This window comes from Indicator indicator, chromosome 32, assembly GCF_027791375.1.
Source record: "Indicator indicator isolate 239-I01 chromosome 32, UM_Iind_1.1, whole genome shotgun sequence".
Classification (NCBI taxonomy): Eukaryota; Metazoa; Chordata; class Aves; order Piciformes; family Indicatoridae; genus Indicator; species Indicator indicator.
The window spans coordinates 4,461,063-4,512,251 of record NC_072041.1 but is presented as its reverse complement, the minus strand read 5'-3'; the positions used below and the strand labels follow the sequence as shown (position 1 = coordinate 4,512,251).

At 45.6% G+C, this 51,189-nt stretch overlaps 3 protein-coding genes across 3 annotated transcripts in view; all 3 read right to left on the bottom strand.

The window, feature by feature from the left end:
* Positions 1-8,616: 8,616 nt before the first annotated feature.
* Positions 8,617-9,291, bottom strand: LOC128977333 (forkhead box protein I2-like). Its single transcript, XM_054394840.1, has 2 exons — positions 8,923-9,291; positions 8,617-8,841 (listed from the first exon to the last, which is right to left on the bottom strand). Exons 1-2 carry the CDS (start codon positions 9,289-9,291, stop codon positions 8,617-8,619), a joined length of 594 nt encoding a protein of 197 aa, XP_054250815.1.
* Positions 9,292-15,233: 5,942 nt separating this feature from the next.
* TMEM201 (transmembrane protein 201) lies at positions 15,234-37,380 on the bottom strand. The gene is made up of 11 exons (XM_054395007.1): positions 37,277-37,380; positions 32,083-32,203; positions 31,290-31,484; positions 29,385-29,561; positions 28,389-28,780; positions 27,737-27,940; positions 19,134-19,351; positions 17,465-17,536; positions 16,338-16,628; positions 15,763-15,894; positions 15,234-15,331 (listed from the first exon to the last, which is right to left on the bottom strand). Exons 1-11 carry the CDS (start codon positions 37,378-37,380, stop codon positions 15,234-15,236), a joined length of 2,004 nt encoding a protein of 667 aa, XP_054250982.1.
* A 4,618-nt stretch (positions 37,381-41,998) lies between these two features.
* SLC25A33 (solute carrier family 25 member 33) overlaps positions 41,999-51,189 on the bottom strand; it is a 16,192-nt gene continuing 7,001 nt past the window's right edge. The window contains exons 2-7 of the mRNA XM_054394942.1: positions 50,798-50,977; positions 47,208-47,285; positions 45,651-45,751; positions 44,626-44,692; positions 43,034-43,317; positions 41,999-42,374 (exon numbers count right to left, since the gene is read on the bottom strand). Coding sequence (XP_054250917.1) covers positions 42,172-42,374; positions 43,034-43,317; positions 44,626-44,692; positions 45,651-45,751; positions 47,208-47,285; positions 50,798-50,977 — 913 coding nt within the window. The 3' untranslated portion in view covers positions 41,999-42,171. The remainder of the gene's footprint in view (positions 42,375-43,033; positions 43,318-44,625; positions 44,693-45,650; positions 45,752-47,207; positions 47,286-50,797; positions 50,978-51,189) is intronic.

Here is a 51,189-nt window from a genome sequence, read left to right as displayed (position 1 = left end):
CATCAGCAGATTGCAAGTGCTCAGCAGTCATCTGGCTGTATCAGGGCTTCACTTTCAGAGCTTTCCTCCCCTTTTGAGCTGGTTGCCTTAACATAGGAGGGCTGGGAACTGCCAGCTGACAGGCTGTTTCCTCTAAAGTGCAGCAGAGCTATTTGCCTTCCAATACCTGAAGGGATCCTACAAGAAGGCTGGAGAGGGACTTTTCATAAGCGTGTCCAGTGCCAGAACCAGGGAGAATGGTTTGAAGATGAGGGAGACTGCATCTCAGGGAGGGAGACTGCATCTCAGGGAGGGAGACTGCATCTCAGGGAGGGAGACTGCATCTCAGGGAGGGAGACTGCATCTCAGGGAGGGAGACTGCATCTCAGGGAGGGAGACTGCATCTCAGGGAGGGAGACTGCATCTCAGGGAGGGAGACTGCATCTCAGGGAGGGAGACTGCATCTCAGGGAGGGAGACTGCATCTCAGGGAGAAGACCTTCAGCAGAAGGATGGTGAGACTTTGGAATAGGCTGCCCAAGGAGACTGTGGATGCCTCCTCCCTGGGGGTGTTCAGGGTCAGGCTGGATGAGGCCTTGAGCAGCTGAGTCTAGCTGAGAGGTGTCCCTGCCCATGTCAGGGAGGTTGGAGCAGATGATCTCCAAGGTCCTTTCCAATCTGAGCCGTTCTATGATCTGCAACATCATGCTGGTTTACAGAAAAAACAAAAATCAAAAAACCCAAACCAAATAAAAAACAAATAAGTCTGCCTAGGGAATACAGACAAAAATCTCCCCAAGAGATTCCGTGGAACCAGGTGAGAGACCAGTCAGCTGCAGCTCTCCCAAGAGGAGAGAGCATCTGCTAAATTTTAAACAGAGGTGCCTGGAAAACTTTTCACAAGGAGACAAATCCAGGAGGATAACAACCCTAAGAATTAATCTGGAAGACATGAATGAGCAGTACCATGAAATCTGCAATGACAAAGTTGCATTCAGCACACAGTGGAGCCTCACTGTTAAATCCTCACTGTGAAATCTTATTAACTACATCCCTGTATCACTATTGGCAGTTCTGCCCACAGATCACAGCCTTACAGTGCAAAAATCAGCCATGTGCTTGCTGGTGGCTCTGGAGGGAACTGCAAAATGAAGGAAAAAGCTGAATCCTAATGGATGCCTGTTCCTGTTACTTAGGAACTTGGACTAACCAGCATTCTGGCCAGTTCCATTACAGCCTTGATACCAAACCACGCAATCCTCAACAACTGCACAAGCTGCTCTTGCCTCTCCTTGTATCACTGGGCATGTCTGGTACCACTGGTAACATCTTGAAAAGCCACAGAAATGGCATTTAATCTGCAGGGGCCTTTGGTGGAAGCCAAGAGTGGGCAGCTTAAATGAGAAGACATCCCCTCCCTCCTTTGCCTGCTCTAATGTGCATGCAAAACTCATCCATTAATTTTTCATCTCTCTCCCCAGACACTGATTAAAGGGGCACCTTACCCAGTTCCTCTTCTTTTCTGTCTCCAGTGGAGTCCTATCTCTCCATGCTTTGGCAGCTGTTTTTCTCCTCCTCCCTGCCCATTTGCCTGCTGTTGTCTTGCTAATTATTTTTACTCGGCTCAATAATTGATGCAATCTTTCCCCAATCTTCCTCCTTCCTACAGCACTGTCTGGCAAGCAAGGAACTCCACAAGCAGCTGTGCTCAGTTGGCTGCCCATCCGCCTCCTGCTGAGAGGAACCACTGCCAAAACAAGACTTTGCAACCTAATCCTCTATTTACCTTTCTCTGGACTCTACAACTACTATCCAGAGGAGCAGCTTTTGAAGTCACTTAGCAACATGTCTGCAAATCAAGGGTCTGATGGTGACATGACAAAAATAGCATTTCACAAACACCCGTTTGTCTCATGTCTTGAGCCAAAGTTATCTATAGCTGTCTACCTCCATTCCTCAAAATTTTGTTGCTTCTAGAGAATCCCTGGCAGACAAGGCAGCAACACTGATTTCAGATTAAAACCAATCTCCACTCTGCAACAATCCTACTGACCAGAGCACAGATCTCCTTGGGTCTCTCTCTAAAGCTTGTGGCATTGAACAAGAGCACAGATCAGACACTGAGGTGATCATGAAACTTCTCCTGTATGGTGGAACAGCTACCTCAAACCCACAGCTTATTCATCTACCAAGGATGAATTCTGGATTTAACTAGACTCAACTCATGTTAACTAAACTCTTGTTAAGTCTACAGGAGACTGGAAAAATGCTTTCAAACAACACTGCTAACAAGTCCTCTTTGGGAGAGGACTCTCCTGTAGGCTTTACTCAAGCAGGACACCTCATGGTGTGTCTCCCTCATCCCAATGATATCCTAGAAACAATTTTCTTCAAATTGTGCCCTTTACTGATGCTCTATTTCCTTCTCTCAAACGAGGGGAGAAACCAGCAGTAAACAGAGGAATTACACTGACTGCAGAGTTCCTAACGTAAATTCTCTGAATGCTGAAAAACAAAAGTCAGGGTTCTCAAGAACTTTCAGCTCTTTGCAAAGCATTAGTAATTGCTGTCTGGCTCAGTTAGCAATCACATCTTGGAGCAGCTGACCATTGTCCTGCCTCTGTAGAAGCTGCCAGTTGCCCAAGGTCTTGGAAAGGTAGAACAGCCCCTGACTGCTGCACTTGAAACTAGATGCTTGCTCATTTCACACACTAAGCATAAAATCCCAAATTCTGCAGGAATCAGCATGGGTGGTTCATCTTTCAGCATTATTCTGACACTGACTGCATCTGATTATAACAAGATGCCTAACTCCAGGACAAATTCCAGTTTTGTCCACTCAAGCGCAGCTGAGGAAGTCAACTGCCAAAGAGGAAAATCAACACAGTTCTGCTGCAACTGCCACAACACTGAGCAATGCAGTTGTGAGTAGCACACTGCACCACTACCTGCTGAGAGCCACTTCTCTGGACAGGATCACACCTGAGTAACACATACGTGTGGTGCCTTTTCCAGAGCCTGCACCCAGACCTTTTGCAAGCACTGCCAGAGGCTTCTTCCAGCCCTCTAACCTCCACCCCCCATCCTTCTTGCTGCTTGTGCTGCTTGTTGTTTCAGAGAGCAGTGGTGTAAAAAACAGGAAGCCATGCAGAGAAGAGAGAAAATACAGATTGAGGCATGAAACTGCAGCCGCGATAACTCCCCCAACACACCCCCCCACCCCCTCTTCCCTTCCCACCCCCTCACCACAGGCCACCTTCTTGGTGAGAAACGCCAGGCTTGCTCTTGACGGGAAACTGGTTACGGAGTTGCATGGCCAGAGAACCACTGAGGGAGGGGAAATCCAGCAGCGTGAAGGGAAACACATCTCACTCACTAGGTTCTGCTGGCCTTGGGGGTGGAGGGGGAAGAGGTGGGAGTACAGCTGGTATAAGGACAGCAGAGACTAAACCCACAGGCAGCAGAGGTTCCTGGAGTGCCTGCTACGCTTCACTGTCAACGTGAGTCCTAGCACACGCTGCCTGCTGAAGGCAGGACTGAAGGCAAGGAGCTCCCACTGTGGCCCTCTCTCCAGACCATGCAGCAGCTCTGCACCTTGCAGCCTGGTTCTGGAAACGCTGCAGGAGCAGAAGGCCTGTTCCAGATCCGTGCAGGATCTGCAGCCTCCCTGGCATCTTTCTGAGCATGGCAAACAGATTGCAGTCAGCAACTGCACTCCAATACAGAGAACAATGGCCAAGGAAGGGACTCTGTGGAGGAAAGAACAGACTGGAGAAGGTGCAGCTCACCCAGAGCATTGAGAGGTCTGGGCACCTCACCTCTCCCTAGATAATGCATGAAGCATCATTTCCCACACATCCTCTCCTCACACCTCCCTTGTTGCTCTTGCTGGGAACTGGGATTGCTCCTTGCTTCCCTGAATCGCATTCATCTATTGCAGAGGAACAGATCAGCTCTCAGCATTCACAGCTCTCCTACCTCACTCTCTTCTGTTGGCACCTTCTGACTGGAAGGTCTCTACTTTGCAGGAGACATCTCTGCTCACACCCTTATCCTTTCATTCTTCTACACAAGGCCGAGAGATTAAAAGGGTGGAGATGAGGAAACAACAGTTAGGGGCAAAAACAGAAGCAGGGGACAGAAAAGCCAAGCAAACTACTGACAAACAAGCAAACATTTCATGTAAGGTATTTCCAACGTTATCTCTGCATGTAGCCATGTTGATGTTAACCAACCAACTGGATAAAACAAAAAGAAGTCACCATCTCACAGGAATTCTGGTGATGTTGAAAGCAAGGGAAAACGCCAAACACTGTAGCCTGACTTGTGCTTCTAGAGACCTGTGCTCAAATTTTCAAGTGAATGCAGGTGGGGTAAGCATGCAGAACCTGAACCATAGTGGGTGACAGTTCACAATATGAAATCACAAAATGACCTAAGCACATCCCATCGTGAGTGACAGCTCAGGATCAGTTACAGGCCTTAACATGTTAAGCATCTCCTTATACTGTACTTAGTTTGGATTTTGTTAATCAAAAGTCTTTTACACCTGTACTAATTCAACACTGTGCACAGGCAAATTGTCCTTCTTTCCTACTGTTAACAACACATAAAACCAATTTTTTAATTGCTAAAAATAAAAGGGGAAAGAACAACTCACAGAATGCTAGGGGTTGGAAGGGACCTCTGGAGATTCTCTAGTCCAACCCCGCTGCCAGAGCAGGGTCACCAAGAGCAGGCTGCACAGGACAGCATCCAGGTGGGTTTTGAATGACTCCAGAGATGTGGACTTCACCACCTCTCTGGGCAGACTGTTCCAGTGCTCTGCCAAAGCAAAGCTGTTCCTCCTCACGTTTAGATGGAACTTCTTATGTTCAAGTTTGTGCCCAATACCTCTTGTCCTGTCACTGGGCACCACTGAAAAAACCTGGCCCCATCCTCCTGACACCCATCCTTTAAGTATTTATAAGGACTGGTAAGATGCCCCCTCAGTCTTCTGTAGGCTAAAAAGCCCCAAGTCCCTCAGCCTTTCTTCATAAGGGAGATGTTCTAACCCCCAAATCAAGAAGACAGATGTGAGGCAACACAATGAAAAAGAATTAAACAGTCTGATATCTACTGGTGGGAAAGGGGAATGCAATTATTTTCTTAACCACTTCCAAAGCCTCTCTGTTGCTTGCAAATGGATGAGCAGTGTTGTGGTTTATTTATAGAACCTATAAGAATGTTGACTGAAGGCTATAACTCAAAGAAAAATAAGCAGAGGTCAAGTTTTCTACATGCTATCACAAGCCCAAGAGACAGAGGCCTACCAGTAAGACCCTCTGCTGCTAGAGGAATACAGGAGAGGTCCCAGTACTTCTGAGCTACTAAAAAAGCCCTGCAAACCATGAGCAATCCCCCTGGTTTCAATGCAGCCAACACTGGACTTCTCTGTTCCAGCCACAGAAGCAAGGCAGGGAGCAGGGTGTCTGCGTGAAGGTGCCTGAATGAGGCTGAGGGGGATTCCCAGCACCTCCTTTTGCTGGCAGAGCATAATCAACCTCCTAGGCTCTTTGGGTTTGTCTTTTTAAACAACTGAGATGCTCCTATAAGCAGTGATTCAGAGCAGGGCCTTCACCTAAATCCTCTGAATCACTCTTTGGAGGAGATCATCTCTGCTGACAATTGAAGGGGCCTCTGCAGAAGGAATGCAGTCGCCCGAAAGAATATTGACTCCTCTGTGGCATTCACAGCAAGACATCCATGCTAGAGACCTACCTAATTGCTACTGGAATTGGGGTTTCTACTATGCAAACCTGCTCAAAAAAAAAAAAAAAAAAAGGACAAAGCAGGAGCAGGAGCATGACAGGAAGAACAAAGCCCCTTACAACGTGGCTTGCAGTTCAAATACATGGACCACAGATAGTTCTGCCGTGTGCATTCCTACTGTTCTTAAAAGGAATCCAACAAGCCTGATTCCATCCTCATTAATCCTAATTCCTGACTGGTAAACTGGCACAAACACACCATCTAGTGGCTCTCACACGTGGAAAAGCTACGGAACCACCAAAGTGCTGGAAAATAAAACACTCTTACCAACTTAAAGAGGTTGCTAAAAGTAATCAAGGACCAACGTGACGCGTGAACTCACTGGAGAGAAAAGACACAGCTCTTGACTCTTCCATGTGTCCCCAAAAGCTTGAGACACGTGTATATTTTTAAACAGAGCTGAAAAATCAAGAGCTGATCTGATGTACACCTCCTGCATCTGTAATTACCTCATATAGTTTGGCAACATTGTTCGTATTTCTTGATGCACAGAACTCCTGTGCCCGTGGATTCACAACGTTCATCTTAAAACAGGCTTGAACTGGAAGCTTTCTTAAGCTTTGCCTCCACCTATTTTCTGTTTCACGTTCCCTGTTGCTGACAACACATTCATCCCTGGTTCAGGTCTGGTTTCCTCACAGAAGAGCCAAGAGCTAGCAGGGCCCCACGGGCAGAGACAAGCATGGGTGCCAGTGCAGGGTGAGTCTCAGCCCCGCCACGGCTCAGAGCCCAGCAGGGCCTGGGAGGAAGCTTCTGGGCCCCACAAGCTGCAGCTCCGTGTGCTCCCGGAGCCCGAGCAAGCCCAGGGGAGAGCACTGCACCCCCAGCCCACCCTGGACCCTCAGCTTACCTGCAAAAAATTAGGAGCTGTCCCTTCAGATGCTGGAGCAGCTGTTATTTCGCTCCAAAAGAGAGGTTTCCATATAAAATAGTCCCGAGAAGCCTTCTCCAAACGTCCTCTTTCAGACCACAGCTTTGCAGCCTGCAGCGGGCCTGAATTTCAGCCCTCACTAAATCACACAGGAGGACGCAATTAGCACAATCAGCCCGGCCCAGACAGCCTGCTGAGAGCCTGCAGCCCACAGGTGACAGAAAACGAGTTAAGCAGCAGCAGACAGAAATGCTCTTGCAAATAATCAACCTTCTGAGCCACTTGGCACCTCCTCAAAGGAATTGGGATGGACTGAGCACAACTCTGGGTCAAAACCAAGGATAGTTGAGCCTGGGAATGAGAAGTGTAGGTGTTTGCCTTAAACTGAGCCTGGGGAAGGGGTAGGGAAGGCATTTCCCAAAGTGTAATGAGTCCTTGTGGTTTTGGGTTTTTTTCTTAGTCCCTACATCAAAAGTTGTACTAACAAGCAATAAATTCAATAAAGGAAGAATTCCCTGTGTCAAGGCTGTTCTGCCTGCAACAAGTCCACCTGACACTGAGGGACACAGCCCACCACTGGAGTTCTAAAGACACCTGGAGCTTTACCTCAGAACAAGAGCAGAACCATATATCATTTAAAACAAAAAGCCCAGAAGAATCTGTTTCGATTACAAACTTAGCACTCAAAATGCAGCAATTCTTATGTGCCTGCATTCCACCTGGGGCACTGAACTGATTTTATAACCAAAGTTCAACAGAGCTTTTCAAAGTCTAGCAGGTGGTATAGCGTTCAAGATTAACAGGAGCTACATGAAAAATGACACCGAAAGAGAACAAAAAGCCACTTGAAAAAAAATCACAACTCTGCAGTATCTTAATCTGTTGGCACCCTGTAAGAACAGCCACGAAGTTGTTGCCCCAGCTAAATCTAACAGTGTTTCCAGCACTGCTAGAATTGAAAGATGACATTCAGAAGACATTTGTAGGTATAAAATGACAACTATAAACCTGGACTTCAGCTTCACCTTCTGTCAAAGATCATCAAGACAGCACCAATATAATGTAAGTATTATTTTAAGCCACACCTCTTAGGAAATACTATTTATTAAACGAGTTATAAAATATTATAACATACAACAAGTGCTGTTCTTCACAGAATGGTATTAGAACGCTTTCTCAAACTCAAAACACAGTTCTTATCAGAAGCATATTTTGTCTCTGAATCCTTATTCTGAGGAAAAAGCATAGAGACAACTCCTTCTGCAATCAGAAGGGGAAAAGACTCCTGCACAGTAATTGTGGCATCTTTTGTAAGAACCATACGAACATAGGCAAACGTGTACAACAAGCAACAACACAAAATAACCCTCTCCTGTATGAAAAATCATATTTGGATCCACTTCAAATTGTTCCCCAGTATTACTCTAAAGATCTCTGGGGTTTATGTTTTGGGTTTGTGTTTTGTTTTTTTTTCCACCCCAAACTGAAAACCACGTACACTGCTTTTTCATGAACCTTGAAAGAAAAACTGCACAATGAGTTTAAGGACACTTGGAAAAATAAATTCCGTGCATAAACCATTTCACTTTTGCATGCCAAGTATCCACAGGACTCCTCATGGACTTTCAGATTCGAGAAGACACAAGTTATTGATGGATTTACTCAAGTTCTGCAGCCCCCCTTCAGGCAACAAAATTATTACCCTCCCATCCCAAATCCCAACAGATAGTAGTGCGGAAGCACAATGCACGCTCCTCACAGCGCAGAGAAACACAGTGGCACATCTCTGTCACCGCAAGAGCAACTTGTCAGACCTATCTTCCTTCAGGCGTTTCCAGTAGCTGAGTTTTGAAGCCGTACTCCCATCAGTTTAGCCAAGAAGAAGAAAACACCCCGCAATCGCAAGTCGACTCCAGCCGTGCCTGTCCCGTGGCACCGCACCTCCCACCGGGATTTTTATTTGAAGGAGGGGAGCAGTTTTGCGCCGTGGTCGCCGTTTCCCCCGAGCTCTACGTCAACCGGGAGCAGAGCCCCAGCGGGCAGCGGCCATGCGGGTGGCCCCAAGTAGCTAGGCGGACCCCAACCGGGCAGCTCCGAGCAGAGGCATCCACGGGACAGCGGCAGCGTTAGCGCCGCGCAGGGACCGTGCGGGCAGCCGGGGGGAAGCGGCGGCGGCGGCAGCGACAACGGCCAGGGCACGGAAGCGGCGGTGGGATGCGGCTGCGGGGCGGGAGGCGGAGGAGGAGGCGGCCGCGGCTGGGGGTTCTGACGGCGGGGCCGGCGGCGGCGGCGGTAGTCGCCCCCCGGAAACATGTCGTGGAAGGCAGGATCCAGAGCCCATTCGCCGCCGCGGCGGGGGACAGTGGCGGGTCCGGAGCGGCGGGGCAGGCGGAGGAAGCAGGGGTTGAGGCTGAGGTTGTGGCGGACGCTGTTCTGCCAGCCCTTGCGGCTGCCGCGGTAGTAGGGGAAGCGGCCGGCGATGTAGTCGTAGATGCCACTGAGGGGCAGCCGCTGCTCGGGGCTGGCCTGGATGGCCATGGCGATCAGAGCCACGTAGGAGTAGGGCGGCTTCTGCAGCCCCTCCGCCGCGGACTGGCTGCCCGCTGTCGCTTCGGGTTCCCCCTCTCCCATGGCCCCGCTCCGCCGGACCCTCCGCTGCCCCTCTAAACTCTCTCCCTTCTGTCCCACCCTGCCCTTCTAAGCCCTCTCCCCATCTTATGCCCCCGCACCCCGTGCTAGTGTTTGGGGTCGCGGTCGGGTCGAGACGTCGCTGTGGCTTCGCAAACCCAAATATACCGAGGAGAGGGTCACCCGAGGGCCACCCGACCGGCATAACAGGAGCAGGTGTAGGGGGGGGTCTGCCGGGGGGAGCAGCCCATTCGGGTCCTGCACGACCAGGAGCGGAGCTGAGGGCGAGGGCAGAGAGGCCGCGGCCAGGGCATCCCCCCGCAAAGTTGGGTCCTGTTGGGGCACTGGCAAGGGACTGTCACTGTGGTAAACCAGTCCCGTCTATGAATTCTCATCGTTTCAGTGAAGTGGTGCTCGGCTGCAGCCCCGCGACTTAGAGATGCCAGTGCATGTGGCACGGTTGCTGCACACCTAATCGCCCTGGTCCCCGGCCCCGGGCATTACAGGGAAGCCTAAGCTGGTCCTGCTGGCCCCAGCAGAGGAGCAGAGCTCTGTGCTGCACTCCTGCAAGCACTGCAGTTCACCAATTAGAGAATCATGGAATCATAGAATTGTTTCAGTTGGAACCTGACCTCGAAGATTGAGTCAAACCATCGCCACTACCGTGGCCATTAAACCATGTCCTGAGGTGCCATGTCTACACATTTCCTGAACACTTCCAGGAATGTTGACTCCACCACCTCCCTGGGCATCCTGTTCCAATGCGTGACCACTGTGGCAGTGAAGAAATTTTTCCTAATATCCAACCTAAACCTCCCCCAGCATAATCAAAATACAGCCCTACGTAGAGAGTAACTTAATTAAAACACACATCCTCCTTTGAAAAGTGTTTCTTTGTTCACCATTAATTAACCCCACCACCATCTGTTTTAAAAAATCATGACTCCCTAATTTGGAAGGAATCAGTTCTTTTCCAAAGATTGCACAGAGTTAAGAATCAAGGCAAACATTGATGACTATCAGGCTGCTGTTCTCCACTGACAAAAAACTACCAACAGTAGCTCAGCAGTGGTGAGTCAAACACTGCTGTCATGTCTTGTACTGCAAAAACACTGCTGAGGTCTTCACATATAATAGAAAACTTTCCCTGGGCTAGGTGGAAATATTTAAATTATTAAGAATGAAACATCATTGCTGGTTACAACAGATCCAGGAGAAGCTCTTTGGCAGAGCACAGGAAGACTCACATGAATGATCAGTTTAGTTCTTTTTCTGCTAGCCCTGTGTAATGGAAAAGAAAGTAAATGAAACACACCACCACTGCTGAAAATAAAACAGATTGCAGAACCAAACTGGTGTCTTAACAGTGAAAGACAAAGGGGAGAAAGGAAGAGTGTGCATTCCTCCTCCACAGCCATACTCAGAACTTCTCCAGGTATTTAAAGTCAAAGCAGAACACATTGCCAGGTCTTACAACAATTTGGCAGCACATTTTAACGAAGTAAATCATGAGTCATGAAAGTATAAATGGAGGAAAACTGCAGCCTTTGAAGCCTGTGCTTGCACAGCCTACGTCTAAAAGCTTATGCCACCTGTCTCTTAATTTACATTACAAAATTAAAAAGACCATAAAATAACACATAACAGCAAAATCTTGGGAAGATTCTCAGCCCTCATCTCACACAGTAAAAAAATCCCTTGAGTGGCAAGTGAACACAAATCATAAGGTGTATAACTGGACCATTCAGACACAAAAGCACAAATACTGTTTCCCTTTCCTCTCCCCCAACTATTCAGCTCCCCAAGAAACAGAGTCGCACTAAGGTGAAAACTTATTAGGTTTTATTTTTTAAAGAAAATATTCCTCTTTAAACACAAAGCATGAACTAAAAACCTCTGAGGAACAGCTTCTCCTCCCTTGGAGCGCATGTAACTAAACTGTACAGTGTTCAAGCTCCCCAAACAAGTACACACACATGACATACAGTATTTCTTTCACAGGAAATAAGGTTTAGGACTCAAAATTGTCCTTTTCACCCTCTCTAGATAACCATTCCATCCAAAAGTACTCTGTCCCTTACTCCCACCACAGGACAGAGTGATGACAATTTTTGGATGCCACGTGTATTTTCAAAAAAGAAAGTCTTGGCCAAACTGGCCCTTTTTAGGCTATGAGGGAGGTTAAGACCATAGTTATTTCCAGGAATGGTGCTTGGAAGAAAAAAAAAAATATAGCAGCATCCACAGCCTTTGATTCCAGCTGCCCTGTTTTAAGACACCCAGTCAGTTCAGCAGTGTTTTACAGATGTTCCCATCACCCATGAAGAGGGAGCAGGAATAAAACATTCACAGGCCAAATTTGTTGCTTGAGCAAACAGCCTACAGTTCAGTGAATCTGGCCTTGCTGTGCCAGCAAGGAGATTGTTTTCACATTGCTACAGTGACCAATTTCATGTCTAAGATTTGATGTGAAAAGATATGATGGCCTTCAGAAATCAGCAACTTCTACCAGTCCCATCAAATAGGTATGTGCAGAGATTTGTCATATCTGCCAAGCTACCCAGACTGCAGAACTGGAACCAGCCTTCAGATTCCAAATTCTTCCTATCTCAGCATGGCAAAATCATCAAAAGTCTCTGCAAGGTCTCAAAACATGCCCAACAAATTCATATCCAATGAAACAGTACCTAGGTGTTATGGTTTCAAGGGAAGGTAGGCAATGGAAAAGCTCTGGAAATGGAGCTCTTTTATATCCCATCCCGTCATTAATTCTTGGTATTATTAAGCAATGCTCCAATCTTTCTCAGGCAATTTTGTAAAGAACTTTTCCATTCCATACACTCCAACAGTCTTTGCAGTAGGAAAAAATACTAGAAAAATAAAATCTCACCCCTGAACAGCACTGTATGAAGATCAACATCATCAGTCACAGAGAATTTTACAGGGGGACCAGATAATCTTTTGTTTCCTCCAAACCAGCTTCATATAGAAAACAGCAGCAAGATAGACACAGTATCTAACAGCTTGATTAAGGCCAACAATAGAAAGACAAACATGGGCTCAGATCTTTTGAAATGAAGAAACCCTCCAAATGTTGTAATCCACGTGCACACACACACACATAGAGAGTCATGTGCACTAGTCAAGCACAGGCTTCACAACTGTGAAAGCACCACTGGAGGGTGTTCTAGCACCAGAATGAAAAAGCTGGTTGTCTTCCCTCTTCAGCAATAAGATCCAAAGTCTTTCTGTTGCTTTGGACAAGGTCACCAAACACCCTTCCAAGAACAGTTTACAGTGAGCAGATTCAGAAGTGCAGTGACAGGTTGAAATATTCCTGTTCTGGAATATGGGCAAGGTGTGTTGAGAGGCTGCAGCTCCTGGTTGCTGGAAAGGAGGAGGAATTTGTATTGCAATCTGGTAGAGACAGAGACCAACATGGACTCCAGGTGAGTGTGATGGTGAAACTGAGTGCAGACTGGGAGGTGAAAGTGGAGAGCTTGCATACGTGAAAGTCACAGTGCACATCTGTTGGCATAATAAAGACAAGCAAACCCACAGTATTCTCTGGCAGGCTTGTCTCTGCACAGGAGGCCCCTGGGTGTGCTGGAAGTCAGGACAAGGATCCATGAGTGGGATGTCACATGCTGCACCAGGACATCATCAAACTCAAACAGGACAGGTCTAAACAGAAGCTAGTAAGTTGGTCTGCTAGCATCTTGCCTATGGACATGCTCAAGTGAGCCTGCAGAAGTCTACAAAAGGGACAAAAATCTCTTAAGGGCAAGGTTATGGGTCTGCTTTGGCTACAAGTAACAATTCATGCAAGTTACAAATAAATCACCACAAACCTGCAGCAGATCTTTCTGCTGCAGGTCTCTATCTTGGAGCTAGGCTTTGTACAGGAGGTGCTGGCTGTGCAGCCCTTTACCAACACTCTAAAGAGGCTGAGAGGAAGATGCAGTCAAGAATGACATCCCCACAGCCCACGTGGGCAGAGGTCTGTCCTCTGGCTGCAAGATGCAGAGCAGGTCTCACTAACAAGGGAGGATGGGGAGCAGCAGCTGAAGTGGGCTGCTAAAACAGTGCAGGAAGAAATGGAAGAGACAAAGAGAGAATTAATTTTTCAAGTGCTTGAATAACCAGCAGTAAAGCCCCATTGAATGTGGCATACAGCATGCTGATTAAGAGTCTGGCTATCACTCACATGGGGTGCTAGTGAAGCTGTGGTAGGAACTCAATTAAACATGCAAGTTAAAAAAAATGAAGTGAGAGAAAGGGTGAATTTCAGGTTTGGAGATTCAGTTATGACAAGTGCTATGTTTTGTTTCTGTGCACATGCAAGAGTACAAGACAGGGAAAAGCAGAACTGAAAGGAAGGAAAAGACACAGAAGCATAACACTTGCATTGAAGATGCAAACACAGGACAATGGGGTGAGGGAGAGGAAAGAGCAAAGTGTGAGGTGAAGGAGCCCACTGGAAGAGACAATAGAAAAAACTCTTAACAGAGTCAGTCCTGCTTCAGGAAGTGCATAGCTAATGTCAGTTGGCTCTCTTTTCACCAGGTATCCTTGATATGTTGGTAAATCTCTCTGCACTTGAGATTTAAGAATTAAAACATAAAGATCAAGATACATTTTTGGGTAAAATGTACTAAATGATATCGAGTATTCAGCACAAGACTCTAAATGGCCCCTGAATTCTGCTGAAGACTCGCTCACCCAAAAGCAGAAGTGCCCAAATTATAAACTGCTTTTGAAAACCTAGGACTACTTCTGCTGGGCTACCAAAGAAGAATCAATGCAAAAGACTGAATTGCCCAGAAGGAGGTTTGGTATTTCTCACCAAGAACACCTTGGCATTTACCTAAGTAAGAAATATCTTAAATATTTACTTAGCAAATCCCCACATCGGGCTGAGGTTTCTGGATGAATATGTACAATCAGACAGCTCCTCAGGTATTTTCTAAGAGAACAGACTTGTGCGATGTACAGCAAGAACAAGCTAAGCCACTGGCTGCTTCAGCAACAACACCAGCAGCCAGAGTTGTGAGATGAAGCCCTTTGACTATGGTGCAAATCACAGAGGGATCCTTTCTTATTACAGAACTAATTGTAACAGAATTAATACCTCCTGGGTAAAGCAAAGCAAAGCAAAGGCTTTGTATGTCTAATATAAACCACAAAAGGATGTCTGTCTGGGGTCTGTGCATACCTACAGTAACAATGCTGGTTGGAGGTATGTACAGACAGTAGTTTCTGAGAACCAGCATGACCAGAATAGCAACCAGTGAAGTGGCCTCAGGGCACAGTCCAGGTGGAAGCACAGGGACATACAAAAGATGCAAGAATATGACAGCACAGCCTAGGTCGCCCATGTGCTTAGGCAAGCTTAAGGCAACTAAAGAAAACCCACTGATAATTTAGAGGAGAGAGCCAAAGGGAAAAGAGAAGAGGAATCATTGGGAATGCTGTTAGAGTAGCCAAAGCCTAGCATCAGCTACTAAGCCACCCCTCTTCTCCAGCTCATTTTTTCTAATTCTCCTCACTTTACCAGCACCATCAGCATGAGGTTAATAAATCAGAAAGAAGATCAAGGGACAGGTTCCTAAAAACATAGCTTAGACATTTTCAGGCTTGTGTCTCAGGTCAATTCCTTTGAAAGAAAGCACATGGGCCATTTGACTGACCTCTTCTTTGAACTGGAGCTTTCTGGGCATTCTGCCTGCCACCTCCAGGGACAATCTTGTGGGATGTTCTGTCTGGAAGCGATGGCAGCAGCTACCTGGGTTCCTTGTCATGACAGTTGAGCATACATTAGGGTTTTTTTTTTTGTAAAACAGCATGCACCAGTGCCATGGCCATTAGACATGAAGCCATGATTGAATTCTTCTTGTCTCCTCAGAAGCAGATGGAACCAGAAAGAAGGGGAGTGTTGGCACAAGTCAGCGCAGGCTCCGGTAGACATAGGCTGATGTGAAGATAGCATTGAGAGTGAGGCTCACGGCCAGCAGACCTCGCAGTGCGGAGTTACCAAAATGACCTTGGTAGAAGAACACAACATAGAGGAGAAAAAGGAATAATAGAAAGAAATATTAAAGAACTGATGAGATAAATAACAGTGAACACATGTTCTGCTCTTCCTCTCTCCTTACCCAGCACTCTCACCTTCTGCAGAAATCGCTGAAGGACTTTTCCTGTCAGGAAAGATTCCACCGCTCTCTTTGGCTTGATTTTCATCTCATCACTCTTCTCAGCACCTACATCCCCAGCCCTTCCCCTCTGTCTCAGTTTAGCATTCTGTCAGCATTCTTCACACAGGAATAGCCTTATTAAGGTCTGAGCATAGCAGGCAAAAGATCCATTTTGCTACTACTTACATATTTGATCTCGAGATCAGATCAGTACTACAGAACAAGAAAGATCTCAGTTACCCACACAGATACATGAAGCACTCACATAGCCTGCACCTACCTCTCCAGCCTGCCAAATCTTCCCCTTTGGTGGTTGTGTCTACCACACAGGTAGATGAGTGTGATGAGTGATCCTCCTTCTTGATAGAATTATCACTGCAGATACTCCCTCCTTCCACCGCAGATCTCATATCTGCAAGGAGAAAAAGATATGAAAATTCAGAAGGCACCAGCAGAAGTTATCAAACTGAAGCTAGACATGAGAAATGAATGGTTGTCTGCTAAAATCCTGGAAGAATTGAGGGCAGGAGCTGGAAACAAAGGGCCAATTTCAGTGCTGTGCAGCAGAAGCTGCCTGCATGTTTGTCTCATACCCTGTCCACATCAGTATCCCCACACTTGTGGTTAACAGTTATCCAAACAAGGGTGAAGGCAGTGGCACCACTGAGTGAGGAGAGGACGTCTGTTCTGACAGTCTCTCCAGGCCAGTGGATTCGTAAGGGAGCTTTGGTAGCCCACCAGTCATCACCATCCGGGATTCCTGAAGGTTTGCCACCTATTGTGTGGCCTGGATGATGTGTGGCCAACTCCTTCCCACAAATGCATTCCCAGGAGTGCAGCAGGCTGCCAGCATACCATGCATGCCCTGCTCGCTGAGGTTCTTCTTTGGAAAGGAGGACAGCTCGGTGGCAAAGATGTTGCTGTCTGAGTGGGTGTGCTCTTCTGAGCTAGTTGGAGTGAGCAGAGCTTCATTCTGAGATGGGAACAGCAGCAGCTTCTGTCCTTTCAGGTTGAGGCGGGCAGGGCTGATGAGCGGCCGGCGGTACCGCAAGGACCCCGAGCTGGAGGTCACAGAGCCAGCCACAGATGGTGCCGGAGAAGGGATGCGGGAGGGAGCACAGCTGCCTGACAGCAGGGAGAAGTGTTCTGCAAGGGAAACATCCCCCAGAAGAAACTGTATTGCAATCCCAGACAAGAAGCAGAGCTGTCTTTAACAATTCCACAAGAAAAGGGAACAGGAGTTGCAAATGTCCAGCCTATCTTGTACATAAGTTGGTATTCACTCCAGTTCTGCCACTGCAAAGCCTGGAGAAATTCCACCTGCACTTTGGTACACTCAGGAATGATACTCAGGAATGACTTAGAATAAAGATGGGTTTATCAGGAGCCAGGTGAGCTTTCTCCCTGCTCACTTGTGTCACTTCAGGAGAGTCTGCATTACACATGCTGTTTTGCAGGTAAATTAACTATTTGGGCATGCCCTTTAAAGGCTGGTAAAGTGTGTAAGGATGCAAGGAGGTGTGCACATGGCATTAGCTTAGGCTGTGACAGCATTTCCAGCAGCAAGGACTTAAGGAGCACAAACAGACAAAGATTCATTTGGGGTCAGAAGGGCAACAGACAGGTCACTGAAGGACAGGGGAGCAAAAGGGCAGAGCAGACAGGGTAGCTATAAATAAGCAGTTGCCTGGGCTGGGGAAAGAAAGTGAAACAGAAGAGCTGCCTAGGAACAGTTTCAAGTCTCCCACCAAAGCAACCTCAATTCAGCTGTTGGGCAGGGAGGGGCATACACAGCACCATATTTTAATGTAATCCTGCTCTTAGTTGGAATTCTCTCTGCAGCATTTCTAACAGCAATACCTGATATTTTCATTAAGGTGCGAGTAGGGAAGAAAGAATTAAACTTGAATCACGTGTTTCAACCCACTCACTTCAAATCCAGCAAAGAGAGTTGCTCTGGAAGGCCTAGTTTGATGCATTACCTGATGTAGGAGATTCCTTGGACTGAGATGACTGTGAGGCTGGTCGACTGCCACTGAACAAGTAGCCAGAATCTAAAAGGCAAAAATTAAACAGTTTGAACCCAGCTGGCTCAGCTACTGGAGGTCTAGCATGCAGTAACTGCATTATCTTGTCAACAATCTCAGAAGGAAATGGGTGGTAAATATAGTTAGGAAAAATGTCCCTGGTTTCCTGGGTAAGCTATGTGCCAGTGACAAAATAATCCACTTTTCCCTGCTGCAGCAGAAAAGATCTGTCCAGCAAGCTCCAAAACCAAGCTCTGACTGTATCATAGCCTGGCTTGTCTCTACTTTAAGGTAGAGGTACTTTAAGGTAAAAAGATGGTTGTATCCTTTTCTCATGAAAAAAAGCCTTAAGGGTAGATTAGATCATAGGGTGAGATGAATTCCCATCTAGCTGTCAGACACAGTAACCATAATAATGAGACAGGGAAAAAAACCCACCAAAACAACCAAAATTCAATGAAAAGTACTGAAGCTGGGGGGGGGGGGAAGTGCTATAAAGGAAATCTCAGCGTTTCAATCAATTATTTTTCTTTGACACTTGATTTACATAATAATAGGCAAACGGCTGTGGAAGTTGAAAACCCTGCTGTTTGCCCTGCATGCTCTCTCCAGTTTGTCTGGCTTTGCACTTCAGCAAAAGAAAGCAGAGCCCTCACAAGGGTGGCTCAGCATGCAGAGGGAATCCCACCATCTGGTGGGTTTGCACCTGCCCTTCCAGGGACAGTTTGGAAACTAGGAAGGTAGAGGCTGTGCCAAGAGCTGCCGTGCTGTTGAAAGGTTTACATGGCTTCTCTTTCTCTTGCTCTCAGTGGATTTGGCAAACTGGTGGCAGGGTGAGATAGAGAAATGTTCAATGACCTAAAAAATCCCTGCAAGGCTGTTCTGTGCTGCAGTGTTATCCTAGAAACTACCACATTCTGGCCTCTGACCTTCTGGTAATCAGTCAGTGACACAGGAAAGCTTAGCTTTCCTTGGAGGGAGAACAGCATTTGAATGCCACTTCCCATCTGTTAGTCCCAAGCACAGTAAAACTGAGGGCTTATTGAGGTACTGGGAGAGAGTCTTTCCTTATGCCTATAAATCTTCCCTGGGTAACACAAAGCCCTTATAAAACAAGGGAAAACGGGGCCTCTAAAGCAGCTTCCATAGTTGTGCTAATCCATATCCATTCCAGACTTAAAGAAGAGCCTCCCTTCAGCTCTGCTCCCTTCAGCTGTAGCAAGAAAAGCCAACTACACAAAGCAGCTAGAAAGACGGGAGTGCTTACTCTTGCCAGATAGTTAACTTAATGCTCCAAAATGCATTTCCAAAAGCTGCTCTTCTCCACTCCCAAGCCTGGTAGCTTCTGATATAGTGCCAGAAACATCCTGGAGAAGCCTCTGGATTTCAGTAAACTCGCAACAGACAAGCACTTTTTGTTGCCCCAAGACAGCATCAGTGTGCTGCACCCTTTCTTCATGCCAAAAACCAATTCCCAATGCTGGATACTCCTCTGTGCCACAGGGGCAGCAATCACCAAAGAGGACTATAGCACATGGGTACTCCACAGCCCTTTTCCTCCTGAAGGATTGGGCCACCCCACTGTCATTTCCACTGGGACAGAAAGTGTGTCATGCACATGTACCTGCTCTGGCCAAGGAGGGGATGGTACCCAGCGAGAGTGCCCTGTTGAGACGACCAGGAAGAGAGGAAGAAGTAGTTCTGTGTGGAGATCTGAAGAGCTGTTGGTTTGTCAGCTGGAGAATACTGGGTGGTGTTGGGACAAAGAGAGACGCAGCGGAGGAATTGAAGCCAGTCCCAGTGCCATTGGGGAAGAGGGTAATTGAATCCCCAGCAAGGTACCTGTAAATGACACACAGGGTAGACATTCAGCAACCAGTGCATTCCAGTAACCCCTCTCTTGGTTGTATTCTTTGCACAAGCACTTGTTTTGTTACCAGTTTGTACTGATTTTTCAGGGCAGAAGTGCAAGATGCAAAATGGTTAAGTCTTTATGGGAACCTTCCTACACCTTTGAAACTGGGGAAGAAAGAACTACTCGACTTAAATTATCGTGCACCAACCCAGTCAATGCAGGAACTCATGTGCAAATAGGCACAGTAACTTGGTTCTCTCCTTGGGTGAGAAAAATTCCCTAGAGACCACCAGAATACTTTACAAAGTCCAGATAGACACCGGACCAACAACAGACCTCATCTGATGTTTGCTATGTGCACAGGCAAATGACAGGCTTAGAAATGTCATGGCTATGGGAAGCAAATAGTTACCTACTCAACTTTTTGTCTTTGCAAACCAGAATTAACATCTTTCCACTGATGCCAGGCTAAAGAGAAGGATTTTTATGGGTACCTACATCTAGGCACTGATTTAAAACTAACATTCAAGCCTCTTTGCCTTTATTATACTTCTGTGAAGTAATGAAGACTCCCTACCCTCATTTTACAGATGGGGGAGAGGAGCAAAAAAAGCTAAGTGACTTTTTGAGTGTCTGTGATAAAACAGACACAAACCTGGGCTTTCCAACCTTAAAAATCCTGTGTATCCAATCCTAATGATCCCATGTTTCCTAGTTAGCCACAAATACATACTAGTGTAGCCATTCAGAGGGAACTGTGCTCCTGGAGCACACACTTCAGGAAGTATCTTGCTTCTAGTGCACAAAAAACAAGTGCTATTGTGCCTGGAAGAAATGTAAGTTGGCAATAGTAATGGCAATTCTATTTCCAGATCTGTGAGCTATTTTCAAGAGGTTCTTTCCCAGTGAAAGAGGGGAGCTGTAGAACAGCATGTCCAACTCGAGAACACAAGAGGAGAAATAACAGACTAAGGGTAGCTCTGCCAGCTAGCTTGATTTTTAATTACTACAGACATAAACTGACTTCTGTTCCACTGGTAAATTAACTGGAAAGAGTATTTTAAAGCTTTTGCAGCTAGCACTGCCAAAGGATTTCACACTCAATTACTATATGCAAATAAACCATGCAATTAATTTCTGACACCCCCATTTCATCACCTATCTTTGCTGTGGTTTACAATTTAAAAATCAACCCAAGCTGAACAATCTGTCAAAAATTTATTCCTATTTTTACCTTCTTTCTATTGATCTTAGTCTATGTGTACAGTTTAGCTGACTACATTGCAGCAGAAATGAAGAGTCAGCTTTGGAGTCTCATTTGTCCTCACACCATCAAAATGAGCATTTTCAGAGGGCTGCAATATTCAAAGCACATGAAGATTTTATTATTTTTAACAATTGAGTAAAATACATGAAAGAGTCTAGAATATGAACAAAATCTCTCCAGGATCTTGTAAGGTATTTGTTTAGATAGAAACAGGCAACACTCTTGTCAAATGAGTCATGATGAAGCACTAACGAAGTATGAAGTGTATATATTTTAAGATAGAGGCATCAGACTTTGCAGGATCTAATCAAGCTGCAACATTTGGAGGTTTAATCTCACTTCTGATTGGAAAACAGAGACAGATGAGAGCAACAACACAGCCAGTAGTGAATCAGAGCATGAAGGAACATAAGTACCTCAGTCTTGCACTGAGATGATTTATGCATGTGCCATTCTCTCTGGGAGATTCAAGAGGTGATGAAGCAACATTATGCAGTGCTAGCATGTCCAGAAGAAGCAGCCTGGAGTTAAGATTGCAATTTAAAATATCTCATAAAACTACTTATCTGCTAGTACGAGGCAGACATCAACAATCCCGTCCAGCTTAACCAGGCTGAACGACATCTGAGCCACCCAGCCTCCTGGGGCCTGCAAGCAGGACATGGCTTTGTCAGGAGCAAGGAACTCGTCAGTCTTGCAGCAGAAACTGCCCAACCTCTTCAGGTTCCACAGGACCTGGGAAGGATGTCGCGCTTCGCAAACGTGCAGAGGCCTTCAGTACAGACAGACGTTTGCCCCACCACACACAGAGGTGTAAGTAGCAGATGTGGCTGTGCACCTCAGCATTGTCAGGGAGATTGAAAGGGAAAGGAAATTAAGAGTGCAGCTGGGGCTATGGTATGAATCACACCAGAGTGGTATCAGCCACTCACTGTGCCATGCCTGTGATGAGCCATATCAGAGCACTGTCTGTAGACAGCAGAGCTCTTTTGTGTTAAGTTTTGCAGCTTTTCTATGTTGGGCTAAAGGATCCTGCTTTACACAGCTTCTTGCTGCAGTGGAAAGCAGCTCATCTGGCTCCAGGCTTTTGGTAGTTTTTCACTTATTGTGCTGGAAGGTATTACAATTTTATCACTTGTAAGCACAATCTCTGCCCTTGGACTGTAGCTTTTTTAGTTCAGATTTCCATGAGCTCTATTGCTCAAGGGCCTCACTTCTCAACCTCACCAAGTTAGTGCAGTCAGATCCTCTGGGCATATGATTAGCCATTTGTTTGGCACCATCCAAAAAAGAAATCTTTCTAGGTAGCAAAGAATTTGTTAACTAGGCTGAAGAATTTTAAGCATAACATATTAATGCTTTAGGACTGGGTGCTGACCAAAGAATGGCTTAAACACCGATCTGCTATTAACAAGGTATATTCCTGCAACATGCAGAATCCTGTGCCTTTTCTATGTGCTCTTCTCTCCAGTCATGTCAAGAGGGCCAGATGCTGCTAAGGAGCAAAGGTGCTGTCATGGGAATGTGCTTCATGCCTGAAAATGGTCAGCTGAACTGAAACTTCTTTCAGAAGCAGATGAAAAAAGGCAAGGAGATCAAGAGGATCAGAAGGCAGAACACAGCCCTGGCATGGAGCAGTGCAGCTGCTTTTGCTCTCAGGCTGCTTGCTGCATTGCTTCCAGCCATTGGTGCATGTTATAATAGTGGGTCTGGTAACAGTGAAGAAGTAACAAAAAAAAAAAAAAAAAAAAAAAAAAGGGGGGGAAAAAAAGGCTCTGGAGTCAAACAGGTTGTGGAAACAGGGCTCAGAAGCCATTTATTTCAGAACTTGATATTGTGCACATCAAAACCTGGGTACTTCAATTAGCGTTTACAATGGTCACAGCATTACTAGGCAGTTGGGCACAACTCTGCTACACAGATAAATTTTTAAATGAATAAATAAATGGTTAAAGAAGAGTATTACATGGTATGGGACTGTACACTGTCCTGAAGAAACACCTCCTCCCAGCAGAGCCTCCCCTCCTCTGTCCCAGTATCTCTCTCTCACCCAAAGACAACACCATACATGTGTGTCTTTTTAATTCACATTTTAACCAGAGATGCTGCATCACCCCTGGGACAGAGAGAGTGTCAAGGGAGAGCATGGATCAGGTCAGACTGCAGGGCTGTAGATGGACCCACTCCTACCATCAGATAATTCACTACAGGATATAAGGTAGGATGCAGTCACAGGCAGCATGCTGCACATGCCCAGGTTCATGTACTGAGTGGCAGCCAGAGCACCGTGTGTCAGTCATGGGGTAAAATATTTCCTTTAGACTTAAGGTCCCAACATAATTTAGCTGTGAGTTACCTATGTGCAACAGCACCATTTTCTTCATGCAGGATGTGTGCTGCTGCCCAGGATTGTAGAAGCAGCAAGCTGCTGTGAGCTGACATGCAGCCTCTTGTCTTGTGTGTGGCATCACATTGGTCAGTGCCATAACCTGTGCCGCTGCTCAAGTTGACAGAATCAGGAGCAAAGAGCAATCTATTGAATCAAAAACAGGCACAGGGAGAGAATAATGCTAAAAAGGGGCACAGGTCTTAGACACATTAAGATTTTGATATGCGACTTAAAGAGCTGGATAGTTTAGCTGCCAAGACTTAGAACTTCTTTTCTCCTAATGTTACCCTGCTTTGGATGAAAAAGGAGGGTTGAATTAGAGCTGAAAATCCTCCAGCTGTCAGGTCCAACAGTAATACCTTCTAGAGTACAGACTGATGTTTGGAATCAACTTGACCTTCCCTCCTGGCTGGTGGCACAGAGAAGGGTGTGTGTAGACACACATCCCTCATCTCCCAAAATCCAGACTCACCACCATGACAACACCATTCAGAGGACCCTTTGCCTGCTCATGTACTTGACAGTCCCAGCTGAGGCTTTCCAGGGGAGGACTCAAGGTATGCTTCAGGACTGAGCACTGCCCCTTTCATATCAGAGCATCTGTGATGGCTCAAAGAGGCCCCAAGTGTACTTGCAGGTGACAGCACACCTGGAGTCAGCTGGCAGGTTGTATGTCACAGCAATACAATTGCAACAGCACCTCTTTAAAAAACGAAGCAAAGCTATATACCACAGCTCCCTGCTTTCATGAGTGGAGTCAGCCTGGAACAATCATCTAGCTATTAATTAAATTATTTACTCTTATAAAAATTAATGTGTTCACAATACAGCAATACATACTTTCTATAGTATCTAAGCATGATTATTAGCTTCACATAATTTCACCATACTTGAAAACTATCCATAAAACCAAAATGAAACACCACAGCACCGTTTTTACATTCCCCTCTCGTCCTCACCCTTTGACACACCCAAGCTTAGTTCTTTAGGGCATGCAGAGCACAGATGTAGGAAAAGAGGAGTTGAGAGAAAAGAATGGGATACAAATACAGCTTATTTAGATCTGTGAAGGACCACAAAGGTGCCAGTTTGCATGCACTGTTGTCAGCAAGGGTTTTGGGAAGTCCAGAAGTAGCAGCAGCAGAGATGCTTACTCAGTTGCTAGCTCTGGGTTCTCCCTCGACCCCTGTATAGTCTGCAGAGCTGCCCAGAAATCTGAGTGCAGCCCAAGTACTCTTATGCCCAGCCACACTCACTGGTGGCTAACGAAGGACAAAAACACTGGCCTGGCAGACACACAGGCACTGCTGTCCCAAGCTGCAGCTGTCTCAGTCCCCCTGAAGAACAGCAACACAGTGTTGTCAAAAATGTGGTCCAGGGAAAGGCACTTAATGAACCCACACCGGTCTCTTTATATATCCAGCTCTGCTGGGCAGGGTACAAGATGCTTCTGAGATTAGCCACAGCCATTGTCAGAGTCAAGACCAGAGTCAGACCACTTTAGGATGGAGCAGATTTGGTTTCAAGTGACACACAAACCCACTAACAATCCCTCACCACCTCAGCTCCATTATGTAGTACCATTCTCTGGCCTAGACAGTAGCATATGGGCAGTGTAAAATGATAGCACCTGAAATTAGAGGCTAAAATCCTCTAATACTTTTGAGATGTTTGTATGCTCTGGCCTGCATGGCTGGGGAAGTCCTCAGGCAATGAAGCTGCATCTAGTGACCACAAGTTACCACATGTTCCTCTGTGGCCTGAAGTAAGAGTCCAGCAAAGTGAAGACATGAAGCTCCAAGCACTGATCAAGTGGTTTTGGAGAATTTGTGTGTCAGCTGTTTGTGTGCGTTAGGAAGTTACCAGCCCTTTACCCTATGACCCCCCTCAGCAGAAGGAAAAGCATAACGAAGTGTCATATAAAATAGCACCTCAGCTTCATGAGGATGGGGGCACTGAGCTCAAGTGTTGACCTTGCACCAAAATACCTGAGCTGGAAGCATAGATTTCCTTCTGCTGGACTCTCTGGGGGAAGAGCTAGATGGCATAGCTAACTGCTGAGCTGTTCCCTAACTGAACCTCAAGTGAAAAATGCAATGTTGGCAAAGCACCTTCCTTAGAGAACATGGAGCATGGCACAGTGCTTAGTCTGTTTGGGACTGAAACTGAGCATTGCAGGAGCACCCTCAACTAAAGGCAGCAGTGGTTTAATTACGTTTGCCTGTTTTTTTCCAGAAACACTCAACAGTAAAACACTGCTACCTTATAACTGCCCTTCTTCAAGCCTGTGTAAGGAGACACAATCAGTACAGATTGAATTTATAAGATAGCAGCTTATAAATCTGAACACCTCTGGGAAAAACAAAACAAAACAAAACCAACCAATCAACCAGCTTTCTCCTTTCCTCCCTCTCCTCCTAAAGATCAACCATCCTCTACCACCAGCAAAAGCATGTGAGACAAAGCACGTGAGAAAAGCAGAAAGAAAGGAGACTATCAGCATCAGATTCTAAAATACCAAAAATTCAGCTGGGTTTGAGGCTCTGAGGTCTTCTGTTGTTTCTAAAAGCAGCAGCACAGACATTCTGAGGCACTGAGAACTGGGAAAATTAGCTGACACCTGAGCAAAGACAAAGGCTTCTTTGGCATTAAAACCGAACCACACTTCAGTATGTATTTTGTTCTTTGGTTTCACATCTGAAAATGTTCCAATTATGAGTCTAAAAATGCTTCAACTACAAGTTGTGAACAAAGCACCACAGAGACCAGTTGTACAGCCCAGCCAGAAAACAAAGCAGCTTTCTGATGTTCTGACATAAAATCAGTGCAACTGTAAACACACTTCATTTGTATTCATCTGCATAAAGTAAAGACAAAAGGATTTCCTGCTTGCATGTCAACCGCAGTTAACACATCCCCCAGTTTAAAAGATTTTAAACCTTTCCAGTATGCAGAGATAAAATATTTAACAGTGTTTTTCAGGCTTCACAGTGTAAACCCCACTCCTCCCCACAGCCCTGTCACAACTGTGTGGTCCTGCATCCTCCCCAGTCCATCCCATCCCAGTACTGCACATCAGACAAAGACAAGGGAATAAAGGAAAGGATCAGGAACAGGAAGACACCTTAACACTTAGCAGTAAAACATCACATGAGGTGTCAGACTCCTGGGGTTCAAAGCTGGGGCATGTTTAAATGAGGAAAAAAAAATAAGAGTGCTGCTAAAAAGAAGAAAAAACCCCAGCTGCTTAGAAGAAACAGGAGGCCACATGAAATAGAGCAACCTACAGCCTTGATTTTCAGCTCCTGAAAGCAAAGCATCTGAGGAGGCTGACAAGCATCTTTAGAGGCTGCCACTGCATTTCCTTGCTATTGGGCAAGAATACTTGGACAGAGTAATTTTATTCTTATTAAAAGAAAGGGATATTGCCATTAGAAATGAAGCATGACATCATCATGACCATCCCCACACATGTGAACAGTTGGTCAGCTCACACCACTCCCCCTTCTAGCAGGCTCGGTATCTCCTTCTAAACACGAGATTCCTGCCATCATTCGGACACGCCTGAGGGCAGAGGAGCAGGAGATCTGCTCACCTCTGCCATGCCAGGTGGCTGCAAGTTGATGTGCAAGAAGCTGTCTGGAACTTCCAATCCAACTAGTACAGGTAAGTGCAGAAGACAATCACAGCTCAATATAAACCAGCCTTTTCTCGCATTTACCTTTATGGGGTTGTTAACACCATATTTCCCTAATTTCTAAGGCTACAGGAGTGGAGGAACGAACACATTTTTACCCAGTTGTGCTTTTACACAGATGCTCCTCAGGGAGTAGTGATGTTGGGTGGGCAAAAAACCCAAAGAAAACTAGAACGGAAAGCAACAACCACTGTTTGATTTGAAAATTTAGCTTAAACCAGCTCAATACTTTCAGTGGAGACACCCTGAGCTGCAGAACCTTTCAAAGCACCCTTTTAAAGAATTCTTGAAATTCCAGTCAAAAGCACTTAAGCACACCTTTGTTAAAAACAGGAGTCCTTAGGAGAATGGCACAGAAAGAGCATGCAGTTAAGTGATGCTGCACAGTGAAGGGCAGGAAGAACCAGTTATGGACTAGGTGTGTCCCCTCCTCGCATGCCTGTACACCAAGCAGTGTCACCACAGCACAAGGACTCGGGATCCAGAGGCAAGTTCCCATCAGTTCCAAATTAAAATGACCAGCACCATTAGAAACTGGAGGTGGCCTGGGCCCCATGGAGGACCAAGGCAGAGAATTCCTGTGACAGGCTAAGGATGGACAGGCACTGAGAAGACCCGGAAGGACAGGAGAAGCCAGAATCTCTTTGGCTGAAAGAGCAGAACAGGGAGGAGACAGTTTGTGAAGCAGCTGCTGGAAGAACTGGCTTTGGGGAAGTTGGATATTTGCACTGCTGATGAAGGATTCAGGAGGAAGGGAGAATAGAAAGAGCAGGAGTAGCTTCCATGGCTAGCAGCAGCAGTGGAAAAGCTCCAAGCAGCTAGCCCAGTGGGAAGCAAGGATGGGGCGGGGAAAAAAAAATATATATAAAGGAAGAAAAGATCTTCACTGCTTATCTAATTAAAAAAATATTTCAAAAAGAAACAGAGGAAGAGAAAATAAAAAAAGAGAAGCACCAGTTGCAAAGAGTTCATAAGGCTTTTTTTCCTCCTTCCCCCAGCGTCACTGCTCTGGCTCTGACCTTCGGGGCCGGTATCTCCGCTGGCCTGTTGACTTCCGCGTGGCCACGGCTGCCGTGAAGCCCACCAAGCAGCACAAGGAGGTGGTGCCAAATTTGGCTGTGTCGAGCCAGCTGGGTGTTTCCATCTTCAGGTACCTCTCAGCTAAATGCAGACTCATCACTAGGAACCATAAGACTGAAGCAAAAGCATCAATTCTCCGGAGCCTGCAACGTCAAAAAGAAAGCAAACGAGACATAAGGTAAGGGTTTAAACATCAAGGAACCCTCTTGGCCCTGGGGAAGGAGTGAAGGTGGGGAGGGTACACAGACTACTACAGATACTGAAGCTGTATCACCTGCAGCCCTTCCCACTGCTGTGGTAAGTACCTGAATAGAGGAGTTCCATTTTCTACCAGATTACAGAGCTGCACAGGGAGCTTTTCATTCACAGTACTTCAAGCTTAGATTGAAAGAACCAAGGCAGAGATCTAAAGCAAGCTCTGTTGTCTCCATCCAGCTGGCTGGCAATCCAAAGCAAAACAAGAACTGTGCCACCCAGTACTACCTGTGCCATACTGGCAAACATTTACCCCCTGACTCACTGAGTCAAGACAGAGCTAAAGACCCCTACCCTCATGCAGTTTGTCTCTAACTGGCAGAAGAGCACACCCACCTGATCCGCCCAGCCAAGAACATGGCCAAGAGGCAGGTGAACAGCCCAAGGACAGCGACAGCCATCTGATGATTCTTGCCATAAGCCCATGCAGCCCTCAGGTTCTCCACCATCTGCTCTGGCAGCAGGTGGAGCAGCTCCCGCCAGCCTGCCACCGTCACCGAAGTGTCATCTTCCAAGTCTGCATGTGAGCTTGTGCCAGTCCTGTTCTGAAGGGACGCTGGGCCAGAGGAGGCAGGGCTGGGGACTGCTGTGCTGAGTGAGAAGGGGTCACCTGACCCATACACGGCCATCAGAACCAGGAGTGCACAGCTGAGGAAGGCCAAGAACCGCAGAAATATCACCTGAGCTGGTGTGGTTATGGAAGCAGGAGAGGAGGATGAACATAAATTCTGCAGAGGAAGGGAGAAACACCTTGTCAGAAGGTGAATGGACTGTAATAAGGTATTGAAATGGTGCTTTGTGAAACTCTTCCAACTGCGTGGTTTACTGGACAGCTTGGCTCAAGTCCTTAGAAGTATCTGGGCTGGGCTGACATCACATAGGATGTTGTAGACTAGCAAAGATGGCAGAGCCGTGAACAAGAAGCCAAGGTGAGGCAGGTGAGTGAGACAGGAAGAAGGTCATCATTCACTTCCCATCGTTCTAACTTCTTTTTTCTTCCCTGTACTGTGTACTTTCCTGCACTCTACTCATAAATTAGCTTCCCTGCCTCCCCTTTTCTGCCTGTCCCACTATTTCACTTCCACTCTGGTCTCATTATTCCACCTCTGTCAATTGCACTGAATGAGATCAGCAAGAGGAAAACCTCAAATTGACACAAGAAGCATCGGTGGCAACTATCCTGTGCTCTTCTAAACTTCTGCCACACACCCAAGCTCCCGGAGTTAGAGAGCCCAAGGCCTCTTCCTTTGACTCCCAGCAGCAAACCCAGGTGCAGAGGTAGCTAATTCTCTGCATTAGCCCCTAAATGCCCTTAGCTCTCCCCACACCTACCTGAGAATAGGCCTTGTCTGTCTCCCGGCGCCTGAAGTGGTGGCTGAGCAGCAGTGCCCGGAGCTGCCGGTTCTGATGTTTGATGTAATACTCCACAGCAGCCTGGCAGGGACGGCACAGCTTGTAGGTCTGCTCCAGATGGTGCTTATACACCTCAATCTCCTCATCATATTTGCCCTGTGAGGTGACAGGAGAGGAAAAGTAGGTGAGACCTGCAGGTCCCTCACCAGTTATTTGTGCCTCCTACTGACATGTGGGCAAGGCTCTAGAGGAACCAGACTCTGAAACCAGGCCTGAACAATCTGGAGGCCAGCTACACAACCAGCTATGCATGTAAGAGACTCAGCCTCCATGCCCCAAAAGAGACAAAAACAGTACTTGGAGAAGCCTACTGTGGCCCAGTTTCAGGATGTGATCCTGTTTTGTTTTCTTTGTCAAGACCTTATGAACCCAACATAGATGATGAGATAAAAAAACCTAGATTAGCTCTTTCCCTCCTCGTAAGAAAACACAGAAGACCTATTTCACCACTATGCTGCAGAAGGGAGACAAGCTCCTTCCAAAACTCAGTCCCAGACTTGAAGGCTGTTTGAAGGCCCTGGTGAGACGAGCTCCGTAACTCATTAACAGCAGTCATAAAAGCAGACAGCGAGTAGGGCCAAAGGTACATTTTACAGTGTCACTACAGTGGGCACATGGCTTATCTCAAGGCTTCTAAGGCTCCTCCATCCCCATTTCCAGGCTCACTCAAGACCCTTCTACCAAAAGCATACAGCTGACAGCATGCAGGTTCTTTGGGAGAGGGAAGTAGCTGCCTGAGGGCTCACTGTAGCACTTTCACAGGCTCCATCAGACAGAATTGAGAAACAATCACATGGAAGAGATTAGCAGCAGGAAGCTCATCCCTTACTGGAGGGGCCAGCAATGCTGAGAGGCCAGTGCTGTCATTGACATGTATCTAACCACGTTGGATAACACAGTCCCATGTTTTTTAGCTGGCACAGACACTGAAGTTCACTGAATGCCTAAAAAGGGGCCAAAGACTGGTGTTACTTGGAAAGATTGATAGGCCTGGCAAGACAGGGACTAGAAATCTGAGAAAAGAGAATCAGTTGAAGATGCTCTCATTAAGCATGATAAAATTTAAATCTGTTCCCTGGGAGTCACTATTATCAAACTCATTACAGTTACATGAAGCAGACTGGTTAGGCAAGCCAGAGGATGAACACATTCCACTACAGTGCAGTCTTATAACCCCAAGGCTTGACCATGGATGAGAACTGAGGAGTGTAGCACTGCACTCTCTGTATGAAACTTTGGGAAGCCACAAAATTGTGAAGGAGAAACCCCACGACCACATCCTCCTTGCAGATTCAGTAATGGGAAGCCCAAGAAGTTGCTCAGCAGGAAATGCTGCTGCTCTAACTGTAAAATCCCTTTGCCCTTCTAGGTAGAAACACCTCACCAGAGAGGTGATGTGCCTGCCAAGATTCCTGTCCCACTCCACCAGGAAAAGCACAGCAGCATAACCAAGGCCTGGGGAAACCCAAAATCTATTAAGGCTGCAAGGTGTCTAGCAGGCTCTTTTGTCTGCTACATCCTGTAAGCTCAGCTGGATCAAAGGTAAGTACTGGAGTTGTAAGCTGATCTCAGACATCTGAATGTTTGGGTTTGGGCTCAGGCTTCAACTTCTGATGTCCATCTAGAACAGCTTATCACTTTTTAGCTTTGGAGTGGGAATAGGCAAGTTTACAACACTCATCAGCAATCTTCCTTGCACTTCCCTATCTCTCCTGCTTACTCAGCTGCTGCATGGAATTAAGGAGAGCAGGAAAGGCAGATATATGTATGGGAATGCCTTGGACAAACATTCTTCTGTGATGCAAGGCTCTAAAAAACACTTACCTCCTCCCTTGGTGAGAATGAAGCCAGTTGTTTGATCTTTGTGGTTTGATGGTTGTTGCATTTCTTGCAGAGCAGAATTTGGCTGCTCACCCACTGCTGTGGTTTGGAGGGATCACAGAAAGTCATAGCACCTGACACAACGTGGTTAAGGTGTTCCATGTACTGAGCAGGGATGGGCTTGTTGTAGTCTCCATTCTGAGAAAGAAAAAAGGGAGACAGGAGGGAAAGCAAACATAAGATCACAAATTCAAAGCTAGGTATCAACATTCCCTAAGCTTTGTCAGGAGCTCTGCACTCCATGCATTCACCCATGTAACTAAAGAAGTAAGGGAAAAACTAGATAAAATGCTCCAAATCTTCTCCTCCCTCCACTGTTCTGTACACCTACAGCAAACTGCTGGTGGATTTTGTCTTAAGACAGGGTCTGTTATTTAATACCCTAAAGAGAACAATTCAGCTGTTCCAAAATACAAAACCAGAGAAGAATTGTTCCATAGATTAAAAAAGATTCCTAAGAGATATTGGTGAAAATGTCAAGGCCCTTTTTGCCCTTTGATGCAAGAGAGGAAGCACAAGTGTCTCGATCACTCTGTGGCAGCACATCCCTGTTGAGTGGATTCTTTCTCAAGTGTGATCAAATGATCAGCTGCTGAGTTCACAGCCAGCTGTCAATCCAGTGAATATTGATCTGCACTGGGCACTCATCTTAAACAAGGACCAGGGTTTTCCAACAAGCACTGTCTTCCAGGGCATGCAGCTTCCCAGCCACCCTTCAAGCAATCTGCCACCATACCTCCTGGAAGCCATTGTACTGCTCACAGTTGGGGCAATCCCAGCAGTTGCGATTCCCATAGGGCACCACCGTGTCCTGATTGCAGAACCAGCAGTTCACTGTCACGTGTGTGGGCTTCTTCCTGTTGGGAAAGGAACACTGAACTCAGCTGATGGAGAGGAAAGCAGTGCCTTTGAAACAGGGAAATGCATGAGAGGCTGGAATAACAATCAACCTTCCCATTCAGTGTCTAATGGTGTGAGTCAGAGTAGTCAGCCTAGCAGTGAAAAGATGGACAATCAAAGCAGCAATAAATTTCTGTCTGATGCTTGGACCTCTGTGCTAGTACCATGGACATGCCAGAACTTTAACAACCACCTTGTGAATAGCTCATTTTACTGTCTGTTAGAGGTATAGTTGGGGTGCAAGTCCCCTCCATAATCACAGTTACTACAGAGGGTGCAGGAGAGCCTCTGCTTCATACACACAAGTTAGGGAAATGGAAGTTATGATCCACAAGAACTACATGGGATATGGGAGTCAGAAACCTGGGAGATGAGCTTATGGTTACAATTCTACCTGCCTTGCTTGTTAGAAAAAAATTCAAGGACAAAGGTACCCTAAATTATCCCAAGGTTCAGACCCTGTAAATAGCTGTTTCTTCACATCTTTAGATACACAAGAAAGTGAGGAATCAACATGTCCTCTCCAGTTTGTATGCACTGGACCTGAACAGACAAAGACTAACAACCTGGACCCGTGAGACCCTCGTTTTTTAAACCAACCTTGTTAAAACAACAGTCAGTGTAAGAGAAACAGCTGTGGGGTGGCCCCTTTGCAACAGGTCGTGGCAGACGTTTGAGCAAGGAACTTCAGTGGCCTGGCCCTGGAGCCTGCTGCTGAAGAAGGTCTGCGTTTGTCTGGACGCCCAGTCCAATACTCAAGAGAAAAGTTTCCTGGCAGGTCAAAGCAACACAGCCCAGCTGTCTGGGTTTACCAGAACCCATCCAAATCACACCTCCAAGAGATGGCAGCTGCTCAGGCAAAGCCCAGGCAAGGAGCGGCTATGGCAGCTATGCAGGCGGATGGACCCAGCTGCCACAGCGTGTTTGCTGCCTAACTCCACCAAGTAAACAGCCTTCCTCTCTCTGGACAGCTTCTAAAGCATCAGTGAAAGCATTTTTCGCTGAGCAGGAGGCTCACTGAGGGCCTGGAAAGCAAGGAACAGTAACCAAAGTGTTCATCAGCTGAGAGCAACTTTTCTTCCTGCTCTAAGGAATGTTCTCTGCTGCTACAACATTTTGTATGCTGCAGAAATTGTCTGGCACCCAGCAAGCAAACAGGCAGGTGGCTCTCCCCTTAGTTAAAGCTGGCTTCTCTCTCAGCCATCACCTTTGCAGCTGGATGCCTACAATTAAGATTTTTCCCCACACCATGTCTTGAAACTTGGTTCATGAATTATCAACCCCTCGAGAGATGCTTTGCCTCCTATTTTCACTACTAATGATGAGGATAAGCTTGAGATGAAGCATCAGACAGAAGCTTGAAAAGCCAGAGTGCAGAGAGGATTCCCTGCCAGATGCTGAAAGAAAATGGCTGAAGCTACTAGGGTGACATATTCTAATCTCAAAATAGATGCATACACCCACAGCCCTCTCAAAATCAGCTCAACTTTGCTCATTGCCAAGGGGGCTCAAAACAGTAACTGATCTGAGTTAAAAATACCACCACTGACTGGCAGGCAAAAAAAAACCCCACAAACAAACTTTAACCCGGACAGAAACCTAGGTTGCTACTCCAAGTTATCCCTGAGCTACCACTTTCCAAAAGCCAAACAAACCACATGTCAAAACAGCCACATGAAGGATGGACAGCCACACCTCTTGGTGACAGCTTCATCTCACTACCATAGGTATAAAAGTTATGAAAATATGACACTTAGGCTTCAGCATGGTAGCCACCAAAACACAAATCCTACTGCAACTTGAGTGTGGACTGTGACAGCAAGCACAACCTAAACTCCATGCTCTGATGCAGGTCCCCAGTACTGCACAAAGTGCTACAGTCCCACCTTCATGCTGCTGTGACACCATCCTCTGGCACCCAAGGAAGTAAAGCACACCACACTTCAGTCTCTACCTTCCATGACATGACAGAGTAGGTGGAGGATAACAGAGAAGTGGAAAGCACAGGTCAAAAAATTAGTGAAGTATGCATACAATCACAGAATGCTTTGGGTTGGAAGGGACCTTTAAAGGTCATCTAGTCCAATTCCCCTGCAGTAAGCATGCTATAAAGCAAAAAAAGAACCAATGCTAATATTGAAGCCCAAATCCTTAATACAGAATCACATAATGCTAGGGGTTGGAACAGACCTCTGGAGATAGCTAACCCAAAACCTCCACCAGAACAGGTTCACCCAGACCAGGTTGTACAGGATGGTGTCCAGGTGGGTTCTGAAAGTCTCCAGAGATGGAGACTCCACCACCTCTTGGGGCATCCTGGTCCAATGCTCTGCCACCCTTAACATAAAGTTCCTCCTCATGCTTAGATGGCTCTTCCTATGTTCAAGTTTGCACCCTTCAGCTCTTGTCCTGTCACTGGGCACCACTGAAATAAAGACTGGCCCCCATATAAAGACTGGGCAGTCTTCTGTTTGCTTGTTTTTTTTCCCCAAGGCCTTTTTATCTATTCCGAACAGGATTCCATTTGCCACTTTGGAAGCTGAGGAGTGCTACCAAGGGTTAAACAGCAGTCCTTCATTCTCACAATGTATACAAAAGAAATTGCTAAACTCTGGATTACTTAGGATAAAAAGCTATAATCCCTCCTTTTGTGAACCTATAATCAGTTGTCATAGAAATAGGTGCAAAAAAATCAATAAATCAGAGGTTCTCACCCTGCTGGATGCAAAAACATGGGGGAAGGTCATTTCAGGCAAGAACAAATAGGTAAGTTGCTAAGTTTCTTGTAATTGAGTGGCAATTTGAATATAACAAACAAAAACCAAACCAAAACAAACCCCACCAAGTACTGCATTTGGAAAGGCTCAAATATGGACTTAATGACTGTGGAACTATATATTCCTTGAATTCAGGCAGCTGAATGCAGTAAGCAAGAGCACACGCTGCTTCTGATGTCAAACATCCAGTAACGAGGAGCAGACAATGCAGAATGAAGCATTTGCCATGTGCTCATCTCTTGCAAGACACCAGGCAAGCCACTTCTAAGGAGTTTCTAATCTAACCCTGTGTTAACTGGAACTAGCTTCACTGAACGAAGAGCACCCCGCAAAATAAAACCTGAGCAGCAAGAAGTGACTGAATTACTGTATAGAGAGATCCATGAACTTGCTTGCCATGCTCACTCAGTATGTAGCCTGCACACCCAAATAAGCTAGACAAGACCCTCAGGTTTGGACAAACTGTTCTGCAGGAAGATCTTTGCTTAAGACAACACTGTGGGACATATTTGGAGTGAACTCCTTTATGAGATAAACACCTATCTGACTGATACTGCTCAGACAGTACAGCCTCTCCTTTGTGAGAGGCTATCAGTCTCCTTTAATTGGCTAATAAAAAAATAAATCACACTCAGGGAAATCTGTTGATAAACGCTGCTCAGCAACTAGCTTGTGTCTCTGATGAAACGTGAACTTAATGTTCCTTCCAATCCCAATTCACTTCACTAGTCCCCATTTATACATATATTTAAGGTCATGCTTAATTCCACACATATTGGATGGTAAGAACAGTCCCCCTGCTAAGAGCAGGTCAAGTGAAACTGGAGCAAAGCAGGGCTGTACCATAACATCAATACCAAAAGCAAATGCAGCATTATGTCTATGTTTGGATCAGACCCTTACAAAGTGTCCCCTTTGATGATTTGGGGAGATTCATGTAATTAACGCTAAGTAAGAAATGAGGGAATTATAGCCCCAAAGAATTATCAAGGTCATTCCCTGAAAACATTTACATCTCATCATCAGTTTTCAGGGACTTGGGAAGAAATGCTTTCATTCCAGAGACCTTTCGATGAACTCAAGCAAAGCAAATCCAATCACTTCCCTCAAAATGCATGTTAGCCTCAACTGGGTCAAAGAAATGCTGCCTGCTTCGCTGGGGATTGCTTTAGGCCACTAGTACTTGATAGCTGCCCTAAATATGCCACAGAAATGCCAAGTCTTGGATATGGGCTAATATGCCACTTATGTTACCAGTAAATGCTTTAGAGCAAGTCTAAGTGTTTCACTGTGGATGCAAAAATATGCTTTATTTCCAAGCATAAACTGGAAGTGAACCTTAGCACAAGGAGCCCTTGAGACTGCCTTTAGCTCCAGTAGAAGCCCTCAATAGATGAGTCTGCTCAAGCCCGTTGGGTTATAAAGTCAAACGCAGAAATATCTGGAATAAAAGCTGCTTTGATCTCAGATTAGAGTCTGCCAAATTGAGCTTTACTTCTTTCATGAAACCTGTATCCTGACTTTTCTCCTGCTGCTTTTCAAACCTTGCTTCAATCGCTCTGTTCAAATTTGTTCTAAGGTTAGAAACGTTCTGTGTCACTATGAAACGAATGGCTAAAGAAACGTGGTCATTAATAGCTGGGATTTCCCTGTAACCCTCCCGATTTTTAGCACTGCACTCACGGCGCCGTCACAGCACTCTCCAATGCGCCCCTGCAATCCCCCCTTCACCTCCAAATCAACCAAGGCAAGGGCCAGCATTCCCCTGCCTCCCATCAGCGAACAAAAGGGGCAAACCCCGAGGAGCCTCCAGCAATCTCGAATACCCCTAGAAGCACTGCCAGCCCCAGGCTGCAGAAAGGGAAACGCTTCTGCTCCCACAGCAGGCAAGTCCTTGTGTGCTGGCACACAAAGACACGACGCGATTCCAAAGGCTATGGGAAAACGCATCCAGCCATTTACCTGCACCTTTTCGCTGCCGCTGACAGTTCAGGGGGGGCCCTTCTTGAGCGTGACTCATCGGTACCACCACAGGGCCAAACCCAAACCCTCCCCGCCGCGGGCAGCCCCGGGCTGGCCCGCAGCCCCACCTGGCCTCTCCACACTCGCGAGGCCGTTCCCTCAGCCAAGGGGCAGGGCGGCCGCCCCGCGCGGAGGAGCCTTACCACCACCGCCGCCGCCGCCGCCCGCCATTTCCCGCGCCCCGCCCGGCCCGGCCCAGCCCAGCCCGGCCCGGCCCGCTCCGCTTCCTACCTCCGCGCGATGCGGTAGAGCAGCAGCCCGGCAGCGGCGGCGCAGACGGTGACGCCCAGCCCGCCGGCAGGGCAGCGGGCCAGCAGCGCCCCGGCTCCCTCCATTGCCGCTCCCACACGCGGGCTGCCGCCGTCGGTGTGACCTCGGCGGCGGCGGCGCTGCTTTGTACGCGGCGCGGTGTCCCCCCTCCCGCCGCTGCCGCTCCGCCTCTCCGCCGCGGCGGGGGCGGGCGGCGTGACTCAAGGCGCAGCAAGCGCGGCGTGAAAGGCCGGAGTCGTGCGGCGGTGCCGTGAGTCAGCGCCGCAAAGGCCGAGATCGTGGCCGCGGGGGCGGCCCGCCGGGCTCCCTGCCCTTCCGGGGAGCGGGGGAAGGGGGGAGGCCCGTCGTGCTTGGCCTGGCGCCCACTTCAACCTGCTTTGGGGTGTTTTATTTTATTCCGTTTTTTTACGTTTCTTGTGCTGAATTTTGACTTTCTGTATTACAAAAGCAGCTCCAGCCTCAGCGACAGGGCGAGAAGGGCCGGCGAAGGACAGCTACTGCAGGGCTGCATGCCCACGGCTGGGGAAAGGCTTTAAAACCAGCCAAAAGGATTTCCCCCCAAGGGCCACCCGCCCGCTTGAAACTAGAAGCAACGGAGGCTACAAGGCCGAGAACTGGGAGTTAAAATTTTTGGAGAAAAAGGGAGAGCTGTTTGGAGAATGACAGAAAGAAAAAGAGCAGAGGAAGAAAAGAGAGCTTCAAGAAGATAGGTTCTCTGTCACGATGTACTTTCCTACCAAACCTCCTAAGTACCTGGGCACAATGGAAGACCCCTCCACTGCTGTACCCTGCCCACTTCTTTTAGGTTCTTGCCTTCCTGTGGTCCCTGATCAACTTTGCTAATATATTAGGTGCTGCCAATAACATCTCACTTTAGCCAAGGGATGGGGTGGCAAGTGGGACAGGAATTAAAGTTCAAGGCTTTATGGGCAGCTTGTGACCTGTCAGCCAGGAGATGAAGACTGCTGCTCTAGGCTTTCACTCTCTCTGGATAGATTAATGAACACCACAATTTTGCAGAACGCCATCAGTCCTTGAGCAGAACTCTTGTTCAGAAGCTCTCCCCTAAAAAGCCAAGTAACACCCATTTATGTCCTGCCCAGCTCAGCCCCCAGAGGTGAGATTCACTGTTCTGGCCAAAGTGGAAGCATGGTGGTTTAACAGTCATGCCCTGCTTTCACATGAAGGCAAAAACCTCTCAAAAATAGGAGACTGACCCTGCCTCAAAGCCCCCAAAAATCTCTCAGCACAGTAATATAGAACTGCTTAAAATTCAGAACCAAGTTGTTTTGACATAATTGTTTTTAAAAGCCACAAATGGAAAAGCTCTGCATAGATCAGTATTTGCACTGGAAGTAAGCTGTACTGCTAGGCTTGTCTTCACTGTGGTTGGGGTCTTAACTGTTCTAATTTTGCCTCTAGGGGTTTAACCATGGAAATTAATTCTGTGGAACAACAGTGACTATTTCCTCTTCATAATTATGATGGGGACATAATTTTTCCATCTGTCTTGCACTGTTTATCTTAATTGTTTAGGGACTGGTTTATGAGACCAAATGAGAGGGAAAGCAGAAAAAAACACCCCAGCTTGTCTATTTTTCCTGCAGAAGTCACTCCCTTCTTATCAACTACATCAGTAGTATCAGTCCAACCATAGATGCATCGTTTACCAAAAGTTTCCTCCTTAAAGGAGCTAACGAGGGACTTGAGCCAAACAACTATAAATCATGGTGAACAGCACAAGCAGGCATCACAGCCATCAGTAAATGCAAGTAATTTTGAGGGCTATCATGGCAACCATGGACACATAAAGGGAGGCAGTAAGGCTTATAGTGCAAGGACTTACGACATCTGCAAATGTCTAAGGTGTTTTTCCAAAGCTAAATTAATGAACAGGAGTAGCAACAAATTGTAATCCCAATTTAACTGTTAATTTATGAATGGGAATAAACTCAGTCCTGGTAAAGTTAATGGAAATTCTGTGGTCACTCCGGATATGATCATTGTTTAATCACCTTTCTAATAATTAAGCTACAAAGAATCTAGTAATGAAGACTAAACCTGGAGAAAAACTGCCAAGGAAATGATAGCCAGTAACAAATTTTCTTACCTTCCATGAAACTGACTTTCTGTGGAAACTGAAGAAGTGGCATGAACAGTGTAATTTCACAACCTGGGGAAGGTTGGTTATTTTTAAATTTAGATATCCCTTTGTGGGGGGGGGGGAGGGGGAACCAAACCAACCAAACAAAACAAACCAACCAAACAACCAAAAAAAACCCACACACACTAGGGGCAAACCTACTTCAAATTCCCCCTTTTGGTAATAGGCTTATTCCATGCTCATGACATCAATGGGACTGCTCACAGAACATCACCTAAAAACATTTACTTTATACAGGGTTAAGGAATCAAAGATTCATGAATTCTTAAAATGCTAGTTGAGACAGGAAGGAAAGGAGTAAATGATACTAATTCAGAAATTCTTTCAGTTCCCAGTATGGTTTATTAACTATCAAATTAAGACTAATTCTGTCAGGGTTGGTAGCACAGCTTCAAGAACAAACCCACAATCTTGACAAAATCAGAATTATTCAGTTTCCATTTGGTTTAGGCCAAACAAAAATTTGCTCACCTTTCTCTCTTACCAACTCCTCAAAAGGGTTTGAGTTCCCTCCCCTCATTCTCAAAAGATAGCAGCAGCCTACATATTTGACTAGCATTTTAGAAGCAAGCTAGTGTACTGTAACTACAGAGGAATACTAATTTCAGAAAGCAAATCTCAGAAAATGTTTTAAAGTAGCAGAAGTGTCCCAGTTCTCAAAAATAGCAGCAGCACTGTGTGACAGTTTTGACTCCTATAAAGACTAAAGCTTTTGCTGCTCCTCGTCTCTCTAAAAAAAGCCTTGCCAATTTTTACTCAACTGTTTCCCTTTTTAGCTCAGGGTAACGTGATAAGCTTTTTGCAGCAAGACATCATAGAAAGCAGTTATTTTTGCAGTTTTGCCTCGTAATGAGCTATACACACACTGCACTATGCTCCTCCATCATCCTGATGTCAAACATGACCTCAAGCATCAGTCATCAGCGAGGTTCTAATGATGACAAACATGAAGGCTTGAATCCAGTTATCAAGCCATTCTATTTCTGCAACAAAAATACTAGCCTGAAAACTTGACCTTGTAACAGACAGCCCTGCTCACTACCAGGCTGTTCCTTAATGCTTTGCATGATCCTCCTAAGTCCAAACAGCACTTCTGCTGTGTATGTATGGTCCCTGCAGTCAAAGCTGCCCATGAACACTTGTTTAAGCTCAAGAACTCAACACTTGCTCCAATCATGAGAAGCTCATTGTTTGAGTCAACAGCAAGACTGAAGCTGGGCTCAAATGCTGCAGTGGCTGTCTCAGCTGCCAAAGCAAATGACACTCATGAACGGGAGAGCATAGAATGACCAAAGCAAACCACAAATTCATCCATTTGAGTTCTAAAAGATTTCATCCTGCACTGCCAGTACTATTCATATACAGTAATCCTAAGGTACTGCTGCAATGCAGGTGGCAAAGAGATTACTAAAATTAAAAGCTCATCCCAGTATTTATGTAAGGTCTAGTCTCAGGAATGTGGGATATTTGATTCACAACTGAAAGGTAAGAACTGTATCATGACTCTGTTGAAGAATGGCCCTTTGGTAGTGTGTCTTTGACAGGGAAGGCAGATATCTTACCTGTATGAAACGTGACAACTGTTCAACAGGCTGCACTATGCTGGCAAATCCTCATTTCCTTCAGTAAGAAATCAAGTCATGACAAACTATTTACATAGGCTGTGGATTTTTTTGGCACTGCTCTGCAAGGACATCAAATCAAAAAGAACGTGTTCCTGAGTAACAGATCATAAAGCACTTACAGTTTTTAGTGTTTGCGACCTATCTTATCCTCTCCCGACCTCTAGCAGTTAAGCAGAAGGAAAATGTAACACAAAAAAGCCCCAGAGGAACAAAAGGATGAGGAGCCCTGTAGGAACATATATCCTCAGGTCAGGATGTACAACCAAATTAAGGCATCTCATGGAATTTCTGCAGGGCAGCCAGGCCAAACAACTGACTATCCTTAAAGTTTCAGTTCTTCACAAAAGCAAAGTCTAAAAGCAGAGTCATGACAGATCTGGTTACAGGCCCTAGGCCTAAGCATCTCTCCTAAATGCACAGAGTACTGTAACTAAACTTTTGCTAAAAGCCTCCCTCAATCACTTTCCAGCAATATAGTGCCAGTTGTATGGCTTTCCCCAAGAGATTCTGGGGTGCATATTCTGTAGCATCAAAACAGAGAAACATACTCTCTGCTTGGAACACTCCAAGATGTTCACACAACAATGAATGATGGACCTTGAATAAACCAGAACTCCCAAAGTTATTTGGGCATCAGGTTATTACAGTGCTAAAAAAAAGTGACATCAATATAGTAGTAAGAAGACAAATTTCACATTTCCAAACCAGTTCTCCTGTTTTAATAGTTTTAATGAACATCAGTCCAAGAGATCAGTTGATAGGATGAGGTACATTCCTTGACCACATATGGCTGTGCTTAAGGAAAAGGACAAACATATACTTAAATTAAATAGTGTAATTTAATTTAGTAACAGTTTAATTATCATTAAGTTAAAAAAAAAAGTTATAATTATTAACATTAATGACTCGAGACCTTTCAAAAAGCATGAATCCCAAAGGAAATATCCAGCAGGTGGTCACAGACTTGTATTTTTTCCATCATCACTGTCACCTGTATCAGTCTCTTAAAGGACTATTTGTTCAAAGAACAAATTGGTCTACAGTCTGTAACAGGAGTCTTGGCTCTGCTACTTTGTGTGGTCTTCCAACAGATAGACAATTAACTCATAGGTGGACAACACAATGGCTGTGTTTGGTATCTGCCGGATGAGCTGGGCAAAGAGTCCTCTATAGAAGGCAAGATAGCCCTCTTCACGTGCCACCAGCCGTGCTGTCTGAATGAAAGCCTTGTACTTAGTGCCTTCTTCTCGCAGCCGTGTCCGTATCACCTCTGCAGGAAAGGAGAACAGAGCCCAAAGTTACCAAGGCTGAAACCTTCCCATGGAAGCAACGTAAGGGTATGCAAACCCTAGGGACAGCAAAATCTTCCTGCACTAACTGCCTGCCAGGACTTTCAGCCACAGAATCCTGTACACATTGGCCTTCAGGCAAGAAGCGAAGTTAAAGATTCCCTTTCATGTGGAATAAATGGATCATTTGCTCATTCAAGCTACTACAGAACTAAATGCTTCATTGATGATCACCTAATCGATATTGCTCTTTCTGTATGACTATGATAACATTCACATCTGCCCGAAAGAGTAACACTGCTCAACCCACAAGTGCTTCCCACCACTTAATCACAGACTCCCAAAAGGCTGTGGGTACTCAGCTAGATGAGGCTACTAATGAGAACAGAAGCTTCAGGCGTTTCATTTCTTTTTGGTGTTTAAGTAGTTGTTAATCTAGGAAGCCCCAATCACCAACCACATGGCTAACTAGGAATGGAGGGACCAGTACTGAAAATGACAAAGCATATGCATGTGCCACAGTAACAGGCATTTGGCCATTCACACAGCTACAGGGTTTACAGCCCTAAACCCCATCATGAGTCTTGGATTACAGACAGCAACTGTTGCACTGCAGTCATAAATGGAAGAGTTAACATACCATGTGGATAAGCAATACAAGAGGCACAGCCCTTGGAAACAGCAGCAGCAAACATCAGTCCAAAGAAGTTTGTAGAGTTCCTTTCAGTCCCATTAGGAGCAGAAGGGGGCAGCTGGACTTCTTTTAAATGTTTTTTTAAACTTTCATAAATAGCAAAGCAGATAATGGTCTCGGAAATCCCAGCATAGGAGGCAGTCAGGCCCCTATAGAAGCCACGGATCCCTTCTGTCTGGTAAACGTATCTAGCACACTGCAAAGCATTCATTGGTTTTGAACCCCTGACTCTAAAAAAAAAAACAAAGAGAACATAGTATATCATGAGCTCAGAAATAGAATATTAAAAAACCCTCATGGCTTTCAATAGCTCTTATGACCACAGAAATGGTTCTGTGCTAAGTTTTACTCCAAAACTCTCCTAGGAAAGCTGCACAGAACAGAACTGTCCTGCCAGGAGTGCACATGTGGCTTTGCTAATTCACTAATACATCCTCCAGAATAATTTTCCCATCTCAGGTTCTATCTGTCACAGTTCACACCAATGTTTTAAAAGACAGCAAGTACTGAAGAGGCACTGCTTTGTGTTCATTTCAAGCTAATAATTAATTTAAACCCATCTTCAGCAGGCCAGGAGACAGAGGTCTGCTACATGAGAAACAATCCTTCATTTTAAGAGGCAGCATTCAGTTCAAAGTGCCACCCTGTGAAGTGCTGGAATTAAATCCTATAAATTATGTATAAGTTATGGTGTCTTAAAGAATCCTTCTTATCTGACCTAACATATCCTTGCAGGAAGGCATTTCCATTCTAAGCTGTCACATTATTAGCTGAGTCTATGATTGCTTTGATACCCACCAAGGACTGTGAATCACTCAGCTAAAAGATCTTACTGCCAAACTCCCTCTCTTGTCTTCAGGTATGCTTAACAGTAGTACAATGCTGAAAGAGGCAGAAGAATGTTAAACCTCTGCAACAGATTGCTATTGCCTCCAGGATGTTTTATAAATCCACACCCTTCATTACCATCTCAAACCACACCCTTACTGGCTGTGCACCAGTAACCTTAGTCTGCTGTGGTAACACATCTGTAACACCGAGGAGCAGTACAAATGACATTGACAAATGGGACACACTGCAACCTCATGGCCAGCCTCCAACAGGAGCTCTTCTGACCTTTCCATAGCCTCTTACTGCTGTATCAAAACATTTCAGACCATGATGTATTTATCCTCAACATCAACCCCTGAACTAGAAGGTCCTGTAAGCAAGAATCAATGAAAAATAATGCTATGCCAAATTTCACTTAAGATTTACAGTAAAACCAGAAACTGAACCTAACTCAGTGCTCAGGGCAACTTCCACATCCTTCTCAACACTAGCTGTGCATCCAACTGAAGTAGGACACAGAGAACCTCAACCTTTAGTCTGACCAGGCAGAAGAATGGTGGCTTGAAAGGTGGAATTGAGACTTAGGAAAACAACTGGACAAGATCTATCAAAGTGCAAAGAGCCATGAGTAAAACCACGAAAGCTGAGTTTTCTGAGGCTCCCTTAGCCACTCAGTGCCATCCAATCTCCATCAATCAGTTACTTACTTTCGTTCCAGTTGCATTCTGGTTTTCACCATCCATATAGGGTTCATCAGGGAATTTGTGATAAAGGCTGAAAAAAGAGAAAAGTAATCCTCAAGTACAGCTGAATCCAGGCCAGTGTGTAGGCATGGCAAATATGGACTTTATACACCATGCAGTGAGATAGTTCTAAGAGACATGCAGGTTTGTAGCTCACAACCTCTCTCTTGCCAGAGAATCTCCTATGGTAAACTTCACGAAGCAGTAACAATGGCCTTGAAATTTCTTAAAGGATTTTTATTTTACACATCTATTTTCATATGTCCTTCATGTTCCTAAGACTGCTGTAGACAAGGCACTTGACTTACTGACTGGATTTTAAAAGACCAGATGAAAGGCAAGCCCGGGGAAGAACATGCAGCTCCTAGACTTTTCCCCAAGGCTCTAGGTGGTGCCATCGAGTCACCTCATTAACAGAATCCAATTAAGGGGTTGGTTTGGGAACGATTAGTTTTAATGATCTCTCTGGTGACTGATGCCTGAACTAGCAGAGCTCTTCTGCAGTATTTTTCCTACAAGAACAAACTGTTTTGCCCCATCCTGGTAGGATAAATACAACATCCTAAAACAATCTTGGCTGAAACAGTATCTCAAGTTTGCTGGGATATTTTTCCCTTGCATTCTGAGACAGTCACAGAATTGTAGATGGAAAACACTTCATCCCAAATTAGCAACAGTTCATCCCAAATCAGTAAACAACAATCTAGAAACAGTTCAAAGTGTTGAACAGGGAAATTCCTCTGTAGATAATTTAAGTTAGGAGCTAGCATCCTCCAGTTTACTGGTGTTTACAACCTCAGACTAAGTGGACATCTTCACAATGCTCCATTTTCAGAACGTTTCATAGCAACAACAGCTTGGAATAAATATTTTAAACAATTAAGGTGCATCTCAGAACCACACACTCTAGGTATTGCCAGCTCTCAGTGAGGGGCTGAACACTGGCGTATTGCTGCAGACCAAATTAAAGCTGAATTACAAAAACCTACCTGCAGAACCTGCAGAACAAATGTGCACAATGTTGCTGTTGGGCACAAAAATGCCATTAAATTGCTCTTTGGCTTTAGAGTAGCAGGCAAAGTAGACAGCTCTGTGGGGAGGAGTGAAATAAAAGGAAGAAAAAAAAAAAGAAGAAAAGGGTTATAATACACACAATGTCAAATTAGACACATTAGCATTCTTCCCTTTGCCTTCAGGAAAACAAAGGTTTCACTCCAAAGTGGCCTCCTGATGACTACTTCCATCTCCAGGGACAGAGAGTTGAGTTGTTTGTTTTTTTAATCCCTTTACACTACAGTGCCACAATTTGACTTGACATGCACAAGGTAGAAATATTTAACTTTCATAGCAAGTCTGAGATGGAAGCCAAGACAGTCTTGCAGACAGAGCAAGACAGACTTCCATCAGCTCTGGCATTAAGGACACTGTCACTACCTCACCTGCAGCCTATGCTTGCTGTATGTTTGTTTGTCACTGTAACTGCATGAGCAGCACCTCATGCTTTAAGCACTTAATCCTTCACTGAAATGAAGAAGTTATAAACACCTTAAATTCCTACATAATGCATTAGGAACAGAGGAAGCTCAGCTAATGTGCAACAGTCAGTGTGATAGGTAAGAGGCTGTCTGAACCAAATATATTCAGATCACAGCTCCGTGATGTGAACTGCTGGGAAAGTGGCTGCACTGGTATCTTCCACTCTTACAGAAGAACATGAAGCAACATGAAAGAGAGCATGAGGGAGTTGCAGGCAGCCTTGGATTCAGATCCCTGCTGCAGAGATCACGTGCACAAAAAGAGGATTCCCCACTTCCGGGAGGACATCCTACCTACTAGGCAAGGGGCCAGAGCTGGTCCAGTTTCAGGCAGAGAACATCTGCCAACTTCCCAGCTGCTAACAAGTTTTAACATTTACTAGGCACAAAGATCTTCAGCCCTGCCAAGAGGAGGACAGTCACAGGTACATGCAGAAACCATTTAGGTGCCTGAACTTCCAAGTACAAACAAAATTCTAAATTTGTGGCTATTTTTGTTGTTTCTGTTTAAAAACGAAGGGGGACACGCATGCCCCTTCATGGTTATGTGGCAGCAAAGCTATTCCTTCCCTCTCAGCTGCAGTTATTTTTGTGCAGAATTTATGGAATCAAGGACCAGCTAGGTACTCCTCTGCACCTAGCTCCTACTCAGTGCCTTGCAAGCACTTCAGTATTCACTGGGAAGCAGCAGATCATATTAGGAAAATGCAAATATTAATCCTACAGATTCTTCTGCACTGCTTTCTCTTGTTTTCTCAAGCGCATGGTAAGTGGCTCTTGAACTGACTTGGAATTTAAGTGCCTTATTTAATCTGCACCTTCTCAGTGTCATACAAGTGTAAAGCAGATTTTTAGAGGCATTTCTTGGTATGTAAACTCTACAGCACACATGCACAAAGCTCAGTTTACAGAGGGGCTAACTTCATGACCTACTGTTTTGAATCATGAATGCACTGCAACATTTGGGTTGGTACCTTAGATGTGCATTTTAGCAATAGTTTAACTATTTACCTTGATGGTGCAACTCCAACCAAATTTGGACCCAGCCCCCGAAAGAGTGACCTTGGTCCTTCTTTTTGCAGAATTGACCTTAAAAACAAAGAGGGAAAAAAAATACAAATACAGTATTTGGGCTAAAAGCTACACTTCTCCTTGTCAGACAGTCAAAATAACTGTACAAATCCAATGAGTACTAACTGTGAAGTTGTTAAGCTTTCAAGCCACATAACATAGTTGAAAATCAGCAGAATTACACATGACAATAAAAGTGACTACTGCTTAAACTTCAGGGCACTGCAGTGTGTCATATGCCACAAGGTTCCAATTTTCATTCTTGGAAAGCTGTCAGGTATTGAAAGTTCATGAAGAACTCAGTGACAGCTGACTGATGAACAAAGAAATTTTTCGGCATCCCTTGCATCTAAGCAATGAAGGAGTTTGCTTCCTGTGTGGAGACATGTAAAAAGAAATTGTTCCTTTTCCCAGTTACCTGGAGCTGTGGGTTTTCCCCAGAGTGAAAGCTGAATGTGGCAACTGTGCTACAAGCTCTGCCTCCCCAGGAGGTTCAGGGTCTTGAGGTCATTCAAAAGAGTTCTCATCTTCTTTCCCAAGTGAACTCCAGCTACAGGGTACTGCTGCGAGTCCCTGTCAGGACTGGACTTCATGCTCAGGCCTAAAGCAAGAGGCTCACCAAATGATGCTTTCTGCAGTTCTGCAGTCACTACAGCCCAGGTTTCCAAAGCCATTTCCAACCACCCTCCTCACATGTTAGAAGGCCTGCTGGGCTAGGACTTCTCTGAAGATAAACTGTTTGGACAGCTTCTCCAGCAGCTGCCAAACTCTGTACAACACCTTGCTGAAGTGCCTCATTAAAACAGACTTATCTTACAAATTCCTTGCACTAAAAGCAGATGTATTTACAAGAGCTAAAACAACTGCCAAACACTAGCCAAGTATTTACCAGTGAAAGCCACCTTCAGTCCAGTAATCACTAACATTTCATTGCACAATCTGCTAGAGAGCAGCCCTCTGAACTGAACTCACCATGTGAAAACCATGCAGCAAACTCCAGATCATGCTGGGCTCCCAGGGCAGCTCACACACACCTGCTGGAACTGCCAGTTTTCAGAGTTTGTTTTCTAGGTCATCAGCACGGCTGAGAATGTTCCTCACAGATTCCAAACCCAAGCTTATTAGGCAGAAGATGATCTAGGAGGTTCTGAAACACTTTTTCTGCAGCAGAGCTGAACTTTCTGTGTAAACTCCACGGATGGGTTGTCTCCAAGGAGACAGATTCACCAGCTACTTGTTCTTTGTCACTTAACAGTCACGACTGCAGATTCCAGCTGGGGTGACTCATCACAATCTTAAATGGATTAGACAAAAAACAGCCTGTCCTTCTGGAATGCTTCCTATCCAGCAGCAGGCTTAACCTGCCCTCCTGAGTACCTGCTTTATTTCTATTTACAGCAGTTAAGGGGCTTTCATATTCAACACCTTTAACTCTAGCAGAGCAGTTTCATAAGCATAGCTCTAACGGCTGCTGCTCCTTCGGCCATCCCAAAGCAGAAGAGCCAAGTCACATCCAGTTTGGCAAGGCATGCATGACCAGGACTGAGAAAGGGATGGAAGAGTAAAAGCAAGACACCTAACTTCAATTCTTTCTTCATCCATTTGTATTTTATCAGAAAGGTCACAATCAATAGCCCTATCTGTTCTCTCCAGATGCTGCGTGCAAGAGAATGACAGCATAGATATTTTGCTTTCACTTCTCAAGCCTCTAAAATAAGCAAGTCAAAAACTTGGTGATACATTCAGCTGAGCAATTCCCTAAGTGAAAAGAAATTAAGCTCATAGTCACCCATTTAACAAGCTTAAGAAAGATATTAAATGGTTGAGCCAATTTTCAACTACTTCCTCTCTCCCTAGAAAACAAAAGGTAACCCCAGAAAAAGATGGGCCACGAGATGCCTTGTGCATTGAAGTTTTCACTTCCTTTAGCTTCAGCTGACGAAAACCCAGTGAAAAGATAGCAAGGGAAAGAAGATTAAAATCACAAGCAACTGGCACTGCCTCCCATTCTCAGTCACGAATTGCTCCAGACTCACCTCTGAGTAGACAAAAATGTCTGGCAGGGGAGAGCAGCACTGTTTATAATAGAGAAACTCAGGTCCCAGAATGACTCTAACTAGATAGCTCTGCAGAGAATTTGAATTAGCACTGTACTGTTATATAACTGTGCAGCTTCTCCCCAGGCAAGCTTCCAAGCATGTTGGCTTACATAAAGCCATTCAACTTGCTTTGCTTGTTGTTATTTTCTTTGGCATTCCTGCTACCTGATCTAAACAGGACTTTTCTGCATCCCCCTGGGCTGCCCAACGATCCAAATCAACTCAATACATTTGCATGAGGTCTGAACCATACGATATGAAATACAGAAGTAGAGATCTGGACTTCAGAGTTGCTGGTAAGATTATTTAGCAGTTGTAATCCAGATGATTTCACATTTCCTCTTATTTATGAAAACCCACATGAAAATGGAACAGCTGGAGCATCAACTGCTGCAGCCTGAACCACACAGAAGGCTTTTAACAGAGCTAAGAAGTAGTATAGGTGTAGATAGGCTTGATGCATAATAATAATTGGCAAAGGCAATATCTAATAGCAAAGAGAGGAGAGTTCATTAAGTCAGTTACAGCTGAGGAAAAGACAAAACCTCCCAAGCCTCCATGAGATATTTCAGTGATACTGCTTTTGCAAAAAGCATGAGTGCAGACTCCTTAAAATATATGGAAGTAGATCATTCTAGAAGTCATCTGGTCCAGACTCATGCTCAAAGCAGGGCCAGCTTCAAAGACAGATCAGGGGCAAGTGCAGAGAATCAGAAACCTTGTTAAAATGCTGGTCTGTTGAGGTGAAGCCTACAGGCTGTCACATGTGATGCTCCAAAGAGCACTTGAAGAGAGGAACTAAACTGCCCACCCTCAAACAGGGAAAGAGCACAGACAGCAACAGGTAACTGCTAGCTTCTCAAACAAACTGGGAATGGCTCCAGGAAAAAGAAAGAGTGGACATGTCATTTTCAGTCCTTCCATCAGTTGGCAAGACTTGGCCCCAGCTCATAAGGATTCCCTGTTCCAGTGCTCAAAGGAGACAGTAAACATGATTATTCCCAAGAGAAGACAAAGATGACACTTCTCAGTGTCAATGAAGTCCCTGTGATAGCTCCCACAAGCTAAGGCCTATCAGGAGCTTATTCTGTAAATGCAGTCCTGTGCATTGATACCTAGGAAGTCATAACTACCAAAAAGCCTAAATGTGTGAAGGCAATTAAAAAATAACACCTCCAGACACTCACTCAAATCAATTCCCTTTGGAAAGTTTCTAAGTGGTGGAAATGAATTTCTGTGGAAGTGCAGAGGAAGACTCAAGAGTCCTGAATATCTATGTGCTTTTAGAAGACTTTATTGTTCTACTGGTGAAGGCAGAAGTCAAACTAACATGGATCCTTCCAGTGCAAGTCTAGAGGAAAATTTGCATAGGAGAACTGAAAGTCAAATCACTGATGTCAGGCAACACCGAATGACAAGAGAAGTACTCACTTGAGAACACTGAAGAGCCCAGGTGATACAGATGTTGGCCTGACCATTCCTTCACCACTGATGGTCCCCAGCTGGACCTGTGGGTAGTAGACAGTCCGGAAGGCTAGCTTGGAAGACTGGAGCCTAGTCTTTATTACCTCCAAGGGACACGTGAAGATGGCACCGACCGTTCCTCCGCATCTGTGAAATACAGTTTGAACAGAAGACAGGCTCAGGAAAACAGAGCTGCACAGATGTGTCACATCACAGCATGGTGCAAAATACAATCAGAAGAACTGTCTCCAGTTGCTCCACATTGTGCACAAATTCTTAGGAAGCAGGGCAGTTTGGACATTAGGCAAGGCAGACTGTTCCCAAGCCCTGGAAGAGAGAAGGTTGAGAAACTGTTACAA

Coding starts and splice junctions, on each gene's coding strand:
- LOC128977333 (XM_054394840.1), bottom strand. CDS start 9,291: ATGGGAGAGGGGGAACCCGAAGCGACAGCGGGCAGCCAGTCCGCGGCG. Junction 8,842..8,922: donor GCCGGCCCCGCCGTCAGAAC/CCCCAGCCGCGG, acceptor TGGCCGTTGTCG/CTGCCGCCGCCGCCGCTTCC.
- TMEM201 (XM_054395007.1), bottom strand. CDS start 37,380: ATGGAGGGAGCCGGGGCGCTGCTGGCCCGCTGCCCTGCCGGCGGGCTG. Junction 32,204..37,276: donor CTCTACCGCATCGCGCGGAG/GTAGGAAGCGGA, acceptor CTTTCCCAACAG/GAAGAAGCCCACACACGTGA. Junction 15,332..15,762: donor AGATTTGGCAGGCTGGAGAG/GTAGGTGCAGGC, acceptor TCTTCTACCAAG/GTCATTTTGGTAACTCCGCA.